The following is a 60948-nucleotide window of genomic DNA, read 5'->3' on the forward strand; positions in this document are numbered from 1 at the left end:
ATATCACTCTTAAAGAGTATATTTGCAATGCATGTCAATAAACTGCATTTCTGTCTTTTTGTTATCTAATTATATATAAATATACTAAATAAATAAATGATTTGGAAAATACGTTGAAGGTATAAAAAGTCATGAGAATTCCGAATGCAATTAGGTTATATCCGGGCACTCTGGTTCTACACCTTGGTTCCATCTGGGTTTTTTTTTTGGTTCTGAACCTTGGTTCTATCCGGGTACTTTGGTTTCGAAACCATGGTAACTGGTTCAACATCCGAGTTGTTTGGTTATAGCAACCCAACTTCTTGGTTCCATCTGGGTTCTATATATATTCTAGATCATTCTAATGTTCTCGTTGAACTTGGAAAAGATAAACGCAAGTATCCGAATAAAAAGATAAAGTAGGTCAAAGGCTAAAATTGTTTTATAACATTAAACATTTCAGCATCGATAAAGGAAGCTGTGAGGTATTTATCTTCTCGTTTTAATTATTTGGATTAGGGAAACTATATAAAAATAAAGCATCGTATAGATTTTAAAAATAAACCGAAATATACCGTATATCGAACATCTTTTCATTTAATTCAGTCGTTCTGTTTTCATTTATTTTCCTTTACTCATTCATCCCTTATTTCCATTAATATTTCTAGAAGTTTTGAAACCACCCAATTAGGATATGTCGTACAATTGGCCAACGATATGTAAATCTAGCCACTTGACCAGATGACGACTTGCATATATATTTGATTGCACATTTATTTTCAAGATTTAATTGGCTTTGTAATAATGTCAGATTTGATAGAAATACATGTGAAGTATAATGTAACAAATCGTTAAATTCAAAACAGAATGTTAAAAGACATATGAAAAAAAGGATGATCGATTGAAGTTGGTAAGCTTTAATAAGTTGAAACATAAGCTATAACATATTACAAAAATGTGAATGTACAATAAATTTGTCAAAATTGACACTCCTTGTGAATGGCATGCATAAAATCATCGACCTCAAGTTTGCCTCAACCAAATACTACAAAACTTATACACAATATAAAAAAGAAGATGTGGCTTGAGTGCCAATGAGATCTCTAAACACAGAAATTAACAACTATAGGTCACCATACGGCCTTAAACAATGAGCAAATTTCATACCGCATAGTCAGCTATAAAAGTCACCGACAGGACAATGTAAAAAAAAATAAACGAGAAAACTAACGGCCTAATTTTTGTACAAAAAATGAACGAAAAACAAATATGTAACACATAAACAAACGACAATCACTGAATTACAGGCTTCTGACTTAAGACAGGCACATACATACAGAATAATTCGGAGTTAAACATGTAAGCGGGATCCCCACCCTCTACCTAATGTGGCATGAGTGCCAATGAGAACTCTCCACAAGATACCAGATGACACAGAAATTACAAACTATAGGTCATATACGGCCTTCAACAATGTGCAAAGTCCATACCGAAAAGTCAGCTATAAAAGGCACCGAAATGACAATGTAAAACCATCCCCCTAACCTGGGACAATGCTTATTACCACACAACACAAAATCAAAGGAGTAGGTCAGTAAGACCCCTTTTTGGCCCCAGAATGTAGCAAAAACTAACAAAACCTTTGAATAGACTTATTAAGAAGGGATATAGTAACGATACTGTTGTCAGGTCATTAAAGATTGCATATTTTGGCGTTAATATTGATTCACTTATAGGGTCTTTGCATCGGAACTAAACACATTTATTCAAAAACCAGTTGTTGGCATGACACGGGTTATGTTCTTCTCATATATGTTATGATGGTATGATACTAAACCCCTATAAACGGGAAGGATTGTGCCTGATGTTCATATCATGAAATCATAATCTTTCAGTCAGTTTAATTGAAGTCTGGAGCTGGCATGTCAGTTAACTGCTAGTAGTCTGTTGTTATTTATGTATTATTGTCATTTTGTTATTTTCTTTGGTTACATCTTCTGACATCAGACTCGGACTTCTCTTGAACTGAATTTTAATGAGCGTATTGTTATGCGTTTACTTTTCTACATTGGCTAGAGGTATAGGGGAGGGTTGAGATCTCACAAACATGTTTAACCCCGCCGCATTTTTTGCGCCTGTCCCAAGTCAGGAGCCTCTGGCCTTTGTTAGTCTTGTATTATTTTAATTTTAGTTTCTTGTGTACAATTTGGAAATTAGTATGGCGTTCATTATCACTGAACTAGTATGTATTTGTTTAGGGGCCAGTTGAAGGACGCCTCCGGGTGCGGGAATTTCTCGCTACATTGAAGACCTGTTGGTGACCTTCTGCTGTTGTTTTTTTTCTATGGTCGGGTTGTTGTCTCTTTGGCACATTCCCCATTTCCATTCTCAATTTTATCAGTTTTACAAAATTGTGAAAATGTAATCTTTTAGCTATTTACTGGAAAAAAGAATGCTTCTGCTACATATTAAAATATAGGCTGTTTTTGACAATGCAATGCACATATATCTGGTACTAGCATCATTAAGTCATGCTAAATTACTGAAATCTTCACAGTTTGAGCATTTTAGTTAAATTTTAGACAATTTCCGTCTAACATGAAAGTGGCCGCATTCGTGTTCATACATAATATTGAAATGTAAATTGTATTTGATGATAGTACATAACATATATAAAGGTTGAGAATGAACACGGATGCGGCCACTTTCATTTTTGACAAAAACTATCTGAAAAGAGACGTTTTTTCGGCATATTTGATAGATTTTTCATTTTTAAGCTTGAATCGGAGCGTTTTTGATCACTAAATCAGTTAGAATCTTTCACATAAACTAATTGAATCAATTGAAATAGACACTTAAGTGTTTAAAAAGTGTCCAAAATCTTTCTTTAGATGAACCTGAAATTTGAGGCCAAAATCGGCCCTTACTTGACCTACTCCTTTGAACTTGCATATTTTTTTCAGGATCTCAGTGTAGTTTTTTAATAGACAGTGATATTTCAGGTCACATGTGACCAGCATAACAAAGTGTTTCACTAGATTGAGCTCTCTGTCTAAATGTACTTTAAAGGTTCTTTGCACTGAGTTTAGCTTATTGATATGCGTATACCTTCTGTGTGAATTTTTAAGATATAAAAACAAATTATCCATATCTACATGTCCATGAAATGAAATCTAAAGTAAAATGATTGAATTATTTTGCATTATCTATCACAACTGCCAGCACATGGTGCTACTGAAGCAGTGAACGTTCTCTCTTGACTTTCACGGACAAAGGATTAGTTTTCATATGAACCAAACATTCTTAAAAATTGAGAATGGAAATGTGGAATGTGTAAAAGAGACAGAAACATGTCAAAAGAGCAGAAAACAGTCGAAGGCCATCAATGGGTCTTCAACAAAGCGAGAAAATCCCTCGCCCAGAGGCGGGCTTCAGATGGTCCCTAAACAAAATGTGTACTAGTTCAAACTCCAAAACTTAAAAATAAACATCAACATAAACATAAAAAACTTACAATTAAAACATAGAAGACTTACAAAACCAGAGACTCCTGACTTGACGTCAAGGTAATCATACCAATAGACAAACCTAATATGCATAGGTCAAGAGTCAAAAAGTCATAATCTGGTCAAGAGTTCCTTGTCAAAAAAAACCAAAGCAGATTTTGAGATAAGGGTCATCGTGGTACACAAAACTAACAAATATATCTATATATAGATATATATCAGATCGTTGGTTTTCCCGTTTGAATGGTTTTACACTACTAGTATATAGTAAGTTAGGGGCCCTTTATAGCTTGTTGTTCGGCGTGAGCCAAGGCTCCGTGTTGAAGGCCGTACATTGACCTATAATAGTTTACTTTTATAAACTGTTATTTGGATGGAGAGTTGTCTCATTGACACTTACACCACATCTTCCTATATCTATATAAGAAGATGTGGTATGAATGCCAATCAGACAATTCTCGATTTAATTAAAACAAAATATACAATTTGTATATTGAGGGCAAGGGTCGAGCTCACATGAAGTTTCTCGTGCCACAATACTCACCAAAGTTTAAACCGTCTCAAGTTCACAAACGTTTGAGCAGGATTATTTGCAACGATTATCTAACCACTGTTATTTGAGAATCGAGTCGTGCAGTTATTTCAATAAATTAAAACGGTAAGATAAGACAGTAAAAACAAGGGTTTACCATTAATTTCTAACCTAACCATGTGATATAGGCGAGCGCCGATTTGAGAAAAAGCCTCTCGTTAAGGTTTTTAATGCACCTATCTAACACACAGCTAACTTTGGTATCAATTGAAAGAAAAACTTCTATAGCATACGATTTGGGTGGTCGTCAAAGTTCCCTATGGTAACGTTTCTTGCAAATCTCACGAGAACACAGACATGTCGAAACACTTTAGATTATACGGTGACATTTAACATTGATTATATCGGCATTGTTGTAAATATATTATTCCTTTCTATCTAAGATAGTTTTGACTTCATTCTAAAAAGACATCGAATCCAAAAAAAAAGGAAGATTTTATGAAAAATTAGTTCATTCAGAGGCATCTGTCAGACCAACCCTAAAATTAAAAAAAAAAATACCATAATTTTTAAGATTGTCAGTGTCAATGATTTATTAAAACTCTCATATGTTTTGGTTTTAGAAATTCCATATACCTTGAAAAGATTGCGACAGACATCGAAGCTCAATGATGGATAATAAATGTTTGACAACTTTTCTAAAATCTGCATTATTAAACGGTATTCCGGATCTGTATCGTGTTTATCCCATTTGACCATTTCCCAATTTGACGACCAGGCAATTCTGAATGTACGATAAAATACCTTTTAAAAGATATATCATATAGCCGTGTGTTAGGTAGGTGCATTAAAAACCTCCGAATCCTTGTTTTGGCGCTCGCCTAATAGTACAGTGTTAAACTTAAGGAAACACATGATACACTCATGAAATTGAATATTTGCAATTGTACGACCAGAACAATACAAGACAGAGTTGTAAACAAATGAAAGTAATGATAATGAGATGATAATATGATTCTTACGAATTTTTAATCACAATGCACAAATAACGAACCGTAGTTTTCATTCAATTTATTTATATAAAATGTACGCTTGCCTTAATACAATGGAATTTAACACTGTATATTTATATAAACGATCAATCTTGTAAAATATATATAAACAATATAAAATCAAGGAGTTGTAAATATTACTTATTCGTACAATTACTTGATAAAATAAACATCCATGTACATATTACACTTATCACTTTAAACGCACAAGGCCTTTCCCTTTTCATCATTGCAAATGCTTACTTTTGGTTTTAGGATTATAATATTATCATACTATAATCACTTGGTTTTCTTTGTTTGATTATAAATAGTCCAAATATACATCAACATTTAACTGACTCTTATGTGAATAAAGTGTGATAAGCTACGACTGTAAAACCTCGTCTTTGACGGTAAAACCAGAAACAAAATCGTCAACTGTATAGTAAAAATGAATGATAGATACCTCTAAGATTAAAAACAATATTTTGGTAGAGAAAAACATTACAAAAAAAATCATTCCGGTTACTAGACTTGAACTTGGCACTGTTAATATCACAGTTATTTCTTTCGGTATCATTGACTAGACGATCACGGTTATTAACAACTTACATGACACATTGCAAAATTGACATAATTATATATTGTACATTTGTAGCAATTGCAACAGTCACTATGCTTAGGTTTCAGAATGCGTACCACAATTAATACTAGTTCATGAACTGATTGACGATGGAGGCCAAATGTAATAACGTTAAAATAATCAAAACATAATGAAAGGGAACCAGTTTACACAAAAGTTATATACAATTTTTCAATTAAGACCAAGCATTGTATCTATTGTCACCAAATGGTGTCTAGTGAAGTGGTGTTAGTGTGAAATTTACACTTCATTTACATATAAAATGTTTATAGTCATTTTGTATGTGTGTTGTAATTTCAACCACATTGGAGATATAAACGACATTGACTTGTATATTAGGTTGCTAAATCCTATATATGCGTATATTGAAGGTTTTTAAATGTTGGTAATTACATTTATTTAACTTTAAAAAAAAAAAAGATTTTAAAAATTCCATCTATTAATTATATGTCTTTTTGAATGAATTATAAATACTAAGATCTAATCTTTTTAAATTATTTGTAATGATTTAAAATTGAATGAAATAATTATTTACATATATAAAATCTGGTAATAAAAAGGGGAGATAACAACACATTTAAGTTAAATTGAACTTGTATTAAGTTAAATATAAATGTGAACCGTATGGATCTAGTCATTTCCATCTATTAGAGGATAAAAAAGACAAAATATGAAATTATTTTCATGAAATTCCGTTGATTCATGGTCAGATCATGAAACAGATAGTCTTTTTACTAGAAATGGGTTAAGCTAGAGAATTGATAAGAAGTAGTGGATTCGAAAACCATAATCAACTCGCGACTAAAGTCACTCGTTGATTATCGTTTACGAATCCACTACTTCTTATTAATTCTCTACTACAGAAGAGAAACTGTGACTTTATCAAAACTTGCAAGCATGACAAGATGTGCAATTAAGTCTCATTACCAAAATCGCCAGACGGCATATTTAAAAATAACTGTCCTGAAATGGCTTGCGAAGGAGTGTTGTCAATGTTTGAGTATTCACTAAAGTCTATTGGAAAACATATATTTGATTGATAAATAGGAATTGCAAGGAAAGAAATTCAATTTTACTTAAATTTGGTTAAAACGGACGATTTACAAATAATTACAGTCAGGCAAACTTTAAATGAAATTTGTCAATAGTTGATTAAATTCATTGGTAAATGCAATACATAAAGTAAGTCACTTAATAACGGTCACTTTATATGTATCATAGTAAATGTCAATCACCTTTGAAGCCTTATTTTAAAAGTTTTATCCGGTCATATCGAATACACACACAATTGGATTGATTTGTAAACCCCCGTCATATTATATCACGATCGCACTACGCTCACTGCGATATAAAATAAATTCAGATCCTGGTGAGGTCGCGGTATGAGTGACATGAAAATGTAAATTTTAGGGGTTTTTTTTAATGCTAAGCTACTAATCAGTACTACGTCCTCTTTACGCGTTAATAAGATCATACTAAGATCATACCACGTTCTTGCGACAGGGCTATTCTTAAGCCCCAGTCACACTAGACCACGATCGCACCACGCTCATCGCGATTCAAATAAATACAGATTGTGGTGACCTCGCAGTATGAGAAGCATGAAAATGTAATCATTCGTTTCAATCACGTTGCTACTACGCATCATTACGCTTCTACAACGATCCTACTATGATTATACCACGTTCTCATAACGCTTATTCTGCGAACTCACTACGGTTATCACGATGCCACTACACTCATCACGTTCTCACTACGACAATACAACGATTCATCCGATTGCAACACAATCTTACAATGCTTGTTCTGCGATTACAGCACGCTCTTACCATGACCATACCACATTCAGGCGACATAGCTTCTCTAAATAGAGTATATGTCTTCTTGACTATTTTATCAACTCAATTTCATCGAACATCTTGAGTGACATTTAAAAAAAATTAAGACGGAAGGTGCATCCCCGGTTCGTAATTGAACACAATTTTGCTTATCATATTGAAATCTCTACTTGATATGCAGGATCTCTGAACATCATTTAATTCAGAAAGGTTTGGTATCAAATGCGTGTTTACATTATAAAAATATATCTCAGCTTACATAATTACTAATATTTATATGTATGCATTCTTTCTCGTTGCAGATTTGATTTTGACGATCCTGTTTTTAACCGTCTACTTGGAAATATAGATTATCTATTTAAAAATAATGCAGCAGCGGAAAATATGATACCTTTACCTTTTTATCTAAATCCATTTAGTAAGGTAAGACAACATTTGAGCATAACTTGTAGGGTATATTATTGTTACCGACAGAGTATGTCTAAGGTTATGTGATTATAAAATGTTGGTGTGTGGACTACGTGCTATCGACCTTATGAGAAATCCAACTTTCGTCTTCGTTAGTTACGCTTTGAAGCTATCTATATCCCAGTTCATCATATATGTATTAAGTACTAACGTATGTTATGGTTCTCCGGGTTTTGGAATGCAGCTTTCCTAATGAATGCGGGTGATATATCTGGAAAAACACAAGTTCTAACGTGTGTCTTTGGCACTTCATATTGTAAAATGGAGAGATACTAATGAATATATATCTAAAAAAACGGTTGAGACGCACCTTTATTAGGCGTCTTTTGATTATCATCTTCCTTCAAAATGTCTTCTTGACGCATAATAGCTTCCAAGAACAGGTGTCGTTCCCATAATGCAAACCAGATTTTATAAATTGGTCTAAACAATTGCAGGTTCCTTTGGCTTTCTCAACTTTTGGTTGCTATAAGTCCGTATTCAGATTAACCAAAAAATGCAGTAGATGCATAGTTTTATTTTTAGTATGTCTAATAAAGTTATACTTATGGTACTAAAATTATTTCTTTATATTACTGTATCCATGCCTTTGGGTGGAAAGCTAGCTGGTTGGAAACATCAGTAAAATCAGCAGTCATTTTTTAAGCATATATGCTACCTTTGGTTGACATGGTTTTAAGCTGATTTATTTCGTGATTTTATTAATAAAATAAAGTAGGGTTACATCCGTGTCATACAAGGTTGAGCTTCAATTAATCTGCCCATTTGTTTATTTCTCTTTTTTATATATAGGTCCGTATGTGGTAAAGAATCATCTGCCTTGGAGCATAGATTATTTTCACTGTTGTTTCTTGAATAAAGCCAATCAAGAAAATTGCAAAACATTTACAGAAAAACAAAATCACGTTTTATTGATTTATAATCTACCCTAAATCTACCTTGAAATATATTAAGTTGGTGTTAGGGGTTGCCACAACAGCTATCAAACAAATACCATTTCTTTAATAAAATCGTTTCTGCAAATAGTGATACCCCGAAAAATCCGTTTCTATTTTATTTTTTTTCATTTTCTAGTTGTATCTTTTAATGTCAACACACGTTTTATATTGATAGAACTATCTCGAAGTTATTACTACATTATTAAGTAGAGACACCTCACATGTTTTGGCGAGGGTCATATTGATCAGTCTTCAGTTTTGTGTGTTGTGTTTTGTTGTGTTTTGTATACTGTTGTTTATCTTTTGGTCGTTATTTTGTTTTTTTGCCATTGGATTGCCAGTTGGTGATCGACTTATGTGTTTGATAATCCCTTTGGTATTTTAACCTGTTTAGAGGTAAAATAAACTGTTTTAAACGATGAATACTTTTCAAAGAGTTGTAATTTTTTCGTCAGTTATGAGACGCTTTAAATTGACCAAAGGAAAACAACTGCATTTAAAACACTGGACAATACATTAATAATTGTATATGCTGAATCTAATTCTGTAATATTAAAAAATATTGATATTCATTACTATATCAGTTTAATTCACATATATTTAGACCCTGTTTTGTTATTTTCCACAGATTCCCTTGATCATAAAGAATCGCAAAGAAGTTCAAGATTATGTTCGTTCCAGAATAGACGAGGAACGACGATCGTTTGATCCAAACAATGTTCGACACTTTTTGGATCTTTACCTTCAACAGGAAAGAAAGTCTAACAGCAAAATATCAGGTAAGCTAGTATTTGTGTCCATATCCAAACACATCCAGATACAATAACAGGTTTTTTGCCTATAAGTTTATGTGACGTAACCTATCGTGAATGGTACAATATAATTTCTTAAGTCCTTGTAGATGTGAGCCGTATTTGTTTTTGGAACATTATATTTTTCAACATCCCGAATCAAATCACTCAAAATCTATGAAGGTTTCATTAATTTTATATTTCTGAGCCGATACCCTATCCATAGACTGTTAGTCTCTGAATGTAGTAACAACTCAATTATCAATGGTTTGGTACTGAAATTGCTTGTCACATTCTTTTCTCAAATCTTTTTCGATAAACATAGAAAATAAGAAGAACCTCATGCTAAGTTAAACGTAAACGTATTTTGCTATTCTTTTTAGATCTATTTCAGCGTATTTGTGCATCTCTTTGTGCTACGATAGTAGATTCCTATTTAAGTTTCATTAGATATATGTATTGCGGCGTAGTCTCTGGACAATAAACGTTATACACTGACAATATTTTGAACGGTTAGATTTTACGTTCTATCGGTCCTTGAATAAAAGAAACCACCATGATTTTGAATTCCGATTTTGATTTTTGATATGTATTTTTTTTTTAATAAACAAATACGTCACATTTTTTGCATAGAACTTTTTTTTATAATATTCAATCTATTCAGAAGCGGACTAAGAGTACAAATACAGCTAGTTATCATGTTTGAAATAGGGAGTCTATAGCTATGATGTCATATGGTTTAGATGCCTATGACGATGTTACAACTCTGTGATTTTTTTTCATTTTTTGCGTTTTTTTTTTTCAATTCAAAATACTAATTAAATAAAGGCAACAGTATTATACTGTTTTCAAACGTTGTAAATCGATTGAGAGAAAATAAATCCGTGTTACAAACTGCCACACCCCTGATTTGGTACAGGACATTTTACAATGTTTTAAGAAACAAATGATGGATTGTTTGTGGTTGAATGGCTAGCAAAAAATCCTGTTTATATGGTAATGTTAACAACTAAAGAATTTATTTTAAAATATTGCATTCGAATTGAGATAATTGTATATTATTGCTTAGATAACTGTGCTTATTGGTTTTTATAATTAACAATGCCTAATTTTTAAAGCACCTTTTAATCAAAAGAATGTGTTGCACTATTCAACTTTTTTTTTTATTTCAGAGAACCACCTGTTTCTCACTATAGCTGATCTGTATATTGCTGGCACTGATACAACATCTGTGTCATTACAATGGACCATGCTCTATATGATAAAATACCCAGATGTACAGAAAAAATGCAGAGATCAAATTTTGGAGGTATTGTATGCTTAAACTTTAATACAATATGAAAAAGGAGCTATTATTACATTTTTTTTTGTCGAAACTGGCTTTGTAAGATACCAGGACTAAGGTATAAACATCCATATTACACCCAATACAAATATATTGCGAATGGCACTAAGAAGTTTCTCCTCTTTTATGAACGTCTACTCTAGGTCACAATTATTTAAATCAATATCTCGTAATTTGTCTTACCATCAAAATGTAACACGTGCAACTCGATAGATATGATGCATCAGAACTGCTCAATCATCTGCATGTTTTTGGTTGTGTTGTGTTCAGTTTTACTTTTAGTTTTGCTTTTTTATATTGTGATTTTGTTTTACCATCAATGTACATTATCAGGTAAATGCTTATTCTGATTTATATTTATTATTGATTTCTATAATATCGATAGCTGCAATAGGGATTGATATTGGAGCGAGACACAACCTGCCTGTATGATTTTTTTCAAAGTTATCAAGTTGTTTCATTTGTTAAATTTAGGTAGTTGGTGAAGATAGAGACCCAGTGGGCAAAGACAAAGATAACTTACCTTATGTTATGGCCACCATACAAGAAGTACAGAGAATAGCAACTATAGGTATTTACAGATACTAGTAAACATGTTATTAAATTGAAATATTAACGAATATACTTATATTTGATTATTTTGTTTCTGTCTCTGTACCTTTATTAGTTAGTTTAAGAGAATAAAGTATATACTTTCAAGTTTTTGATCTGTCGCTGTGCTGAGTATAAAATTTTATTAGTTTGACATCTTTTGTTGATTTTGATATTTCATTTGAAACAGAATAATTTGAATGTCAGCAAAAGTTGAATTGGTACTTGCTATATAAACATTTGATTGACAATTAGAAAAGCAGTTGTAAATTGAAACTCCACTAAATTGTTGTTAAGTATGTGTTAATCTTGGAAAAGTCTCTAGAAGAAAAGATGATTTCGTTTTGTAGTTGAACACTTTGTGGTAACATATCAATGCAGTAGCACTATGCGTTTGCATGCATATTGGCGTCGAATATTAAAAGTCAGTGAGGAAAGTTAGTAATGATATAATGTCTATACAGAACGTAATTATTGAATAAAAATGCACAAATATTCATACATTTATTTTTTTAACTTCGGGTCGCTATCTTATTGATGTAAATCTCCTTTTATATCAAATTAAGTATAGAATAATGTTTTTATAATTCCAGTACCTCTTGCCATACCACATCTTGCAGTTGAAGACATTGAAATAGATGGAATGACAATTCCAAAGAATGCTGTAATATTTCCTAACTTGATGTCCGTACATCATGATCCATCTGTATGGGATGAACCGGATGTATTCAGACCAGAGCGATTTTTAAATAATGACAAATTTGTAAAAAAAGATGCGTTTTCTGCCTTTTCAATGGGTAAGTTCGCATACGTATAGCATAAAGCAGTATTGTTATGTGCAACAAATAGCCAATGTCGTAAATTTTTTTTTTAAATAATTTCTTCTTATTTACCAGTGCTTGTCAAATCGTTACAGACGATTGCATTGAGTGTGTAGAGAAGGGTAGACTCCTTGGTTAGCGTGCTTGTTAGCTCTACCGTGAATTAATTATTAGGTAAGTTGTACTACTCTCCTTGGTAGATACATATAGATTGGTTGTACATCAGACTAGTGTTGTCTTAAAAGAGGGTTGTCTACCTGACCTAATAATGACTTAACAGTTCAGCTTACAAGCAAGCTTACAAAGGATTTTACATTCCCTACACACTCAATGAAATCGGCTGAAATTAATTGGCCTTTCAATTGTTTTGATTTAAGTGCTATTGATGACTCTGACCTGCACAAAACGCGTGTTTAATTTAGCCAATTATAAAACTTGTATCTTTCATGATTGTATACACGTAAAAACTGTGCAATTATAAACATTAATTGACAAACGACAACTCAGTACCCCGAAAATGACAAAACAGCAAACAACAGACATTACAACTGTAAACATAAGACTTACAGATATAGCAATAACCATGTACTCCTGAATGTAGCCCATTATGAGGGTTTTCAAATAATCACATATTCACATTTAGTTTGCCAAACACATAATCATTAATTGTTAATTACATTTTCAAATACTAGTAATCAAATTATTCTAATATATTTTGTCTGGTAAGTAAATAGTCCTTATATATGGAGTGGCAACATAGTTAAAAACACCACGAGGAGGCTCCTGAATTGATCCTGCTCTACTAGTGGCACAATTCGTGTTGCTTATTTGATAATTGAATCTGTGTGTTCAGTAAGTCATCATTGTGCATAAATAAAAAAAAACCAATATGTCTTTATGTTTAGATTAGGATTAGTTACAACTGTATCAAAGTATAATATTACTACCTAATATTTTAAAAAGGATATGAACTTTGTATAAACTTTTCACAAAACTTTAAACGTGTTCAAAAATATCTACATGCGATTAACATAAGGTATATTTAGGTATTTTAACTCTGAAGTCTGTTGTTTTGTCCACTGTCAAATATAATTTGATGTTTTAGAACAAAATAATTCCCATATTTGCGGATAGAAAATAATATTTATATATTTACTTTTTGCAGGTCCTCGTGTTTGTTTAGGAAAGCAATTAGCTGAATCCGAACTTTTCTTGATATTTGTGTCCATATTACAACGATTTGATCTGTCTAAAGCTGATGAGAATGACGAGTTACCAATAGATGGGATCATGACTGGATTAACACAGACTCCAAAGAAATTTAAAATGTGTTTTCTACCAAGATAAGCTGAATCTATTATAAGACTGTTTTACCACGAAAGAAAACTATATGTATTATAAGACTGTTTTTACCAAGACAGTTAACTGAATGTTTTATAAGACTTTTTTTGTGTTACCAAGACAGTAAACCGAATGTTTTATGAGACTGTTTTTTTTTAATTACCAACACAGTAAACTTAAATTTATGAGACTGTTTTCTATTAATTTGATGTAGCGATGAGATTTGATTTTTATGATTAATTATGAATACATTATTCATTATCCATATATCATTATTCAAACAGCTTAATGTCATACACAATGCAGAAATTGGGATACCATTAGAAAAAAACAAAACAATTAAGGTTACGGTTTTATCAAACACAGCAAGAGAAATCATCATAAGAAAACATTATTTGATAATTAAACATGTACAAGGTGTTCAAAGTAGTAATACAAACATATCAATTTTACTTTTCACAACAGTGAGGATACAAGAGGGGACGGATGTCATTATTTTAATACATGACGAAAACGTTTAATTCATGAATATACCATCATTTGTTTTATATGCTTCAAAACACCATTTAAAAGTGAAAACACCCTCATGTAGCAAGAATTTGATAAAGGAGGAGTTTGTCATCAGTTCTGTATATTTCGTTCCTAACCAATGCATGGACTTCCATGAAACTTTCATGGAATCTTTACTGCAGAAATCGAAAGATCCCATGTTTATGGTTAGCAAATATCCTATCAAACAACTTGATTGTTTATATATATTTGAGGAAACCTCACCAGAGTAAAAATGGAATGACGTAATAAGATGAAATTTATATGGCGTAAATTGATAAAATATAGTGAAAGATTCTATTCTTTGAAAAACAAATATTCATCCTCTTTTTATCATAAGTATGTGATAACTGAGCTTTGGGGTTCAAATTTACAATGCTAAAGTAAAAGTGTGTTAAGTATTTGAAGGGATTTTTTGTTTACAAGGGATGGGAAGCAAAAATAGTAAGGACTTTACACTTTCCTTCATTCCCCAATTTCTTTAGAGCTAATAAAACAAAGTAAAAAGAGTAAGATATGTTAATCTATGTGACAAAGCTGGGAAGGGAATCTAAGGTTTAAACAAAAGATGTGTCCAACGAAGTGAATTCATGTGCTACAAATTACACAAATAAAAGCCATAACCACATATAAAGCACATAATTTTTCACGCATTAAAACATTATAATTACATTTGATGTATGTTTCATTATAATACTTTATTCTGATTGGCTAACTGCACATAAAGTGATATTCCGTAAGAAATTGCATTGCTCAATAAAACGCTTTCACACCCCAATGAAGTTACAAAAAGAAGCATTCAATTCTTAATTAAACCCTGCCACATTCTGTTATAATATGTAGTTCAGTGGTTGTCGTTTGTTGCTGTATATCATATATAAATCAGGAGAGATTTTCACTATTAAAAACTCTTTTACGGGTGCATCGAGCAATTTAATTTATGTCATCAGATGTAATGGGTGTAAAAAGGATTATATTGGACAAACAGGAAACACTTTACGGAAAAGATTTACTGTTCACCGTCAACAAATCCGACATAAAGAAATTAGAATGATTAACGTAAGTGAACACCTGGATTCATGCGCTAGTACCAAATCACCCAAATACAATGTTTTCCTATTTTACCAATGTGACGACCAATTCACCGAAGAAATGAGGATTAATAAAGAAAATATGTTTATACAAAAGTACAACCCAAGCCTAAACAGATAAGACGTTACTTTTGTAAGGGTTACGTCCCTTTAATGCATTGTTACAGACTTATTATCGTGACGTTACGTTACCGTTAGTTACATTCATCCATGATTATCACAAAGATGTGAAACCGGTTGGAGAAAAATGTAGAGAATAAAAGGACTTTAAGAGCATTTTGAAATCTAATTTTATTTATATTTCTACTAGTGTGGACACAGAGTTCAATTTTTAGTATATATATATATATTTTTGTTGTGAATTATTTTATACATAAAAAGTATAGGAACTGACCTCTGAACTGGAATTTATTACCCTTCTGATATTCTGATTCCAAGTATTTCATTATATTTTTAAGTATTTTTGCTTTGTTTTTTGGTTAAGGTCAAACTCATAAATCGAAAATAAACTGACAACGCCATGGCTAACAATGAAAAAGACAAACAAACAAACAATAGTACACAAGACAAAACATGGAAAACTAAAAAATAAGCAACATGAACCCCACTAAAAACTGGGGGTATCTCAGGTGCTCAGGAAGGATAAACATATCCTGCTCCCCACTAATTCGGTAGGTCACATTCATGTAAGGGAAGGGGATTTTAATTAGTTACGACGTAAGGAACATATCCGATATCATTCCATAACGGTCAACCAACGCGTGATGGCGTCCGTAAAATTTACAAAAGGATGATTTTAACTTCACCATTTGGAACTCCTGGTTAAATAGCTTACTTGTCAGCAGCAACCCTCTGTCAAGAAAATCATGATAGAAAATGCAAGCACGGGAATAAGGTGTCAATTGAGAGATAGATACCCCGTATGCAAGTTCTGCTGGAATGTTGCTACTTAGAAATGGAAAATTCAATTGGAAAGCTGAAATCATCTCTTTTGTTGTAAAACTGTATTTTTAACCGCCCCTCATTATTAATTTCTAGATGTTAGTCAAGATGTGAGGCCGACTTAACTGTTTCTGTTGTATTCTGTATCTCTAGTTCGATGGGATATATGCGTTCAAGATAGTAACTAAATTTTGAATAATTTAGAGAAAGATCATCCTCTATATATTGGAAAGTAGAGTAAATATCCAGTTGCTCTAACATTTGTAACAAAGTACACATGAGTTTCCTAATTAAGTTTGCAAGGAAGCTTTTCAAATTAACAAGAAATACTATGCCTAGGAGTTTTAATGTTTCAGAAAGTATCTGCAATACCCAGAATATCTTCGAATATGAATAATAGAAGAATTTCATTTTCGTTGTGCTATCTTTATTTTATTGATACACAGAGGTTATATGGCCTTTTCCTCTAACAGATGATAATTATAGTTACCTTTTAAATACTATTTAATTTAGTCAAATCCAAGCATACTTTTTGTCCTAATAAAACATTTCAGTAAAACATATTATTATAAACTAATGTCGTTGTTTATAACAAATTTCGAGAATAAAACCTTTTCAAAATGTATGCAACTCAAAACCGATGTAACATGACTAAAGATTAAGAGTTCAGAAAATTTAACATTGTTTAAAAATGTCTTTACTAGTACAAAGTTTAAAATATACGTCTGACAAAACTCGTTTTAATAAACATGTCTTTACTAAAATAAGTATAATATTAGAAAATTAAAATGAACAAAGAAATCAACATTAAATAATGAAAAATACGAATGTTTAAACACTAAATTATTCATTGCTTTCATAATCCAAATAATGCCTTGCTCAAGGCCACACTTTAAAATATCTTGGTTTGCCGAAACCCTACCCTAAGGTAGAGGCTGTGGTTAGGTAGGTAGGCATTTTTTTTACGACAAAGAATAATTGGAGTTTCAGATGCATTTTTGTCTTCATGCCTATCTTATTTAAAATAAAGATCACATCAAAACAATTAAAGATTTTGAGTAGGCAGCTTTTGTCTTGGTAGGAAGGGGTTAGGGTTAATCAGCGTATTCCTTTTTATGGCCATATTCTCGCAATTTTTACAATATCAAGAGATGTGGCATGTTAAGTTTACACAATTCTACTATTTCTTAGATAGTTTGAACCTTTCCTCGAAAAAAAGAATTACACTATCTGACACACTACCGATTTGTGTTCAAATATAGCATTTCATAGCAAATGGTGACCATTTTAAATTATAAATTTTGATATGATTTCAACTCTCCGCTTGGGATTATGTTCTTTAATGAAAAAAAACCACCGTTGTGTTCCTTTAAGGAAACACAAAGTTTGCAAATAATGAAATATATCATTTTAAAAAGACATTGTTTATTCAAATGTTTCGTCGTTTGATAATGCATCCCATTTTTATAGAATTAGATGTATATTATATAATAGATATAAGAAGATGTGGTGTGAGTGCCAATGAGACGTACAACTCTCCATCCAAATAACAATTTATAAAAGTAAACCATTATAGGTCATTGTACGTCCTTCAACAAGCTATAAAGGGCCAAACGGTCTAATCTATATAAAACAAAATTGCATTCACGATCCTAAACAAGATATATTTTAATCCAATCGTAATGCTTTATCATTATAACTTATTCATTCGTTGCAATTTCTCTTCATTTACTGAGTGAAAGCGATGATATACTTTTGTTTACATTGATTTGACTTGAACACACTGTTAAACAGTCTAAAGATAAATGAATTCATGTTGGTACACAAGAGATAAGGCACACTTACAATCCCATTCTAACCAGCGATTTTTAAATTGTGTGCTGATTTAATGCTCTGTAATATGTGCAAGGATAATTAAATGTTATCACAAATGAATTCATTCAGGTTTAAAACGTTAATAGTGCGGTGACTGAAGGCATTTTTTTAAAATTTAATCTCCCCACCGAACACACACCTATATAATATCTCATTGGAAAGAAGAAACCTTGTACTATAACGATATGCCTGTCGTCAGGACTTCATATGGTTACTTTTTTTTAAATTGAGGTTAAAGGTCATATGTAAAAATCTGTGAAAAATTGGGAGGGTTTCAAATTTGACATTTTTTTTCTATTTCTAAAGTCAACTTATTACAAATGATACTGTTTTGGCTTTAAATAGTAATGTCAGTTATTATACATAAACCTAAATCATTAAGATCTTTGTAGCCAAAAAAATCCTAAAACGACGTTTCATAAACAAAACTTCAAAAATAAAATTTTCAACCTATAAAATGTTTCGAGCACCTTAACCTTATAAAAAAAATCTTTTTCAGGTAAAAATCAAGTGTCATGCAGGACAATACTTTAAAATTATTTTTTAAACTATCATTTTGGGTAAGGTATCAAACCAAAGCAAAAGAACACTACAGTCAAATATGACCTCAAATTTAATTTGCGATTACTTCTGTTTTTTTTTATATACTTCTCGTTGCTTTTGTTTTTTCACAAATATTACTGCTTCGGAAGTTCCATAGTACTATCTGTTGTTGTGTATTTTACTCTGGTTAATATCTATATATATATAAATATATAATACAGTATAGGTTTTGTACCTATACCTTCCCCTTTTTTTCCGTACCATAATCTTCAAAAGTATTCCATATAAAATAAATAGAATGACATGATATGATTGCAAATGAGACTTCTCTCCAAATGAGACCAACGGAGACATAAGTTAACAACTACAGGTCCCGTACGGGCGTCAACAATGAGTAAATTTATGCTGCATAGTCTTCAATTCCAGAAATAAAAAATGTAAAAAAAAACGAAAATTCTAACGGCCTGATTTATGTACAAAATAAATAAAAAAGAAACAAATATAGTATATAGAAACAAACGAAAACCACTGCATTACAGTCTCGTGACTTGAGACAGACACATACATAATGTGGAGGGGTTTAACTTTTATAAAGGCTCGCCAACCCTCCCTTAACCTGGGACAGTGTGTACCAGTGCAACAAGCTATATATAAAATCAATCTCCATCATCTTCATTTCATCAACCGTCAAAAAGACATGTTTTAATAAATCTACACGTTTCAGTCATGGACACAGGTCTGCACATGAAAGGTTCTGCTCAAGGCAAACACGTTATTATGAGCACACAATTTTTTTTCAAGTACAGACAACGTATTGTAGGAAGTCTGAAGCATTTGTTACTAAATACCAGCTTTAAACCATCCCTATCAATTTATCCAAGATTTAACGGAGATCTAATAGGAGATCTAAAAGTGGGTTTAGGAAGGTATGATGATATCCATATAAATATGCTTGTCTGCAAAGATGCTGTGGAAACATTATACGGGACGTACACACTATTTTAAGTTCGCTCAATTTCATGGTTGACAACACTTATTAGATAGCGTCGCACTTTAATTTAAGAAGCACAAAATCCATTGGTATTCAATGTTTCTACAAGATGTTTTGAACCAGACGCATCGTACATCGTAAAGCCAATCCTAAATAAAAAGGAGTAAAAACAAATTTGGCCACATAAACGATTGACTCAGCAATTGACAAGCATTTACGCAATTTCTCTGGTGCCATTTCCTGAGAATAGACTTGGCTGTATGCAGTATCATCGAGTAACCATAAAATGAATTGCAATAAATACGAAGCTTAAGCATTGACTGAATTGAAGAAGGAAAAGTCAGTTTATCCGAAGTTAGGTATTCTTCTGTGGAAGTTTGTAGTGTTTCGATGTCTTTTCAAAGTATACTTGCAGCGGAATGAAATATATGTCCGTTATTTGTGTCTATTACAGTTGACATTGAAAATTTGAGGTCAGTTTTCAATTGATTAGCGGCTGATATCAATGGTTATTTAGCTACTAAATATTATGTTAGATTTGCCTTGAACTTGTTGAAGATGTCTGACAACTGAGTTTCTATAGAAATCAATGAGTTTAGACTGCATTTTACAAGTAGAATATTTCAAATAAGAATCAGTAGGAAGAAAAGATCAATATTTATCAAGTAACCTTGTCATGAGGAATGGTTTTTTTTCACCATTTAATCGTTGTCAATAGCCAAAATGAAGTTATTAAAAGTAGTATCGTGATCTGTAATGCAACCAGAATGACAGAGTGCTTGAAGTTTGAAAGATGAACGAGAAACTATTTCAACTTTACATGTATCTGACACGGATAAAACAGTCTTGATACGCTCATCTGATTCAAACTTGCGTAGTTTTTTTTTATCTTCCTAAAATCTTGCAAGACAATATACAAGCGCTCCAGTTAAACGACTGCATTCTAGAACGCGTACAAACACCCGAAACTGAGGGACAACAATCCGATAATTGTATGTCGGCTTTAAATATTAGATTAGTAGCTTTCTCGCTCTAAAAGGGGGAACAATTATGTCTTTTTTTGTAACTTTTGTAGCATTAACGATGATACACTGTCTGCACGGAGTTTTCAAATTTACAGCTGTCGCATGAAACACATTGATGTTCACCTCATCTAATCTTTTATGCATTGCAGATACAAAAGTCGACTTCCCTATACTGGTAAATTGACTCAAAAATTCAGTCGAGGGTGTTTTGACATATTAAGCACTGCATAAAATTTAACGAGTTTTGTCTTTTCTTTGAAATCAAAGGAGCGAGTTTCAACTGACTTGACGTGTCATGGATTATTTACTGAAACTATTCGTCAATTATTTTGATTTTTACAATAAGACTTTTCTGACATAGTATATTTAATGTTTTTTTTAACAAAAATCACAGAATATAAACATATACAAACATAAAATGTGCTATATATTAATGAAAATATTTGCATATAATAGCGAAAAAGCTAGTAATTCATATATCAATTGAGAGCAAATTATTGACTTACTAATACACAAAATGTGACTGAAGGCAAGTGATTTAGTTCCGTGTCGAATTGAAGTTTTTTTTACTTCATTCTTTTTCCATTGATTTCTTAAGGTATTTTTCATATTAAGGTTCTGAAATTTTTATCAGTAACTAGTTTTATGAAATACTATATGCTCAAAATATTATGGAATAATTTTTATAACTTCTGAAGAAGAAACTAAAGTTTGTGTCTGAATTTGCAATTAAAATTACCTCAATTTTAAACAGTCTAAACCTAGCAAATTCAATAGATTAGAAGAAAATAAAATACTGAATATTTTGACATCTGAAAATAGCTTCAAAAGAAATTATTTCAATAAAATGTAAGCAAACAAACACATTTCTTCATTTTGAAAAGGGGGGGGGGGGGGGGGGGGGGGTGAAACTATCCAATATACTACTAGTCATTAAAACGACTTTTTAGAAAAATGTGACCGTATGAAATTCTGACGACAGGGCAAAAAATATAGAAGACATATTTGTCTTTAAGCTAAGACCATTTTTAGCCGTGTATTATTTTGGGAGATTAAACTCGCAATCTAGACTACTTTTTACACTTCTCACAGTCACCGCACTATAAGGCCTTACATGAATAATTTATTTTAATTTGAGATTTAGACTAATAAAGACTTTAAAAAATGTTATTGTGGGCAGGCGAAAAACGTTTAAAAGTTGCCCGTTATCATATATTTATGACAGTTAAATTCTCAATAATTGTAGAACGAAAAAGCGTACAAAGATCAATGTTGGTACTTTTTGCATTAGTAAAAAAAAAGCGTACTCTATATTAACCAGCTTGTGTATATATTTATGTACTCACAATCACTGAACAATAAGAAAGAATTCTCAATCTGTATAAATGTAATCCTCTAAACTCAATAGGTAATATATATAATGTATATGTCTCAATGTCATGAGAATCACTGTGCTATTATCGTACACTACTCTGCTGTCGATTTATATGTATACTTTATTATGTTTTGACCTCTTGTACACGTTTGTGTCTGAGGAAATAAAATATGTTGTTGTTGTTGTTGATTAGAACTCACTATAATTATTGATCTAATTTCTTTTTCTAATTAACGCACCCACAACATCCTATTAAAATAACCTAAATGTTAATTATTTGCTTTATATCAACTATGGTCAAGCATCTTTAATTCAAAACCTGTTGATTTTTAAAATCAGTCCATTTACCTGGTATTTGCTTGAAGTTTTTGAACCATTTTGGTTCGAAATTTTACACTATTGTTCAAGACTAGTAGGGTTAAGCTTGTAAACAAATTACCCCCTCACCTCACACATAAGGTAAGTGCCTGTCCCAATTCAGGAGCATGTGATTCAGTGGTAGTCATTTGGTTGAGTTAATGTCTCTTTGACATATACCCCATTTTCAGACTCAATTTTCAAAGTCTGCCATAAATATTATTTCTTAGTTTATAGTTAAAGCCTTAATAATGCATGGGTTTTCTGATTTATTTGCTTTAAATATTTGTTCATGCTGCTGGTTTTTATCATTATTTATAGCTTGCTATAAAGTATGGGGTTTGCTCAGAAGAAGGTTGTAAGAAGACCAATAGTAGACACATCAGTTTTTTGGTATTTTGTGAGTATGTGTCTTATTGGCAATTATACCACAACTCCATATTTGAGCTCATTTAATACACAAAAAAATCTGTCATTTTACTGACTCTTCTCTCATTTTGTAACTGATATCTATCCATGGAAGGAATATACCTAAAACTTTAACTTAAACTGCATTAATGTTGTATCTGTTGTATTAGTATAAAGAGGTAGGGGTAGAAGGGGTCCTCATTCCGAAATCCCTGGCTTGAAAACAATAAATCCTGACTTTAAATTAATTTAAATCCCTCATCCCGAAAGGGTAAATCCCGCAATCCCGAGCTTAATCACACCCGAACCCAAACTAGACCCAATGTTCCGTTGAAGGTCCTATCTCCTCGGGTTTTCCCCCCATCAGGGACGGTTTTGAATACAAGTATTGTTAGGTCAAATTTATTCCAATATCATACATTCTTTTCTATTCATGTGATGTCTCTAATTTCTGATGAATTAGCTCTTAAAAAACTCTGATTAAAATATATTTGCGAAGAATACAAACTTTTCATCAATGCCAACTCGAAAGAACATTGATCAATTTTGCGAGACAAGGTAATGCAGAGATTGATCACCAAATAAATTACAAATATGAAGAGATTGTCAATCATTTATGGAGTCCCTTAAGTGCCATGTAAATAAAAGAGATATTTTCTTTTGCCAAAGGTTTAATCTGATCCAGACCGAATTTATACTCGTGCACAACTTTTAAAAAATAATGCTTCGCCGATAGCAGCCTGATACGACCGCTGAGGGTAACACACTGAACAGTTGGTGCATTTTTGGACACACTATTGAAGTTTGATACAGTTTGAATGGATTGTGATCAAGTTTTTGACATAATATAGGTTTCTGACACATAATAAATGTGGCGAAAGATCTTAAAATTTGAAAAAGGGCAAAATCCCGCTTACATGTTTAACCCCACCACATTATGTAATGTATGTGCCTGTTCCAAGTCAGGAGCCTGTAATTCAGTGGTTGTCGTTTGTTAATGAGTTACATATTTGTATTTCGTATTTTTTTGTACTTAAATGAGGCCATTAGTTTTCTTATTTGAATTGTTTTACATTGTCATTTCAGGGCCTCTTATAGCTGACTATGCAGTATTGGCTTTGCTCATTGTCGAAGTGACCTATAGTTGTTAATTTCTGTGTCATTTGGTCTCTTATGGAGAGCTGTGTCATTGGCAATCATACCACATCTTCTTTTTTAAACTTTTATACCAACTATTGTTTAATTTTCAATTAAAGATTTCTTGCTATTGCAAAATACTTTGCGATCAGATATTTTTTGGCTTATTGCGCAATACTGTGGAATTGAACAGTTCTTGCTAATGCAACAACTTGTGTAACTGAAGATTGTCTGTTATTTGGCAATTTTACTATGACGCAATTATGTGCAATTGAAATTTTTTTGTGCAATACTGTAAAATTGAAGATTTTTTTGCTATTGCGCAATACTGTGTAATTGAAGATTTCTTGATATTGTGCAACATTGTGATATTGCCCAATACTGCGCAATTGAATATTTCTCAATATTGCGCAATACTATTCAATTGAAGATTTCTGACTATTACGGAAAACTTATTTTTTTTATATATATAAATCAGAAATGATCAATGGGAAAAAACAAAAAATATATGACACCCCCACCCCCCTAAAAAGAATTTTTTTAAGCCCTCTTGGAGTTATTACCCCCAAACTTAACATTTATAGTATGGTACCCTGTGCTAAAATTACAGAGATATCCAATCACTTAAATAAAAGTAATTGTCAGGAAAATGCAAAAAAAACTTATTATTGTCCCTTTTTGGTCCCCGATTCTTCTTTACCGGATGGTACCAAAACCCCGAAAATCATTTCCAAGCTTACTATTTTGATATTGAACCATCTGGAAAATTTCATAGAGATCCATTCTCTTAAATCAAAGTTATTGTCCGGAAAGCCCGCTTACATGTTTAACCCCACCACATTATGTAATGTATGTGCCTGTTCCAAGTCAGGAGTCTGTAATTCAGTGGTTGTCGTTTGTTAATGAGTTACATATTTGTATTTCGTATTTTTTTTGTACTTAAATGAGGCCATTAGTTTTCTCTTTTGAATTGTTTTACATTGTCATTTCAGGGCCTCTTATAGCTGACTATGCAGTATTGGCTTTGCTCATTGTTGAAGTGACCTATAGTTGTTAATTTCTGTGTCATTTGGTCTCTTATGGAGAGCTGTGTCATTGGCAATCATACCACATCTTCTTTTTTAAACCAACTATTGTTTAATTTTCAATTAAAGATTTCTTGCTATTGCAAAATACTTTGCGATCAGATATTTTTTGGCTTATTGCGCAATACTGTGGAATTGAACAGTTCTTGCTAATGCAACAACTTGTGTAATTGAAGATTGTCTGTTATTTGGCAATTTTACTATGACGCAATAATGTGCAATTGAAATTTCTTTGTGCAATACTGTAAAATTGAAGATTTTTTGCTATTGCGCAATACTGTGTAATTGAAGATTTCTTGATATTGTGCAACATTGTGATATTGCCCAATACTGCGCAATTGAATATTTCTCAATATTGCGCAATACTATTCAATTGAAGATTTCTGACTATTACGAAAAACTTAATTTTTTTATATATATAAATCAGAAATGATCAATGGGAAAAAACAAAAAATATATGACACCCCCACCCCCCTAAAAAGAATTTTTTTAAGCCCTCTTGGAGTTATTACCCCCAAACTTAACATTTATAGTATGGTACCCTGTGCTAAAATTACAGAGATATCCAATCACTTAAATAAAAGTAATTGTCAGGAAAATGCAAAAAAAAACTTATTATTGTCCCTTTTTGGTCCCCGATTCTTCTTTACCGGATGGTACCAAAACCCCGAAAATCATTTCCAAGCTTACTATTTTGATATTGAACCATCTGGAAAATTTCATAGAGATCCATTCTCTTAAATCAAAGTTATTGTCCGGAAAGCAAATGTGTCTTCTGATGACGATGTTGACGATGACGGCGACTAAGACGACATCATACCAATATACGACGCCAAGAAATGTTTGCGGTCATTTAAAAACTAGTGACCACGACTTTCAAAGTTGACTGATTCAATAAGGAGGAGCGCACAAGTTTGAAAGTCGTGCGAAATATTTTTGAAAGTTATGCACACAAATTTTTGAAACTTATGCGCACAATTTAAATTTGTTCGGATGACGTTAGACGTCATGCACATGCTTTAAAAAGTCGTGTGCACCAGTTTTAAAGTCATGCACACGAATTTTGCGCACCTGATTAAGGTGGTACCCAACACTTTAACTAAAATTAATTTGGCTCGTTTAATTTTCCTAAAATTTTTACAAAGCATTTACTTTGACCCTTTGACCAAAATATAAAAAAAATAAAAAAGATTAAACCACCATTTTATTAGAAAAATTACACTGGTTATATAGCAGTTTGACAAACACTAATTTTGATCATTGAGAAGCTTAATATTCCCTTAACAACACAACGTTATTAAAACGTTTAGCTGATTTTACGGAGTTATCTCCCTGTAGTGTTAGGTACCACCTTAAATCTACAGCAAACAAAATTTTTATATTTACATGGCACCTACGGGGCTCTGTAAAGATTAAATCCAAAAAGTTTTAAAAAGATAATAGATCAAATAATAATATTCACTTTAATTTCGATTTGAAATGACAACCCTACAATAAAGTCAATTGAGTATTTTTGTTGACAATCTTATATGACAGAGGGAGGTATGATACAAGCCATTACTTAAACCCTGAAATTGCAGGGGGGAAAACATAAAAGTAAAATTATACAAGTCTATCAAAAGTATGATAACTTTATTGATAAATCAGCAGGCTATTAGACATTGAATTTTAGACCAAATTTAGTTTTATTTGGCCCAGATATTTAGCAGGAGCTATTTTTGTAAAAAATTACAAAGTTTACTAAAAGTGTTGAAAATACCAGTCCTGATAAAATCAAATATGTAATAAAATATAATACCTTTATGTGCTACTTTTTGAGTAAAATAAGGTCGAAATTTCAGATGTTTGCACAAAATTTGGATTTGTGGACTTAATTTTCCATTCAAAGAAATACATAACTTTTTTTTATTTTAAATGATAAACACAAGCTGTTTTTCATTAAATTATCTGTAATTTCTGTTTTATAAAAAAAAAATCTTTAAATTCATGATTTTTTTTTAAATAACTCATATTTATCAAATATTCATGAGTGTAGAAAAAACGCATTTTTGCTGTTTATTTATTAAATTTAAAAAAAATGCATTATTGACACTTTCTTGAAACTTGATACAAATAATCTTCATACAAACGTTATTAGTTTGAATGATAAAAATCAGTCGAATCATACATCTTTTCCCGATATTTCCCAGTTTGACGTCGCGAAAACAATATTTTACGTTATCAGCGTCAAATAAATGTTACCTCCCCTGTAACTATATCGTATGCCATTACACTTGGATCTTGGTCCAGTCACAACTTCCCACAAGAGCCTATGCAATTTTTTGCGTATTGCTGTTTCAAAGAAAGATTGAATGCATACAATCATCGAATAAAGTGGATTCTTGTTTAATTATCATGAAATAATATAATTTAATTACGGGTGCCACATGTGGAGCAGGATCAGCATTCTCTTTTGGAGCACCTGAGATAACCCCAAAGCTTTTTGTGGGGTTGGGGTTGCTTAATCTTTAATTTCTGTATTGTGTTTTATTAACTATTGCATGTTTGTCATTTTCGTTTAAAGCCATGGCATCGTTAGTTTATTTTTGATTATGAGTTTGAATGTCCCTCTTTTACACCACATATTCTGGTTGCTATGCAATAAGTAGTGTTACATAATATATTTTTCAATATAAGATCATTATGCACATGATGCATAATTGATCTTTTTATGTTAGTTTAGTTTTTATCAGGTATTTATACTTTTTAATTGTGCTTGTTATCCATGAATTGAGCGTGGGTATTTTAAAGTATCAGTTAGTTTCTAGGCATTTATGTCATGAATAAGTGTTGATTAGGAGAGTTTCGCATATCTTAACGCACAATTTAACTGTTATTGTGTTTTATTTTATCACCAGCAGGCTTCAAGTTACTTATTTTGTACATTTTTGTTAAAATCATCATTAAATATTTTCAGCCTCAGTAGGTTGCTATGCAAAAATGATGGTTACCATGGAGATTTTATGCATACTTTTCTACTCAATTGAAAACACTTTTATGTGACAATTATTTTGTCAGTACAAATTAAATCATATGTGCGGTTTTTTTTATGATAGTGACCCCTTTTAGGTGACGAAATTGGTAGTTTTTGTACAAAATTGCCTCCGAAAGAGCATAATGTTGGGTAGCTGCCACCAATAAAAATTCAATTGTCTACCCAATTTTATTTTTTCTTTGAATTATATGATAGTCATTCATTTTTGTCAGTACCATATTTTATATTATATACATCTGGATTTTTTACAATTTTGACCCAAAAATTGCTTATTTTTGTGTAAAATTTATAAACTTGAACCCTTTGATTTTCCTGTTACCATAGCAACCATAAACAAACATTTTTTTAAGAAAAGATTTTTTTAGCTTATAAGTTTAAGGTGGCTCGGGGCCTATTAAAAGTTTCTATCAGAAGTGCCGTATTTTTTGTTATTTTATTCTTTACAGAAATTGAATCAAATTGGTCGAAAACAAATAGGGGGTCAACGACCATTTAAGCTCAAAATTTTACTTTTAAACAGGTATGTAAAAGGGACCATTTTTCAATGAAATGATAGGGGAAATAGAGGTGTTGACATATTTTTATCGGATTATCAAAAAAACGTTCTATGACACATGATCCAAAACTGTAGTATAAATAGCTAAAATATTATAGCTTCATAGAATGAGCAAATAAAAAAAATAGGTTACCGATAAGGAAAAAAATATATTTTACCGTAAAACCCAAATTTTGACGGGAAAATGGTGAAAATGGGTGAAATGTCATTTTGACCCTATAACAAATAGGGATTATAACGAAAATATTCTATTATTCACATAACTACAATGATTTAACATTTCTAATCAATCAAAATATTAAAAAAAAATTATCGAATTAACGACAAATACTTTTGTAATTCATGCGTGAAATTATGCGCAGTCGAATAGTCCCGAGCTACCTTAAGGTTATATAATTAAAATATTTACTTGCAATAACCACTATTCTTTATTCTGATATTAAATTTCATGTCGGAATATCCTGTTTTTTTACCTCAAATAGTGTTTCAGATTCCCTAGTTTCTATGGTAACCATTATTTAACTGTCAAAAAAGTTTTTTTTTCTCACAAATGATCATTATTGTTTGTCGTATGATCTTTTAAGACTAAGATGTTTATTTTAAGCAAGGTTTGATGATTTTTGATTTTTTTCACTTTCCACCTGAAGCTCTGTGCTTATTGGCACAGCCTCTTAAATAAACCAAACTGCAGTTTCTCCCGTAGCAATTGTCTTCTACTAATTTAGGGCAGAGTGGGTGGGCTTGATGAAGATAAATCTATGGCTAAAATTATTTTGACGTCAACAGGAGGAAAATGAGTAAACAATCAATTAAACTACTGGTTCCTGACAGGCAAATACAGAATGTGGCGAGGTTATGAGGTTATACATGTATGAGCGCTCAGCTCCCCCTGGTGAAATAGTACGATATATATAAAAACGAACTATCAAAATCATTCGAAAAAAGCCTAAGTCTTCAGATGGATACTAATAGAAATACATCTAACAAAGCACAGTGTTGCCGTGCATATGTACTATCCATTCTCACAACAAACAGACATTATGTACAGATCTGAGAGTACTCGCAGTTACTGGCAGCTAGAAAATAAATTATGAAGACATGGATTAATTACGTTACATGTATCATGGTGCAATAATAATATTTGCTGACGATTATCATCACGCATTGGTAATGGATTGATTCATATCGTAAGCCTAAGGTTAAATAGTCGTCGCAACATTTATAGTACGCACGCTATAGTATATATAAAACCCAATGATGTTGTATTATTTTGCCCGAGGACCTTAAGTTAACACTGATAAACTGGCAGAGTTTAAAATGTAGAACGTACTAGATATCATGATAAATACACTATAACGCAACAATGAAATACAAAGTTGAAAATGTAGAACGACTTTTAATACATGTATAAGTATCGAGTGTAAAACAGACATTTAATGAAATATCATAAGTTAGTGGATATACATCGATGTGTTCTTCACACAGGGTTTTAAACTTAGTATTACCAAATTCATCAGCTTAGTTTTGTAGGATAATTCGTACATAAATAACCCGATATTCTGAGGATAGTGGAATTCTTATAGTAGATCATAATTTACAATTTACACTATTTAATAGTTACATTAATTCTTGCAATGATTGGTCACATTTTACAATCCGTTGATATATTTGTTATTTTAACATTTTTGATTACACTTCTCGTTGCTTACATTTTGTGGAACAATGTGACCCGCACTCCTATTAATATTCCTGGACCTACTCCGTGGCCAATTGTCGGTAATTTGCCTACATTGGTAGCTTCTATCTTTCAAAATAAAAGTTCTCAGAACAGAAGTGAACGATTTTTAGAACTCCGGGAGAAATATGGAGATTTAGTGGGTCTCAGTTTTGGAAACTCTACTCAGGTTCTTGTCTTTGGATACGACAAGGTCCATAAAGTGTTGGTCCTGAATGCTGACAAGACAAAATTTCGACCATCAAATTCAGCTGTTGCAAAGAAACTGTTTCCAAAAGAAGCAGGTAAGAATTGATATAGATAAAATGTAATAGAATAGAGAATCGAAACGTGGAAGTTTTTAAGGAGACAAACACAAGCAAAGAGTAAAAAACAGCCACAGCTCTTCCACGTATCCGGAGGAAGGCATCAGATGGCCATTAAACAACAATATATATACCATTTCAGCGAAATCGACGACACGCCATAGTCCGAAATATATAAAGAAGATAATTATGAAGTCCTTCCATTCTCTCCGTTTTTATGAAGTCTCTATATTATGACCAGAACACGCACTGACATATCTTTCTGCACTAGCGTAAATTCCAAAAAAATCCAAAAGATAAACCAAATTTAAATGTATGCAATGTTATGAACAACAAACCTATTTGCAAACATGGCTAAAGTGCATTGATAAGTATGCTCCCGTTATATATCAACATTTTACAAAACACACAAAGAGAAGTTTGGTAAACTTTATAACCAGCTATCCAATGACTAGGATAACCAAGGTCAAATGGAGGCCTATTATATACAGGCTACTATAGCATTGCGTCAATGCAACGATATACACTCTAAAAATAACGATAAAACAGTTATCATATTAAGTTATTGATTGTATGTAAAAAAAGGTTAAAGCTAAGCAAAACATCAGTTTTAAGTGTTGTTAAAGAAATTCATATAGCATCGACCTTAATTAGAGAAGATACAGGCTAGTTTATTAAAATTTGGTCTTGATGCAAATTTTTTATGTTGCTTTATTTTCCAAAAGTGTTATAAGCATATCATATAGATTCGTAAGGTACGTGAACCTCTTTTTCATGATTTTTAAGGGCATACAAAATGTAAGTCTTGATTAACAGTATATTGTTCTTGATTTATTTCGATGGAGCATATCAAAATTGACTTTGAGTTCAATTCTAAATAAAATCAACGTAAGATCTTTTTTGAATAGTATTACAACAAAGATTAAAACATGAAACCTCGTTTAATATGATGATTAGAAAATTGTAATGTGACAGGCAAATTGTCTTGCTCCCACGTAGCCGCAGCACATTAAAAACGTTTAGTTTAATGCCATTTAAAATTGCACACATTTCTTATGCTTTGGAAATTCACACGACTGAAGAACTCACTTTTAATGCAACATTTATATTATACTTCAGAGCTTAAGTTCTATATACCGAGTGTAAAATAAAGAGTTGAATATACACTGGCTTAAGACTTTGAGAGAATAAAAAAAAACTTAGATTCCTATTATTAATAATCATTAAACCTAGGTTTTTTTTATTTCAATGTTTAATAGGAGTTGTTCTGAGTAATGGAAAGGAGTGGGTGGACCTACGAAGATTTACTATGGTCGCACTCAAAGACTTTGGTGTTGGTAAAAAATCATTAGAAGAGAAAATACAGGAAGAAGCACGATTTCTAGTGGAACTGTTTTCAAGGCAAAATAAAAAGCCTTTTGATGTCAGTAAAGCATTTTCAAAGGCAACGTCGAATATAATATCGAGTATAACTTTTGGATCAAGGTACGCATAAATAAAATGTGATTCGGTTATTTTTTTGCAGGTTCAGATATTGAAAATCTGAGCTGTTTTAGTAATCATTTGATGTCTTCTGACCAAATTTAAGATCATGTATCAACATAAAATATATACAAAATGACTGAATAAATAGTAAACGATAAATCTTACGGGACGATGGATAATAACTATTTTCATTTTGGCATATCTTTGTAATCTTTGCGCCGTGTTTGGAAATTTTAAAATTGTTCCAGCGTTCGCTTAAAATGTATAAATTTCAAGATTTTGATAGAGTCTTAATTTGAATTGACATGATTCATTTGTCATCGTGCTATTACCGAGGAAGGATATCTGTTATCCGAAATATCTAACATATTGTTCGTTTTATTGTGTTTTTGGTGATGTTTTACCCTTTTAGACTTGTTACATAATATATATATATATATATATATATATATATATATATATATATATATATATATATATATATATATAGATTGCCTAACAATGGCAGCAAGTGCAACATAGACGTTGAGCTGCAAAAGATTCTTATCATCTACATCCAATTTCACCTGGATAGATGCACGCTTGATAAAGCTAGTTGGTCTAGCGAAATATTGCGTTTATTTTCATCATTTTGTAAATATTTTAAACATTCTTATATTTACATACTAAATAGTGTGTTAAAATTACATTGTTAGGCAATCTATAATTTTATTTGTGTAATTGAATTAATCTCTGTACTGATTAATCCACACTCCCATAGATTTGTATGTCATGTGCTGCTATTTATAGGCACTTATATATATAAAACGTCTGAATAATAGTCAACGATTTTTCCCACGTGGGCACAGTGGATCGTTACAAGTAACGATACATTTACACAATAAAATAAATTATATAAACGCCTAAAAAGTGTACATAACAACACCAATAACATAAAAAGGAACTATAAATGTAGTTATTTATAAATATTTCGGATAACAGATATCCTCCATCGGTATATATGATTGTGATGTTGAATGAATCAATTATCAGTCTATACTTAGATTAAGCTGTAACAATCTTGAAATTTATACAATAAAAAAGTCAAACCGAACATCAGGTAAGACGCTTGCACAATTCTAAAAATTTGTTAAACACGACATAGGTTATATGACTAATTACATCAGAGAGTTCAAATATATGCTTTAAATAAAAAAATAATAATGTGCGATATGAACTATCACAATTCTAAAGCTTTAACGGTGTCGACAATTATGATGTTACAAGAAAGATTGCGTCAATAAGACTTCCAAATAAACAGCACTGAACGGTCTAAATTTGTAAATATTTCAGATTTGACAACGGTAGTGTAGTTACATTAGAGTCTGCGATGTTTAAAACAAACGGCCGTTAAAATATGATAATAAATTTTGACTAAAGTAAACTAGTTGAACGTGGCTTGGTACTTATACATCCCTCAAAAAATTAAGCAATTTAATTTGTTATATTCAACAGATTTATTTTAGAGATGAGTAAGGTAAAGAAATAAAAACAAAGCCTGTAATTATAAGTAATATAACCCAGATGTGAAGCACTGCATGGTGTCGAACTACATCTTTTCATTTATCCCATTTGGTGCCAAAGTTGTTAATTTTCTTATCCAAAATCTTTCCCGAGTAAGTCTCCCCTCCCTAGACCAAGCAGAGTATATATATATATATATACAACTCGTCTAAACATCAACCCAACAATGTTAGATCTGTAAATTTGCTTTTGCAAATTTTTTTGTTCTTCCCTCGCCGGGATTCGAACCCATGCTACTGTGATATCGTGACACCAAATCGCCTGCACTGCAGCCGTCCCGCTAGACCACACGACCACCAAAAATAAAGCTTTCAGTGGCTGTGTGTTACCTTTCCTCGTCAGTTTTAATCTAGCGGCGTACTACAGTACATGATATATAAGGCATGGAGATGTTATTGTTACAAATCAGCTCAATTACCTATAGTAAAGGATCCTACAAATTAATGTAAGATACAGTTACAGAAAATAATTATATTTGTAAGTACGTCTGAGTCAGTGACAACTCTACAACAGATTTATCCACCGGATCGCCATCAATGATGGTGATACATGGCTGTGTACATTATGTATATACAACTCGTCTAAACATCAACCCAACAATGTTATATATATATAAGAAAAACTGTGATTTTATCAAAACTGGCAAGCATGATAAGATGTCCAACTAAGTCTCATTGCCAAAATCGCCAGACGACACATTTTAGAAGTAACTATCATGAAATGGCTTGTGAAGGAGTGTTGTCAATGTTTGAGTATTCACTAAAGTCTATTGGAAAAAAATATATTAGATTGATTAATAGGAATTGCGAGGAAATAAATTCAATTTTACTGAAATTTGGTTAAAACGGACGATTTACGAATATTTACAGTCAGGCAAACTTTAAATGAAATTTGTCAATAATTGATTAAATTCATTGGTAAGTGCAATCCATAAAGTCGGTCACTTTATATGTATCATAGTAAATGTCAATCTCCTTTGAAGCAATTTTTCAAAAGTTTTATCCGGTGATATCCAATACACACATAATTGGATTGATTTGTAAGCCCCCGTCATATTAGATCACGATCGCACTACGCTCACTGCGATATAAAATAAATTCAGATCTTAGTGAGGTCGCGGTATGCATGAGTGACATGAAAATGTAAATTTTTGTTTTTTTGCGATGCTAAGTTACTAATCAGTACTACGTCCTCTTTACGCTTTAATAAGATCATACTAAGATCATACCACGTTCTGGCGACAGGGCTCTTCTTAAGCCGCAGTCACACTAGACTTCGATCGCACCACGCTCATCGCGATTTAAATAAATACAAATTGTGGTGACCTCGCAGTATGAGCAGCATGAAAATGTAAACTTTTGTTTCAATCACGTTGCTACTACGCATCATTACGCTTCTACAACGATGCTGCTATGATTATACCACGTTCTCATCACGCTTATTCTGCGAACTCACTACGGTTATCACGATGTCACTACACTCATCACGTTCTCACTACGACAATACCACGATTTATCCGATTGCTACACGATCTTACAATGCTTGTTCTGCGATTATAGCACGCTCTTACCACGACCATACCACATTTAGGGCTCCTCTAAATAGAGTATCGGTCTTCTTGGTTATTTTACCAACTCAACTTCATCGAACATCTTGAGTGGCATTCTAAAAAAATTAAGAAGGAAGGTGCATCCCCGATTCGTAATTGAACACAATTTTGCTTATCATATTGAAATCTGTACTGGATATGCAGGAACTCTGAACATCATTTATTTCAGAAAGGTTTGGTATCAAATGCGTGTTTGCATTATAAAAATATAATAAGATTTATTCCTATGAAGAATAAATCCGGTTATCGGAGGAAAGTGGGCTTACGTTTTGGGAGTTGTCCCGCTTTGACACGTACGATACAGCAGAGGGAAGACGCAAAAAATTGGGTTCCGTATGAATTAACTAATGTTTGTTTCAAAAGTTAATAATATTTCTTTGATTTGGTATATGAAATGGATGTCTTTCAAAAAATCTTATTTTACTGAAAAGGTTCGGAAAGTTTGAAAGATAGGAAAAGCACATGGTTTTGATCCAGTATAAAAATCTTTTATCTTAGATAGTTCAAAGTTAATTTAATTTTGTAGAAATCTTCTAGTTTCTGTTTGAAATTACTATTACAATGCTTGTTAAAGGGTATTCCAATATACATGTATTTCATTAATTCAGATAATTTATTAGACCACAAATTTTCTCTGTACTAAGTTGATATTTTAATAGGATTGATTGATTGTTGGTTGCTTAATGTCCAGTGGCAAATATTTCAGGCATATTTATCAGGACGAATATTTACACAGTGTCTGTAAATTGTGTCATTTTAGGATAATTTAGTTTGTATCAAGCGGATACATTGTTATGACACAGTGTCTGTAAATTATGTCTTTTTAGAATAACTTAGTTTGTATCAAGGAGATATTCTGGTAGGACACAGTGTCTGTAAATTGTGTCTTTTTAGGATAATCTAGTTTGTATCAATTAGTTCCATTGATAGGACAAAGTGTCTGTAAATTGTGTCTTTTAAGGATAATATAGTTGTATCAAGTAGATACATTGATATGACAGAGTGTCTGTAAATTGTGTCTTTTAAGGATAATATAGTTTGTATCAAGTAGATATGTTGATAGGACAGTGTCTGTAAATTGTGTCTTTTAAGGATAATATAGTTTGTATCAAGTAGATATGTTGATAGGACAGTGTCTGTAAATTGTGTCTTTTAAGGATAATATAGTTTGTATCAAGTAGATATGTTGATAGGACATAGTGTGTTTAATTGTGTCTTTTAAGGATAATATAGTTTGTATCAAGTAGATATGTTGATAGGACAAAGTGTCTGTAAATTGTGTCTTTTAAGGATAATATAGTTTGTATCAAGTAGATATGTTGATAGGACAGTGTCTGTAAATTGTGTCTTTTAAGGATAATATAGTTTGTATCAAGTAGATATGTTAATAGGACACAGTGTCTGTAAATTGTGTCTTTTTAGGATAATTTAGTTTGTATCACGTAGATACATTGATATGACACAGTGTCTGTAAATTGTGTCTTTTTAGGATAATTTAGTTTGTATCAAGTAGATACATTGATAGGACAGTGTCTGTAAATTGTGTCTTTTAAGAATAATTTAGTTTGTATCAAGTAGATATGTTGATAGGACAGTGTCTGTAAATTGTGTTTTTTAAGGATAATTCAGTTTGTATCAAGTAGATATGTTGATAGGACAGTGTCTGTAAATTGTGTCTTTTAAGGATAATTTAGTTTGTATCAAGTAGATATGTTGATAGGATACAGTGTCTGTAAATTGTGTCTTTTAAGGATAATATAGTTTGTATCAAGTAGATATGTTGATAGGACACAGTGTCTGTAAATTGTGTCTTTTAAGGATAATATAGTTTGTATCAAGTAGATATGTTGATAGGACACAGTGTCTGTAAATTGTGTCTTTTTAAGGATATTTTAGTTTGTATCAAGTAGATACATTGATATGACACAGTGTCTGTAAATTGTGTCTTTTAAGGATAATTTAGTTTGTATCAAGTAGATATGTTGATAGGATACAGTGTGTGTAAATTGTGTCTTTTAAGGATAATTGAGTTTGTATCAAGTAGATACATTGATATGACACAGTGTCTGTAAATTGTGTCTTTTAAGGATATTTTAGTTTGTATCAAGTAGATACATTGATAGGACACAGTGTCTGTAAATTGTGTCTTTTAAGGATAATTTAGTTTGTATCAAGTAGATGCATTGATAGGACACAGTGTCTGTAAATTGTGTCGTTTAAGGATAATTTAGTTTGTATCAAGTAGATACATTGATATGACACAGTGTCTGTAAATTGTGTCTGATAAGGATAATTTAGTTTGTATCAAGTAGATACATTGATAGGACAAAGTGTCTGTAAATTGTGTCTTTTAAGGATAATTTAGTTTGTATCTAGTAGATACATTGATATGACACAGTGTCTGTAAATTGTGTCGTTTAAGGATAATTTAGTTTGTATCAAGTAGATAAATTGATATGACACAGTGTCTGTAAATTATGTCTTTTAAGGATAATTTAGTTTGTATCAAGTAGATACATTGTTAGGAAACAGTGTCTGTAAATTGTGTCTTATGAGGATAATTTAGTTTGTATCAAGTAGATACATTGATAGGACAAAGTGTCTGTAAATTGTGTCTTTTAAGGATAATTTAGTTTGTATCAAGTAGATACATTGATAAGACACAGTGTCTGTAAATTGTGTCGTTTATGGATGATTTAGTTTGTATCAAGTAGATACATTGATATGACACAGTGTCTGTTAATTATGTCTTTTAAGGATAATTTAGTTTGTATCAAGTAGATACATCGAAAAGACACAATGTCTGTAAATTGTGTATTTTAAGGATAATTTAGTTTGTATCAAGTAGATACATTGATAGGACACAGTGTCTGTAAATTGTGTATTTTAAGGATAATTTAGTTTGTATCAAGTAGATACATTGATAGGACACAGTGTCTGTAAATTGTGTATTTTAAGGATAATTTAGTTTGTATCAAGTAGATACATTCATAGGACACAGTGTCTGTAAATTGTGTATTTTAAGGATAATTTAGTTTGTATCAAGTAGATACATTGATAGGACACAGTGTCTGTAAATTGTGTATTTTAAGGATAATTTAGTTTGTATCAAGTAGATACATTGATAGGACACGGTGTCTGTAAATTGTGTATTTTAAGGATAATTTAGTCTGTATCAAGTAGATACATTGATAGGACACAGTGTCTGTAAATTGTGTATTTTAAGGATAATTTAGTCTGTATCAAGTAGATACATTGATAGGACACAGTGTCTGTAAATTGTGTATTTTTAGTATTTTTGATTTGTATCAAGTAGATACATCAGAAACATAGTGTACATGTCTAGTGGCTTTCGAAGCGTTCCGTAAATTGTATAATTATGATATCATTTGGCCACCACTTTTAGAATCACTTAAGGCATTTTTATTGCATGCAACTATATTTATTGCTTATATGTCACTTGAAACAAATTAAATGGGTTTATAGGACAGCTAACTGTTATCCGTAAAGAAAGATCACGTTGCAAAATTTTGCTATTATTGTTATCCCATTCTCAAAAACGGATCAATGTTGTCATGGTACATGTATAGAAATAACAGAAACTAAACTAGAATATTGTCTAATTTATTTGTTAAAAATATGAAATGCAAAGACCAAAGGTTAAAGTCCCCTTATTCTCTGACTTTGGTGACAAGTACCAGTGTTCATGTGTTCTAAGTTTTAAAAGTTTGAATACATGTAGGAATAATGGATTCAGTTTCATTTTGAATCGGAGATATGGTAAAAACCAATAAGCATGAATAAAGCAGCCACAAGAATGTACACCTTTGCCGCTTAGCTATATATACAATTGGGAGGTTGTTACATAAAATAGCCTGAAATATATAATAAGCCCGATATATTCACATCTGACGGCGTTACTTTATCTCATGTGGGCAATTGTTTTTTTTTTTCTTATTTCATTACAGGGTAATTTAAATATAAATATATGTGTGTGGTCATTTAAAAGTACGGTCACGGCGGGTGTGTTGTGTCACTACCGCATTTGTGGCGGTGGTCGAACTCAGTGTCCAATAACTCTTGGCATAGCCACTGAATTCGACCATGTGGCGAAAATAGCGACACAACATCTACAAATATATTATGCTTCTTATAATGGAATTATGTATCCGCTGAGCTTCTGTTTCCCAGGGCCAGCATCCGATATATTTTGGAAGCAATAATGTTAATAAGGATATTATATTGATATATAAGGAAATGACATTATAAGGAATAACAATAAGGTGGAAATAAGGAATAAGAATAATGTGGAAATAAGGAATAAGGAATGGACAATAATGTGGAAATAAGGAATAAGGAATGGACAATAATGTGGAAATAAGGAATAAGGAATGGACTATAAGGTTTAATTATATATACTAGGGACTTGCCAATTATGTTTCTCGGCAGTCCCATTCTTTGTCAAGCCGTGGCCGTACAATTTTGTACTTTTGCCAAATAAAATATTTCTTACTTTATATATTTGTATGTCATTTGGCCCCACGTTGTCTCAGATAATAAGATTTATTCCTATGAAGAATAAATCCGGTTATCGGAGGAAAGTGGGCTTACGTTTTGGGAGTTGTCCCGCTTTGAACACGTGGTGGAACTTGTTATGTATTATGAGTCACGTTAATTATTTTAACCTTGATAACTGTGACGTCATCATTCTTTCTTTACCACGTACGATACAGCAGAGGGAAGACGCAAAAAATTGGGTTCCGTATGAATTAACTAATGTTTGTTTCAAAAGTTACCCACCCACCCACCACTTAGATAAAAGACATACTCCTAAAATGTAGTTAATATACATGTGTTAAATGTTATATTATGTTATATCATGTTGTTCGTTTTTCTGCTGTTTTTGTTCTATTTTTCAGGTTGAAATGACTGGTAGCTTATTCCGATTGTAATCCCAATCCTTCGTCACGGCTTCAGACAAAGACTCCGACCATTGTAATCCCAATCCTTCGTCACGGCTTCAGACAAAGACTCCGACCATTTAATGGCGAAAATAGCGACACAACATCTACAAATATATTATGCTTCTTATAATGGAATTATGTATCCGCTGAGCTTCTGTTTCCCAGGGCCAGCATCCGATATATTTTGGAAGCAATAATGTTAATAAGGATATTATATTGATATATAAGGAAATGACATTATAAGGAATAACAATAAGGTGGAAATAAGGAATAAGAATAATGTGGAAATAAGGAATAAGGAATGGACAATAATGTGGAAATAAGGAATAAGGAATGGACAATAATGTGGAAATAAGGAATAAGGAATGGACTATAAGGTTTAATTATATATACTAGGGACTTGCCAATTATGTTTCTCGGCAGTCCCATTCTTTGTCAAGCCGTGGCCGTACAATTTTGTACTTTTGCCAAATAAAATATTTCTTACTTTATATATTTGTATGTCATTTGGCCCCACGTTGTCTCAGATAACTCAGCTTACATACTTACTTATTATATGTATGCATTCTTTTTCGTTGCAGATTTGATTTTAACGATCCAGTTTTTAACCGTCTACTTGGAAATATAGATTATCTATTTAAAAATAATGCAGCAGCGGAAAATATGATACCTTTACCTTTTTATCTAAATCCATTTAGTAAGGTAAGACAACATTTGAGCATAACTTGTAGGGTATATTATTGTTACCGACAGAGTATGTCTACACTACTTAAGGTAATGTGATTATAAAATGTTGGTGTGTGGACCACGTGCTATGGACCTTATGGGAAATCCAACTTTCGTCTTCGTTAATTACGCTATGCAGTTATATATATATCCCGTTTCATCATATATGTATTAAGTACTAACGTATGTTATGGTTCTCCGGGTTTTGGAATGCAGCATTCCTAATGAATGCGGGTGGTATATATAAAAAAAACACAAGTTCTAACGTATGTCTTTGACACTTCATACTGTGAAATGGAGCGTTACTAAAGAATATATCTAGAAAAACGGTTGAGACGCACCTTTATTAGGCATCATTTTGATTTTGATTTTCCTTCAAAATGTCTTCTGGACGTATAATAGCTTCCAACAACAGGTGCCGTTCCCATAATGCAAACCAGATTTTATAAATTGGTCTTAACAATTGCAGGTTCCTTTGGCTTTCTCAACTTTTGGCTGCTACTAGTCCGTATTCAGATAAACCAAAAAATGCAGTAGATGCATAGTTTTATTCTTAGTATGTCTGATAAAGTTATACTTATGGTACTAAAATAACATCACTGTATCCATGCCTTTGGGTGGAAAGCTAGCCGGTTGGAAACATTAGTCAAATCAGCAGTCATTCTTTAAGCATATATGATGCCTTTGGTTGACATGGTTTTAAGCTGATTTATTTCGTGATTTTATTAATAAAATAAAGCAGGGTAACTAATACATTCGTGTCATACAAGGTTGAGCTTCAATTGGTCTGCCCATTTGTTTAGACCCTTTTTTTTATATATATTTTCATAGGTCCGTATGTGGTAAAGAATCATCTGCCTTGGAGCATATATTATTTTCACTGTTGTTTCTTGAATAAAGTCAATCAAGAAAATTGCAAAACATTTACAGAAAAACATAATCACGTTTTATTGATTCATAATCTACCCTACTACCTTGAAATATATTAAGTTGGTGTTAGTGGTTGCCACAACAGCTATCAAACAAATACCCTTTTTTTTTAATAAAATCGTTTCTGTAAATAGTGATACACCGAAAAATCCTTTTCAATTTTTTTTTCATTTTCTAGTTGTATCTTTTAATGTCAACACACGTTTTATATTGATAGAACTATCTAGAAGTTATTACTACATTTTTAAGCAGAGACCCCTCACATGTTTTGGTGGGGTTCATATTGATCAGTCTTCAGTTGTGTGTGTTGTGTTTTGTTGTGTTTTGTTGTGTTTTGTATACTGTTGTTTATCGTTTGGTCGTTATTTTGGTTTTTGTTTTACATCGGATTGCCAGTTGGTGATCGACCTATACGTTTGATAATCCCTTTGGTATTTTAACCTGTTTAGAGGTAAAATAGGCTGTTGTTAAACGAAAGAGTTGTAATTTTTTCGTCAGTTATTAGACGCTTTAAATTGACAAAAGGAAAACAACTGCATTTAAAACACTGGACAATATAGTCATATATAAGTTAATAATTCTATATGCTGTATCTAATTCTGTAATATTCAAAAATATTGATATTCATTACTCATAACTATATCAGTTTAATTCACATATATTTATACCCTGTTTTGTCATTTTCCACAGATTCCCACGCTCATAAAGAATCGCAAAGAAGTTCAAGATTATATTCGTTCTAGAATAGACGACGAACGACGATCGTTTGATCCAAACAATGTTCGACACTTTTTGGATCTTTACCTTCAACAGGAAGGAAAGTCTAACAGCAAAATATCAGGTAAGCTAGTATTTATGTCCATATCCAAACACATCCAGATACAATAACAGGTTTTTTGCCTATAAGTTTATGTGACGTAACCTATCGTGACTGGTACAATATAATTTCTAAGTCCTTGTAGATGTGAGCCGTATTTGTTTTTTAAAACATTTTATTTTTAGACATCCCGAATTAAATCACTCAAAATCTATGAAGGTTTCATTAATTTTATATTTCTGAGCCGATACCGCTATCTATAGACTGTTAGTCTCTGAATGTAGTAACAACTCAATTATCAATGGTTTGGTACTGAAATTGCTTATCACATTTTTTTCGCAAATCTTTTTTCGATAAACGTAGAAAATAATAAGAACCTCATGCAAAGTTAAACGTAAACGTATTTGGCTATTCTTTTTAGGTCCATTTCAGCGTATTTGTGCATCTCTATTTGCTACGATAGTAGATTCCTATTCAAGTTTCATTAGATATATGTATTGCGACTTAGTCTCTGGAAAAATAAACATTATACATTGACAATATTTTGAAGGGTAAGATTTTACGTTCTATCGGTCCGTGACTAAAAGAAATCACAATGAGTTTGAATTCCGATTTTGATTTTTTGTATGTAATTTTTTTTTAAATAAACAAATACGTCACATTTTGTGCATAGAACTTTTTTTTATAATATTCAATCTATTCAGAAGCGGACGAAGAGTACATATACAGCTAGTGTTCATGCTTGAAATAGGGAGTCTATAGCTATGATGTAACATTGTTTGGATGCCTATGACGATGTTACAGTTCTGTGATTTTTTTTTCATATATTGCGTTTTTTTCAATTCCCAATACTAATTAAATAAAGGTATACCGTGTTCAAACGTCATAAATCGATTGAGAGAAAATAAATCCGTGTTACTACTAAATCAAGGAAAACATCAACTATAAGAGGAATATAACGGAACAACAGAAACACTGAAGTGAAACAAACGCCAAAATATATAGAAAGAAAATACTTGATAACAACTGCCACACCCCTGATTTGGTACAGGACATTTAAAGAAACAAATGATGGGTTGTTCGTGGTTGAATGGCTAGCAAAACCTCCTGCTCATATGGTAATATTAACAACTATAGAATTTTTTTAAAATATTGCATTCGAATTGAGATAATTGTATATCTATTGCTTAGATAACTGTGTTTATCGGTTTTTATTAACAATGCCTAATTTTTAAAGCACCTTTAAATCAAGAGAATGTGTTGCACTATTCAACTTTGTTTTATTTCAGAGAACCACCTGTTTCTCACTATAGCTGATCTGTATATTGCTGGCACTGATACAACATCTGTGTCATTACAATGGACCATGCTTTATATGATAAAATACCCGGATGTACAGAAAAAATGCAGGGATCAAATTTTGGAGGTATTGTATGCTTAAACTTTAATACAATATAAAAAAGGAGTTATTACATTTTTTTTGGGTCGAAAATGGCTTTGTAAGATACCAGGACTAAGGTATAAACATCCGTATTACACCAATACAAATATATTGAGAATGGCACTAAGAAGTTTCTCCTCTTTTATGAACGTCTACTCTAGGTCACGAATTATTTAAATCAATATCTCGTATTTTGTCTTACCATCAAAATGTAATACGTGCAACTCGATAAATACGATGCATCAGAACTGCTCAATCATCTGCATGACATATATACCGCGTTTTTGGTTGTGTTGTGTTGTGTTTTACTTTTAGTTTTGCTTTTTTAAATTGTGATTTTGTTTTACCATCAATGTACATTATCAGGTAAATGCTTATTCTGATTTATATTTATTATTAATTTCTATAATATCGATAGCTGATTGATATTGGAGCGAGACACAACCTGCCTGTATGAAATTTTTCAAAGTTATCAAGTTGTTTTATTTTTTTAAATTCAGGTAGTTGGTGAAGATAGAGACCCAGTGGGCAAAGACAAAGATAATTTACCTTATGTTATGGCCACCTTACAAGAAGTACAGAGAATAGCAACTATAGGTATTTACAGATACTAGTAAACAACTGAACTCCATGTTACAGAATTGAAATGTTAAAGAATCTACTTATATTCGTTTATTTTGTTTCTTTCTCTGTACCTTTATTAATTAGTTTTAGAGAATAAAGTATATACTTTCAAGTTTTTGATCTGTTGTTGTGCTGAGTATAAAATTTTATTAGTTAATTTTGTTGATTTTGATATTTCATTTGAAACAGAATAATTTGAATGTCAGCAAAAGTTTAATTGCTACTTGCTATATAAACATATGATTGACAATTAGAAAAGCAGTTGTAAATTGAAACTCCACTAATATGTTGTTAAATATGTGTTTATCTTGGGAAAGTCACTAGAAGAAAAGATGATTTTGTTTTGTAGTTGAACACTTCGTGGTAACATATCAATGCAGTAGCACTATGCGTTTGCATAAATATTGGCGTCGAATATCAATGATGAAAGTTAGGAATGATATAATGTCTATACAGAACGCAATTATTCAATAAAAATTCACAAATATTCATACATTTATTTTTTTTAACTTCGGGTCGCTATCTCATTGATGTTAATCTCCTTTTATGTCGTATCAAGTATAGAATAATGTTTTTATAATTCCAGCACCTCTAGCCGTACCACATCTTGCAGTTGAAGACATTGAAATAGATGGAATGACAATTCCAAAGAATGCTATAATATTTCCTAGCTTGATGTCAGTACATCATGATCCATCTTTATGGGAGGAGCCGGATGTATTCAGACCAGAACGATTTTTAAATTATGACAAATTTGTTAAAAAAGAAGGTTTTTCTGCCTTTTCAATGGGTAAGTTCGCATACGTATAACATAAAGCAATATTGTTATGTGCAACAAATAGCCAATGTCGTACATTTTTTTATAATTGTTTCTTATTTACCAGTACTTGTCAAATCGTTACAGCCAATTGCATTAAGTGTGTAGAGAAGGGTAGAATCCTTGGTTAGCGTGCTTGTTAGCTCTACCGTGAATTAATTATTAGGTAAGTTATACTACTCTCCTTGGTAGATACATATAGATTGGTTGTCTATCAGACTAGTGTTGTCTTAAAAGAGGGTTGTCTACCTGACCTAATAATGACTTAACAGTTCAGCTTACAAGCAAGCTTACAAAGGATTTTACATTCCCTACACACTCAACGAATTCGGCTGAAATTGAATTGGCCTTGCAATTGTTTTGATTTAAGTGCTATTGATGACTCTGACCTGCACAAAACGCGTGTTTACTTTAGCCAATTATAAAACTTGTATCTTTCGTGATTGTATACACGTAAAAACTGTGCAATTATAAGCATTAATTGACAAATGACAACTTAGTACCCCGAAAATGGCATAACAGCAAACAACAGTCAATACAACTGTAAACATCAGACTAAAGATATAGCAATAACCATGTACTCCTAAATGTAGCCCATTATGAGGGTTTTCAAATAATCACATATTCACATTTAGTTTGCCAAACACATAATCATTAATTGAGAATTACATTTTCAAATACTGGTAATCAAATTATTCTGAAATATTTTGTCTGGTAAGTAAATAGTCCCTATGGAGTGGCAACATAGTCAAAAACACCACAAGGAGGCTCCTGAATTGATCCTGTTCTACTAGTGGCACAATTCGTGTTGCTTCTTTGATAATTGAATCTGTGTATTCAGTAAGTCATCATTGTGCATAAATAAAAAAAAATAATATGTCTTTAGGTTTAGATTAGGATTAGCTACAAATGTATCAAAGTATAATATTACTACCTCATAATTTAAAAAGGATATTAACTTTGTATATACTTTTCACAAAACTTTAAGCGTGTTTAATAATATCTACATGTGATTAACAACTTCCGTAGGGTATATTTAGGTATTTTCACTCTGAAGTCTGTTGTTCTGTCTGTGTCAAATATAATTTGATGATTTAGATCAAAATAATTCCTATATTTGCGGATAGAAAGTAATATTTATATATTTACTATTGCAGGTCCTCGAATTTGTTTAGGACAGCAATTAGCTGAATCCGAACTTTTCTTGATATTTGTGTCCATATTACAACGATTTGATCTGTCTAAAGCTGAAGAGAATGATGAGTTACCAGTAGATGGGATCATGACTGGAATAACACAGCAACCAAAGAACTTTAAAATGTGTTTTCTACCAAGATAAGCTGAATCTATTATATGACTGTTTTTACCACGACAGAAAACTGAATGTATTATAAGACTGTTTTTACCAAGACAGTTAACTGAATGTATTATACGACTGTTTTTTTTTGTTACCAAGACAGTAAACCGAATGTTTTATGCGACTGTTTTTTAAATACCAACACAGTAAACTGAAATTTATGAGACTGTTTTCTATTAATTTGATGTAGCAATGAGATTTGATTTTCATGATTAATTATCAATACATTATTCATTATCCATATACCATTATTCAAACAGCTTAATGTCATACACAATGCAGAAATTGGGATACCATTAGAAAAAAAAACCAAATAAGGTTACGGTTGTATCAAACACAGCAAGAGAATTCATCATAAAAAACATTATTTGATAATTAAACATGTACAAGGAGTTCAAAGTAGTAACACAAACATATCAAATCACTTTACTTTTCACAACAGTGAGGATACAAGAGGGGACGGATGTCACTATTTTGATACATGACGAAACGTTTAATTCATGAATATACCATCATTTGTTTTATATGCTTCAAACAACTATTTAAAAGTGAAAACACCCTCATGTAGGAAGCATTTGATGAAGGAGGGGTTTTTCATCAGTTCTGTATATTTCGTTCCTAACCAATGCATGGACTTCCATGAAACTTTCATGGAATCTTTACTGCAGAAATAGAAAGATCCCATGTTTATGGTTAGCAAATATCTCATCAAACAACTTACTTGTTTATATTCGAGGAAACCCCACCAGAGTAAAATTGAAATGACGTAATAAGATGAAATTTATATGGCATACATTGATAAAATATAATGAAAGATTCTTTTCTTTGACAAACAAATATTCATTCTCTTTTTATCATAAGTATGTGATAACTGAGCTTTGGGGTTCAAACTTACAATGCAAAAGTGAAAGTGTGTTAAGTATTGAATGGGATTTCTTGTTTGCAAGGGATGGGAAGCAAAAATTGTAAGGACTTAATACTTTCCTTCGTTACATAATTCCTTTAGAACTATTAAAATAAAATAAAAAGAGTAAGATATGTTAATCTATGTGGCAAAGCGGGGAAAAAAGGTCAATTCATGGAAATAATAACACATAAAAAGCACAGAATTCTGCACGCATTAAAACATTTTAAACCCTGTCACATTCTGATTTATTATGTAATTTAGTGGTTGTCGTTTGTTGCAGTATATCATAAATATATATTTTTGTGAATTATGCTATACATGAAAAGTATAGGGTCTGACCTCTGAACTGGAATTTCTTACCCTTCTGAAATTCTGATGCCTGAGTTGTGCCAAGTATTTCATTATATCTTTAAGTATTTTTGCTTTGTTTTTTGGTTACGGTCAAACTCATAAATCGAAAATCAACTGACAACGCCATGGCTAACAATGAAAAAGACAAACAGACAAACAATAGTACACATGACACAACATAGAAAATTAAAGAATAACAACATGAACCCAACCAAAAACTGGGGGTATCTCATATGCTCCGGAAGGATAAACAGATCCTGCTCCACATGTGGCACCCGTCGTGTTGCTCATATTATTACAAATCCGGTAAATAGTCTAATTCGGTAGGTTACATGTACGGGAAAAGGATGTTGGTTACGACGTAAGGAACATACCCGATTTCATTTGTCAAATGGTTATTCAATAACGGTCAACCAACTCGTGATGGCGTCCGTAAAATTTACGAAGGGATGATTTTAACTTCACCATTTGAAACTCTTGGTTAAATAGCTTCCTTGTCAGCAGCAACCCTCTATCAAGAAAATCATGATAGAAAATGCAAGCACGGAAATATCGTTTCAATTGGGAGATATATACCCCGTATGCAGGTGCTGCTGGAATGTTGCTACTTAGAAATGGAAAATTCACAATTGGAAAGCTTAATTCATCTCTTTTGTTGTAAAGATTTGTTTTCAACCGCCCCTCATTATTTAATTTCTAGATGTTAGTCAAGATATGAGGCCGACTTAACTGTTTCTGTTGTATTCGTTATCTCTAGTTCGATTGGATAGATGCGTTCAAGATAGTCACCAAATTTTAATAATTTAGTGAAAGAACATCATCTATATAGTGGAAAGTAGAGTAAATATCCAGTTACTCTAACATTTGTAACAAAGTACACATGAGTTTCCTAATTAAGTTTGCAAGGAAGCATAACAAATTAACAAGAAATACTATGTCTAGGAGTTTCAGAAAGTATCTGCAATACCCAGAATATCGAAAATGAACAATAGAAGAATTTCATTTTCGTTGTGCTATCTTTACTTTACATTATTGTTATCAGAAGTTTTTTGTTTCATTGAGAAAACAACCCAACGACATCTTTTTAAACAGGGACAATACAGAACACATCGCTAGTTCATCAAACATGCCTTATTAATAGACAAGTATGATACACAGAGGTTATCTGGCCTCGGGTTGTTGTCTCTTTGACACATTCCCCATTTCCATTCTCAATTTTATTTTCCTCTACAAGATGATAATTATATTTACCTTTTAAGGTAGCACAATACAAAGATTTTTCATCCCCAATCAGACATCTTTAAACTGATGTAATTCCATTCATCTTTCTTTAAATATTATAAATGAGGTACCAAAAGAAAGAAGAAGGATTAATCCTTCAAATTGTGATAATTTTATTATGACATAATTATTACAAGCTGTGTTGTACTAGAATCTATAAAATATTTTGGGATGCTATGAAGAACAAAGACGCTAAATTCATTCAAGTGTGGACATCACAATATAGCAACTAATTACATAATAATTAATTTGTAATAATTATTTCATAATGAAATTATCACAATTTAAAAGATTAATCTTTCTTCTTTCTTTTGGTACCTCATTTATAAAATATAAAGAAGGATGAAATGAATTACATCAGTTTAAAGTTGTCTGATTGGGAGTGAAAAAATCTTTGTATTGTGCTACCTTAAATACTATTTAATTTAGTCAAATCCAAACATACGTTTTGTCCTATTACAACATTTCTGTAAAAAATATTATTATAAACTAGTGTCGTTGTTTATAACAAATTTAGAGAATAAAACCTTTTCAAAATGTATGCAACTCAAAACTGATGTTACATGACTAAAGATAAAGAGTACAGAAATTTAGCATTGTTTTAAAATGTCTTTACTAGTACAAATTTTTAAATATACGTCTGACAAAACTCGTTTTAATAAACATGTCTTTAAAATTTACTAAAATAAGTATAATATTAGAAAATTAAAATGAACAAAGAAATCAACATTAAATAATGAAAAATACGAATGTTTTAACAATTCATTGCTTTCATGATCCAAATAATGCCTTGCTCAAGGCCACACTTTAAAATATCTTGGTTTGCCGAAACCCTACCCTTAGGTAGAGACTGTGGGTAGAAAGGTAGGCATTTTTTTTACGGCAAAGAGCAATTGGAGTTTCAGATGTATTTTTGTCTTCGTGCCTCTCTTATTCAAAATAAAGATCACATCAAAACAATAAAAGATTTTGAGTAGGCAGCTTTTGTTTTGGTAGGAAGGGGTTAGGTGTATTACTTTTTATTGCCCTATTTCTCGCAATTTTTACAATACAAAGAGATGTGGCATTTTAAATTTACACAATTCTACTATTTCTTAGATAATTTGAACCTTTTCTAGAAAAAACGAATTACACTACCTGACACACTACCGATTAGTGTTCAAATATAGCATTTCATAGTAAATGGTCACCATTTTTAATTATAAATTGTGATATGATTTCAACTGTCCGCAGGAGATTATGTTCTTTAATGGAAAAAGCACCGTTGTGTTCTTTTAAGGAAACACAAAATTTGCAAATAATGAAATATATCATTTTAAGAAGACATTGTTTATTTAAATGTTTCGTCGTTTTATAATGCATCCCATTTTTATAGAATAAGTTGTTATATTATATAATATATATAAGAAGATGTGGTGTGATTGCCAATGAAACAACTCTTTATCCAAATAACAATTTAGAAAAGTAAACCATTATAGGTCATTGTACGGCATTCAACACGGAGCCTTGGCTCACACCGAACAACAAGCTATAAAGGGCCCAACGGTCTAATCTATATATATAAAAAAAAGTTGCATTCACGATCCTTAACAAGATATTTTTTAATCCAATCGTAATGCTTTATCATTATAACTTATTCTTTCGTTGCAATTTCTCTTCATTTACCGAGTGAAAGCGAGGATATACTTTTGTTTACATTTATTTGACTGGAACACACTGTTAAACAGTCTAAAGATAAATGAATTCATGTTGGTACATATGAGATAAGGCACACTTACAATTCCATTTTAACCAGAGAATACGATTTTTAAATTGTGTGCTAATTTAATGCTCTGTAATATGTGCAAGAATAATTAAATGTTATCACAAATGAAATCATTCAGGTTTAAAACGTTAAGGCCTTACATGAATAACATATTTTAATTTGAGGTTTAGACTAATAAAGACTTTAAAAAAAATGTTATTGTGGGCAGGCAAAGAAACATTTAAAAGTTGCCCGTTATCACATAGCTATTGCTAAGCGTACAAAGATCAAATTTAACCAATACAAACGTTAGTACTTTTTTTCATTAGTAAAAACAAAGCGTACTATATATTAACCAGCTTGTGTGAGAACATTTGATCACCAAATATTGTATAGCCTGGATAAACAAAGTGACAGCGAATTTCTTTCCGAAAAAGCCTGTTACTAGCTGGTCTCAAAAAAATGATTTCATTGCTTTACAATGCATAGGTTTAATTAATGGATAATTCATTTTTAATTTAGGAAATACATGAATGAAACAAAGCAACTAACGTTAACATTTTTACGCGAGAAAATAGCCTATTTCTCAATTCAAATGTCGTTTAACATTTGAATATGAAATATTATTAACTTATGAAGTTCAAGAATTAAAGTAATGTCAAGACCATGTTGAAATATGCTACAAGCGTGTATATTTCTATGAGATAAGGCATTTACAGAATCGAAATTCACACAGGAAGATGAGATTTTCAGTATTTGTCTTTGTTCTGTGTTGTTTAGGTATGTTCGTAACTTGATATAAATTACGATGAAAATTTGTCAGAATGTAACATATAGCATTTTCTTTCCGCAATATTTTCAGCAAACTTATACGTCGGCCAAAACATGCAATGGAATAAGATATTATCTTTAAATACTAGTTACTAATCAAATATGGTTTGTTTCAAAAACTAATTTCGAGCTACCTTTATTGTACCATCCATGTAGTTTGTCAGATATCCAGTGTTATAAAAAAAATACTATGTAGATTTGTATCTTTTTAATATGGATGACTATTATCTATTATCTGTAGTTCAAAAGAAAACAAAAACATAAAAACATTAGAGAATTCAATGTGTAAACGTGTTGTCCATTAATTGTTTAAAAATATATTTGTCTCAAGTTCATCTACGATAATATCTTTTTTTATTTTTATGTACATCAATCAATGGCAATATGCTAATGTATGTATAAAAAAACCAAAGTCAGCTTCTTTCCTTTGACATGTTTGGGAGGCAGAAGTTTCCTCAGTAAGACAGGAAACACTCTATTTAAAGAAAGTCTTCTTGATATTAAGCTTTCATATTTTACAAATTAATATATACTTGTACATTAAAAGGTATAACTTAGTAAGAGATGCTAGTCTTATGTATTGAGCGTTCATTATTTCATATATTGTTTTCAGTGGTCGTCTCCAGTGAATCGTGTCCTAATGGAACGAGTAAGGACTGCCTGCATACTAAGTGTCCTGAGTTAAACTTCAAATTATCGTGCATTGATAATTTTTGCACTTGTGCTGAGATTGGACCTGCTGGTACTTTTTTGTTATATGTTTTATAATTTAATTTGTTAAGAAATATGTATTACATACTGTACAAAATTTACAAAGTTTACAATAAAAAGCAGCTATATAATCATGATAATGATGAGTTGAAGCCGTTCGGCATTTTTTCTTACATCTGTCGTGCAGGTAATTCCTGTTTGCCAATAATTCAAAATTTTTAAATTTCATTGGCTTATATTGTACAATTGAGTTTCTATTTGGTACAAGCAGATTGAGAAAAATGAGATGTAGCGTGTAAGCATTTTGATTTTTGTAGCAGCCACTGTAAATTGGCTTATAATAAGATATTTTAAACACATTCATTGTACAGGGATAGATTTTTCTCAAAGTTGCCAAGGTTTCAATGGAATGAAATGATTAGTTATAAATCAATATACATGTTACCTCAATAAAATGAATACAAAGACGCGGGAATGGGTCTTGTTTTTAATCTTTTACATTTTTTTTCATTTTTCTTTTAATTAAAAAAAAACAATCAAACAAACAAAAAACAAAACAAACAAATTTAACACCTAATTTGCTCTTTTCTATTATTTCGATTGGTTAACTACTCGAAAGATAAACTATTGTTTTATGCTTTAGTTTGCAGGAATAAAGACACATGTCTACAACATAGTCCATGGAACTGTCCACAGAATCGCCGCCATTGTTATGATAATGTGTGTGTCTGTGCACCAACCTTATAATGCAGATACCAATAAAAGGCTTATCATTGTTTGTAGTTGTTTTGTTCGTACTATAATGTACAGAAATGTTATACTATCATAAAATATCAAACGAAAGACGGCTAACACATAAACTAAACACCAACAAACAGTATCAACTGAAGTTATTGTATTAAGGCACGTACAACCTATGTCAACCGATCCTCATTTTGATGGATGATTCCTAACATGCCATTATTAATACTGTTAAAATCATATAGTAATCTAGAAACAAGAAAAGAAATAAAAAAAAATTCTCGACGGGTCTGCTTTACAGAACCTCTTTTTGGACACCTCTGAATCAATATTGGTAGTTTAAAGGGATATCTTGACACATGCTTAAAATAGTATTTCAGAAAAAAACCAATTTCAATTTTTATAAAGATGCCATGTTTTCTATGATTTTTACTCTAGAGAGCATCGGTTTACATGCAGAAACCCAACTTTGTAACTTTTTTTAAAACGAATGGCCAAGGGGTTGAAGATGTTTGAAGAATTTGATAAAATTAAAAAAGGAAACAAAGAGCAGAAAAATGATAATAATATTAACCATTCAATAATTTAGTCACACTCAAACATAGTTTTTGTCCTATTCGAACAATTCATTTAACTTTTATCATTAGTGCAAAATAGTGTCGTTGTTAACAACAAACTTACTTTTTATAGAATAAAACCTATTAAAAATATATACAACGCAGAAATAATGCCACATGGATTAAGATTCAGAATTCAGAAATAACTACATTGTTTAAAGATGCGTATATTACCAACAAATATATTAATAGAGGTCTGGAATAACATGTTTTAACAAAATTGACTCAGAACAAATTCATATTACAATATTAAAATGAATAAATAATTCAGAATAAAATAAAGAATTAGGAATAATGTTCTTGTCACATAATACAAGGTAACACTTTGAGAAGACATTAGTTTTTTTTTCTAAAATGTCCCCCTTTTAATAATACATCCAATTTTCACAGAATTTGAAGTTGAATTGTATGTTTACGCATTCACGATCCTTTCCAAGATCTAAGGGATCTAATCTTTACTCATTGACTAATATTACTTATTCTTTCAGAATAATTTCTCTTGATGAACCGCGTATTATACTTTTGTTTACATTAATTTGACTGACACACTGGGTCAAATATCATGAATAAGTCTAAAGATAAATGCATTCATGCTAGTACATATGAGATAAGAAATACTTACAATCAAATTTGACCAGAGAATGGGATTTTACACTGTAGCATGTATAAAAAATTATCAAATTGTATTAAAAAAGATTTATTCAAAACGTTAAGGATGTACATAATTAATTTATCTTACTTGGGAGTTTAAGCAAATGGAGTCTTAAAAAACAGAAAGTAAGGGAGAGGCAAACAAGTACATCTATTAATTGATGAATGGTTAAGTTCTTAATGAAGGACCAAAAAAACGCATACAAAGATATATACAAACCAAAAAGGATACAGTGTAAGAACAGGAACACTAAATATTTTACAGAACAAATTTACAAAATGGCAAATTTGTTTCTGGTAAAGCATATTACTAGTTATTCCTATATAAAACATGGATAGATATTTTCATTGTTTTACAGTGCAGTTTTATCAGGGGATTAAGCATTTGGATTTAGGAAATATAGAAATGAGTAAAAATCAACTTACATTTTTATTCGAAAAAATAGCATATTTCTTAATTCAAAAGGTGTTCAAAAAATGGAAAACAACACGTTTTATAATTTATTTGGTCCGAAGCGCTTTTCTGGATTTACCTTTCCCGGTAACGCTCAAAGCCAAACATTTGAAATCCTAAGATGTATAAGTACCGAGAATCGTTGAAGAGCTATATGTCAAAAATACCCAAAATAAATAGCCAAATTCATCTAAAGCCAACTTTGCCTGAGGGAGTTGAAACCTTAGTTTCATAATAATTTCAAAATTTATAAACAGACAATTTTAGTAAAGTTTGTTAAATCATGTCAGTACCGAAGCACTGACTACTGAGCTGATGATATCCTCGGGGACTTATAGTCCACCAGCAGAGGTATAGACCCAGTGATGTAAAAAATGGAAAAGAACACGTTTTATAATTTATTGCGTCCGAAGCGCTTTTCTGGATTTACCTTCATCAGTAAAGTAACGCTCAAAGCCAAACATTTGAAATCCGAAGATAGATAAGAATCGAAAATCGTTGAAGAGCTATATGTCAAAAATACCTAAAATAAATAGCCAAATTCATCTAAAACCAACTTTGCCTGAGGGAGTTGAAACCTTAGTTTCATAATAATTTCAAAATTTATAAACAGACAATTTTAGTAAAATTTGTTAAATCATGTTAGTTAGTACCGAAGCACTGTTTGTTAAAATTGAAAATATAGCATTTTCTTTCCGCAATATTTCAAGCAAACAAATATGTATGTCAGTCAGTGCAATGGAATAAGGCGTTAAATACTAGTAAATCAAATATGTTTTGTTTTCAAACATTAATTTCAACATTTATGCTTAAAATCTTATAAATAAAGGCAACAGTAGTATACCGCTGTTCAAAACTCATAAATCCATGGACAAAAAACAAAATCGGGGTAACAAACCAAAACCGAGCGAAACGCATTAAATATAAGAGGAGAACAACGACACAACACCGAAACGCAACACACACAGAAACTGACCGATCATCAGACAAAACACCACGAGAATAACAAATATAACATGAAAACCAAATACAAGAATTTGGGATAGACAAGTACCGTGCCACGTCTTATCTTAATATCTCAAAACCAAGAGAAAACACAAACGACTCAACTTTAAAATACAACACACAGAGAAACGAACAATAATATAACAATGACCATCTTCCTGACTTGGTACAGGACACTTTTAAAGGGGAATAAAAGTGGTGGGTTGAACCTGGTTTTATGGCATGCCAAACCTCGCACTTTAATGGCAAAGTTAAATATAACATTGAAATGACAACATAATATTACAGGACTACAATACAAATAAATAGGAGAACATATTAGACAAAGAAAAACATAAACGTGTGAAGTACAAGTATAAATAGCAATGTCACGAACGTGTTGAAATATGCCACAGGCGTGTATATGTCCGTGAGATAAGGCATTTACAGAAGCGAAATTGATATTGGAAGATGAAAATTGCAGTTTGTTTCTTTGCTCTGTGTTATTTAGGTATGTTTCAATCTTGATATTGCTTACGATAGTCATTTGTTAGAATTAAAAAAAAAAAGCATTTTCTTTCCGCAATATTTCAAGCAAACAAATACATATGTCAGTCAGTGCTATGGAATAAGGTGTTATCTTTAAATACTAGTAAATCAAATATGTTTTGTTTTCAAACATTAATTTCGAATTTCCTTTATTGTACCACTGAAGTAGTTTTTCAGTTATCCCGCTATTTAAAAACTACCATTTACACGCATAATATTTTAATGTAAACAACCATTATATGTAAATCAAAACAAAACAAAATTAAAAAAAAAACATATGAGAATTACATAACAATACGTTGTATAACTATCGAGATGACCAGAATCTTATGTATCGTGCAATCCTTAAACAAATGACAATATGCCTTGTAAGATATGCTAGCATTACAATTGAATGTATGTATTGAGCTTTAATTATTTTCAGTGCTGGTCTCCAGTGAATCGTGTTCAAGTGGAACCAGTAAGGACTGCCTACATACCAAGTGTCCTGAGTTAAACTACAAATTATCGTGCATTGATAATTTTTGCACGTGTGCTGAGATTGGACCTGCTGGTATATATTTTCAATATGTTTTGTATAATATAATTTGTTAAGAAATATGTATTACATACTGTACATAATTTGTTAAGTTTGCGACAAATTACATTTTTATAATGTTGATTTGTAGCCGGTTTGCAAGTTTTTTTTTTACATTTGTCGTGCAGATAATTTCAGTTGCCAATAGTTTAAAAGTTCACAACAGCCATTACTCCATTTTGAAGGATTGGGTTTATATTTGGTACATGCATCTTGATAGTGATGAGATGTAGTGTGTAAGCATTTTGATTTTTGCATCTACAGTGCAACCAATTTGCGGATAGTTCAAAATTTTACAACACTCATTGTGCAAGGACACTTTTCCTCAAACTTTTCAGCAAATAAAACAAAAAATCAAACACAAATGATAAAAAAAAAAATTAAAAAAACAATCAAACAAAAACGAACAAAATCAAAGTCATATTTGCTTTTTTCTATTATTTCTATTGAAAACATGATAAACTACTTTTAAAAAGATAAAAACATGTTTTATGCTTTAGTTTGCAAGAATAGAGATACATGTTTACAACATAGTCCATGGAACTGTCCACAGAATCGGCGCCATTGTTATGATAATGTGTGTGTCTGTGCACCTACTATATAAAGCAGGATACCAATAAAAGACTTACCATTGTGTGTAGTTGTTTTGATCGTAATATAATGTAAAGAAATCTTATAATATCCTGAAGTATCAAACTACAGACGACTAACAAGTTAACTAAACACCACCACTCAGTATCAACTTAAGTTATTATATGATAGCACGGACAACCGATGCTTTCTGATCCTCACTTTGATGGGTGGGTCGTAACATAGTACTTTTAAAATCATAATAATCTAGCAATCTAAATAGTTATAAAAATTTCTCGAGCTTCCTGTTGTATCAATATGAGTAGATATAAAGGTTCTCCGGACAAAAATGTTTAAAATATTATTTAAAAAAAAAAAACTATTTTAACAAATTTTAATTTATATACTAGTATACATGATCATTACATGTCATGTGCTGCAAACGTTTTGCGAGATAAAGCATTTATTTACAGATACCATATTTGGAACCTTTTAAAAAATAAATGGTCAAAGGGTTTAAATGTTATGTTTCTAACGTAGTGTACGCATGATCCGCTAAAACCACGCCGTCCTTAACGTGCATGAAAAATTTGCCACTGTTAACTTATAGCTAAGACCATGTGTACAATCATAAATTTGTTTAGATATTTTTTCATAAAAATCAAACAGATGGGCGACTTCTTGAAAAGGTCTATAGGCAAATTTTATTCCAAAGTCTCAGGGTAGTAGTTGACGAAATACATGTTACCGTTGTCGGCCTTTCCTCATATTCAATAATCATAACTGTGTCAGATTTGTATTTGCTGTGAACATTACATGTGGTGTAACTAGTTTAGAAGGACCTATTTTCCGGAACGAATATTCTGAGTTCACTCATTTTTTGTGGAATATGTCTCTACAATATTCTGATGTGTAATGTTTAGTGGACTAATGTTTGTTTATTCATAGCATGGTGTTTTCTATCTATTTTCTTTACGAATTCTTCGTTTTAATTGTACTCTCCATTTGAATATGCACCCCCTTTTTCTATAACGTGTACAATAAATCTATTTCCATTCCCCAAAGAAATGCGTTTGAAAGATCGCCTAATTCGAAAATTGTGTGCCTTACCTATTTTAGCTTATATACAAGTCGAGACAGTATTGACTTGTTTTCTTTTCGCACGGTAGGTTATACACGCGTTGATATTATTAGTTCCATAGTGTGCTATGTAACGAATTTATCTTACCGACTATCTTAACTTGTGAAATTTAGACTAGTGTCCTATCAAAATAGCAAGTCTTCAATACTGTTAGCATTAAGAAACTACTTCCATTGATCTTACAAAAACAGATACCAACAATAACAACTTGTTAGGTTTAAATGTGTTTTATGAATCTATTTCAATCTTAATCATCACTTTCTTCGTCTGTTGAAACCTTTACGATTTTTTCTCAGTACCTTTTTGTTTTTATAAAGGGACGTAACACCACTACTTACCGTGTATGAAATAGGCCCCGCCTCCCTACTACCTTATAATGAATATTAAGGGACGTAACTCCACTACTAACCGTGTATGAGATAAGCCCCGCCTCCCTTCTAACCTAATATCAAATATACACGGTCTCCATGAGGACGCTTTTAACCAATCACATTCTTAGAAATGTATAGGAGGTAAGATAATCACACATATTTCCCCTCTAGAATTGTATATTCAGATTTTTATACTTATTCATCGCTGACGTCCTTCAACTTCTTTGTAAAAATTCCTATTCTAATTCTAAGTTAAGCTTTAGTTATGAAAAAAAGGTAAACTATGAGGAAAATTCAAAACGAAAAGTCCAAAATCAAATGGCACAATCAAAAGCTCAATCACATCAAACGAATGGAAAATAGCTGTCACAGTCCTATCTTGATACAGGCATTTGCCTATGTAGAAAATGGTGGATTGAACCTGGTTTTATAGCTAGCTAAACGTCTCACTTGTACGATAGTCACATCAAATTCCATTATATTGACAAAGATGCGTGAACAATACAAACAGACATAATTGGTAAAAATGTCCAAATACAGCAGTCAACATTAGGTTATATAGGCGAGTGATATCAAAGCCAAATATACATTTGTAATGCACCTCCCTAACATACGGCTAAATTATATATCAATGGAAAGCTAAGAATGTGTACTTTCCAAATATCCCGGTCGTCAAAAGAAATTATAGTGCATTTTTTTTAAATCGGGGTCAAAGGTCCTGGTTGCAATTTCAATTCTTTGGTTACTTCAGTAGAAACATCGAGTTAAAACAACTGCAAAAACGAAACAATGCTATAGGAATGAAGTATTACTACTGGGGAAAATATTTCTATTATAGTACTAATTAACTTTTTTTCGCTGTAAAATAGTATTACTGTTTAATGTATCTACAAGAGTTATTGATCCATAGATATGGTGCATTTGTAATGCTAAACTTAAATGAAAAGGAGAAAAAGAATGTCTATGTATATATACTATACATTCTGCTAAAGCCATACATTTACGAACCTTGTCAATAGGTATTTCGTACTATTTATTAACTGCCGGGTTTGCGCCATCATTCAAAAGATAATACAGAAATGTTTTTAAAGCAGGCGGCATAATTGCAATTGAATGATCCAGTGAAGTGTCTTGAGATAATGGATACTCATCACATTGGATAACAACTTCACTAATCTGCTTCCGTTAAATAGTAGCAGCTGCATTAAGTATTTGCTCTTCATTGCAAACAGTTTCACAATCACTGCTCAGATCTTTAAATTTTACAGACTGTATGTCACATTTTAAACGGTTAGCCGTCTTT

At 31.6% G+C, this 60948-nt stretch overlaps 2 protein-coding genes and 2 long non-coding RNA genes across 4 annotated transcripts in view; all 4 read left to right on the plus strand.

Annotated features, from left to right (window-relative positions):
• LOC143054120 (cytochrome P450 2B4-like) overlaps positions 1-14091 on the plus strand; it is a 16630-nt gene extending 2539 nt beyond the window's left edge. Inside the window, exons 3-8 of the mRNA XM_076227023.1 lie at positions 7832-7952; positions 9564-9714; positions 10899-11035; positions 11546-11642; positions 12256-12459; positions 13649-14091. Coding sequence (XP_076083138.1) covers positions 7832-7952; positions 9564-9714; positions 10899-11035; positions 11546-11642; positions 12256-12459; positions 13649-13830 — 892 coding nt within the window. The 3' untranslated portion in view covers positions 13831-14091. The remainder of the gene's footprint in view (positions 1-7831; positions 7953-9563; positions 9715-10898; positions 11036-11545; positions 11643-12255; positions 12460-13648) is intronic.
• Positions 14092-30236: 16145 nt separating this feature from the next.
• On the plus strand, positions 30237-47408 carry LOC143054118 (cytochrome P450 2B4-like). Its single transcript, XM_076227022.1, has 8 exons — positions 30237-30811; positions 32092-32317; positions 41035-41155; positions 42800-42950; positions 44216-44352; positions 44868-44964; positions 45578-45781; positions 46966-47408. The coding sequence occupies exons 1-8, from the start codon at positions 30427-30429 to the stop codon at positions 47145-47147; spliced, it is 1503 nt and encodes a 500-aa protein (XP_076083137.1). The 5' UTR covers positions 30237-30426; the 3' UTR covers positions 47148-47408.
• Positions 47409-52116: 4708 nt separating this feature from the next.
• Positions 52117-53768, plus strand: LOC143055430 (uncharacterized). The gene is made up of 3 exons (XR_012972029.1): positions 52117-52228; positions 52893-53021; positions 53634-53768. It is a non-coding gene; the product is annotated as an uncharacterized LOC143055430 (long non-coding RNA).
• A 3050-nt stretch (positions 53769-56818) lies between these two features.
• LOC143055431 (uncharacterized) lies at positions 56819-58199 on the plus strand. Its single transcript, XR_012972030.1, has 3 exons — positions 56819-56948; positions 57411-57539; positions 58064-58199. It is a non-coding gene; the product is annotated as an uncharacterized LOC143055431 (long non-coding RNA).
• Positions 58200-60948: the final 2749 nt, after the last annotated feature.

The sequence above is a fragment of the Mytilus galloprovincialis genome, chromosome 12 (assembly GCF_965363235.1).
Source record: "Mytilus galloprovincialis chromosome 12, xbMytGall1.hap1.1, whole genome shotgun sequence".
NCBI lineage: Eukaryota > Metazoa > Mollusca > Bivalvia > Mytilida > Mytilidae > Mytilus > Mytilus galloprovincialis.

What these genes read in the sequence shown, in the direction of transcription:
- LOC143054118 (XM_076227022.1), top strand. Translation starts at nt 30,427, where the DNA reads ATGATTGGTCACATTTTACAATCCGTTGATATATTTGTTATTTTAACA. An exon ending in ACTGTTTCCAAAAGAAGCAG is followed by an intron (nt 30,812 to 32,091) that starts GTAAGAATTGAT and finishes AATGTTTAATAG; the next exon opens with GAGTTGTTCTGAGTAATGGA. An exon ending in ACAGAGAATAGCAACTATAG is followed by an intron (nt 44,965 to 45,577) that starts GTATTTACAGAT and finishes TTATAATTCCAG; the next exon opens with CACCTCTAGCCGTACCACAT.